This window comes from Merops nubicus, unplaced genomic scaffold (genome assembly GCF_000691845.1).
Source record: "Merops nubicus isolate BGI_N331 unplaced genomic scaffold, ASM69184v1 scaffold28473, whole genome shotgun sequence".
NCBI lineage: Eukaryota > Metazoa > Chordata > Aves > Coraciiformes > Meropidae > Merops > Merops nubicus.
This window is the reverse complement of record NW_008601428.1, coordinates 1-57923: the sequence shown is the minus strand read 5'-3', so window position 1 is coordinate 57923 and position 57923 is coordinate 1. Positions and strand designations below refer to the sequence as shown.

At 39.7% G+C, this 57923-nt stretch overlaps 1 protein-coding gene across 1 annotated transcript; it reads left to right on the top strand.

Annotated features, from left to right (window-relative positions):
* Positions 1–17269: 17269 nt before the first annotated feature.
* On the top strand, positions 17270–56629 carry SLC28A3 (solute carrier family 28 (concentrative nucleoside transporter), member 3; the record flags this gene model as incomplete). The annotated part of the gene is given in 16 exon segments (XM_008937997.1): positions 17270–17326; positions 26495–26596; positions 30348–30430; positions 34251–34342; positions 35760–35949; positions 37826–37970; positions 39639–39752; positions 41177–41254; positions 46269–46349; positions 47413–47493; positions 48525–48650; positions 49865–49995; positions 50868–51036; positions 52678–52875; positions 55619–55700; positions 56531–56629. Coding segments are annotated over 16 exon segments (1828 nt in total), but the record flags the coding sequence as incomplete, so codon positions are not given.
* Positions 56630–57923: the final 1294 nt, after the last annotated feature.

Sequence of the window (57923 nt, the reverse complement as noted above, 5' to 3'; positions counted from 1 at the left end):
TATATATGTATATATACACACATTGTAGCTGCAAATACATCTTTGGTACAAGTTTGGTCATCTTGCTCAGCTTGAACTGCATAAAACTAGGATAAAATTAGATCAGACTCCTTGTTGGGGTATCTGTCTTAAGGATGTGCTTAGGATTTATACCCAGGATCTGGAGTAAATGTGTTCACATATGAATTTCCATTCAGATGGGAAAATCGAGGCACAGAAAGGTATATTAACCATCACATCCTGTTTGACCTGAGGTTCTGCAAAACATCAGCAGTTTTTTACTAAACAGTTTTACCAGAACTACTTTAAGCTGAACAGCCAGACTTCTAACTGTCATAAAAACATGGAAGAAAAAGTGGAGGAATTTTTAAGTTCTTTGATAAGCCATGTCCAGTTTCATGCTGCGTAGTACATTTCCTACAGACGGACTCTGACCACAGTTTGTCCGCTGTTTTCTTTCGAAATGCAGCCAAAAGAGGCCCCCTCGCTTTATATAACAACTCAATATATAATAAAGAAGTCATATAGGTGATACAGAATGAGTTTCCAGCCCTTCTCTGATGCAGTTCAAGCCATGAAAGCACTCCACCAGGTTATAGCAGACAAAAAAGCTGCAAACAAACACAAAATTGATTGAAGACCTGTACCACCCACCCAAGCCTTCCACATTGAAGAATACTTTGACAGCACTGAGGAAACATATTAAGATGGTCCCTACCAACTCCTCAACTCCTCCATAAAGGGATAAGATTTCACCACATCCCTGCTTTCAGGTGTTTCCTGTTGGCTTCTTCAGGATATAGACTTTCTAGACCATTGCTCTGAAATACACACTGTCCTGAAATACACTTTCTCCTTATAGACTATAAAAGGAAAAAAGGACCTTCAGCTCTGCTTTTATGTTCCTGTCCTACACTACACATTTGAGTTCCAGCTGTTCATGTTTCTTGGTTTGAATTCTCATTCTTATGTGGCATCAGGTCAGCTCTTCAGCATACTTCACAGAATAGGCCAGAAGAACACTAAAAAGCCTATCCTTCAGGAACAATCTGATGTGAACATTGCAGTAATTACTGCCTCATTTCATGCTGATTCAGTTTTTAGCTGCCTTACAACTTGCCTTTAATGAGGTGCTAAATCTTTCAATTAAAGACAAAAGCTGCAGAGAGACCTTTGCTCTTCACAGATATCCTCCTTAAACATTTCCCCTTCTCCACTCCCCAGCTGTTAGCAACTGCTTGCCTGGTGGGAGTTTGCCACCCTTGCAGAACAGTATGTGTGAATGATGCCCAATCCACTGCCTGCAAAACAGCTGCGTTAATTTAAACAGTTCATCTAGTGGTTTGAATTAACTTGGTTTATTTTGCCTGATCTCGATTAGGAAGTATTCCGGCATAACTTTAACCAGACACAACCATAGAAGGTGGAAATTTCAAACCAGTCAAGAAAGACACCCAAAGGGAGCAGGAAATAATGTATTCAGCTAATACGAGTGTGATCAAAAAAGAACACCTGTCCATAAAATAAAATGCCATTTCAGAGGCAGTAATACTGGAGCTTTTCACTGCTGAATTACCAGATATTATGGATTTGATCTGAATCAGGTGGGAACATGTAATAGCATTTTTATCAAATTAGTCATAGTAAGCAATCTCTGATTCAACAGAAAGTTAGAGAGGTATGACAAATTATGTTTGCTCCAAAATAAAATTGGCCTGAGAAACCTCAGACAAAATAGATTAAAACAACTTTGGGTGAGGAAACTGCATTAATATTGCTTTGGCAATTTTTATCGTAGTAACATGGCTTTTTTGATCCATATACAAGTACTCCAAACAAAATTTTTCGTATTAGGGATGACAGCAGCTTATTCTGGGATGGTTTTCAGTTTTGTTTATTACAGTTTATTGTAAAAGAATTCATTTTTCTATTTTTCTGATGGGTTCAGAGATCCCCATCTGTAGGAGCAGTGCAGCTTCATAAAACAAACTGGGGAGATGCAGTCCCTGCTTGTCAGTGAAGCTATGGAGTCAATAGAGCAAATTAGGGTTCTAGTTGGAGGAAAATCTGCAACAGTCTTGTTCATATGTTCATCTTGTTCATATGACATCTTGTTCACTGTCTCACTTTATAAGTAAACCCATGATAATTAAACACATTGAGATCCCTGGAGCCACAAACAGAGTAAGAAGCATCTCATAATAAGCAAAATGAGCACAACCTGACAAAAGAACCACTTCGCTGGTCCTGCTGGCCATGATGTTTCCAATATAACCCAGGATGCTGTTGGCCTTCTTGGCCACCTAGGCATACTGCTGGCCCATATTCATGTGTCTGTTGAGCAATATGCCCAGGTCCTTTTCCATCAGACAGTTTTCCAGCTACTGTTCACCAAGCCTGGAGCATTGCATGGGGCTGTTGTGAACTAAGTGCGGGAGCTGGCACATGGTCTGGTTAAACCTCATACCATTTGCCTTGGCACATCCAACCTGCCCAGATCCCTCTGCCCATCTTCCTACCTTCAAGCAGATCAACATTCCCCCTTAACTTGTTGTTGTCTGCAAACTTAGTGATGGTACCCTCGACCCCTTAATCCAGATCATTGATAGAGATATTTATGAGAACTGATCCCAGTACTGAGTTCTAGGAAACACCTCTTGTGATCGGCCACCAGCTGGATTTAATTCAGTTCACCACCACTCTTTAGGCCCAGCCATCCAGACAGTTATCTACTCAGTGAGGATTATGGCCATCCAAGCCATGAGCAGCCAGTTCCTCCAAGAGAATGCTGTGAGAAATAGTGTCAAAGGCGTTACTAGAGTCCAGGTAGACAATATCCACAGCCTTTACTTTATTCACTAAGCTGGTCACTATGTCATAGAAGGAGATCAGTTTAGTGAAGTAGGACCTGCCTTTCATGAATCCATCCTGACTGGAAAAGAAATCCAGATTAGAATTTTGAATTGATTGTTGTAAAGTTCAAAAAACCAAAGGTCTGGGATAATTGTCTCTTGAACACTGCAGAATTTAAAACCCTGGTCCAGTGTCAGATAAGAATTTTATCTCAACATTTGGACCAGACTCTCAAGCACACTGCAGCTCCTTTAAACTCCTAGGATTAAAGGAAATCTATATAACTCAACTGACCAGACCACTAAAGATGCCTGCCTTTGGACAAGGGAAGTGTCTGTATGGAGAAAAGCTTTGTCCTGATTGTATAAACGAGCTGAGGAATAGTGGAGGATCATTGCAAGAACACAACTCTTCTCTGGTGATCCAAAACAGTGTTAACTGATGAATGAGACAAAACTTTCCGCTTCCTGGCTGCTAGTTTGTAGTCCACTCTCTCTCTCTCTGCAAATTCTAAAGCTAAAAATCTAAAAAAAAAATCACTATTTTGAATTGCAGATACGTAGATTAATTTCTGTTTGTGAAAAGCAGAAAAACATACAGCTAGTTCAGGACTGACGATTGCACTGCAAATATTCTAGTTTCTACTCTCTCAGCTGTTTGGTTTTGTTTGGGGTTTTTGGTTTGGTTTGGATTGGGTTGGACTGGTTTGGGTTTGGGTTTTTTAATCGATTTCTATTATTATTTCTGTATTTCCTGGAGGCACTAAGGAGAATCTGGGCTTGGGTAAATCAAGGTATCCAAATACACATGAAAACACTACCACATCCCACAAGATATTTGAAAACTTGCAGCCATTTTTTATGACTGTTTTACACCTTTAGATGAAAATACTGAGAGTTATATAGCATAAAAATGTTTGCAAATCAAGTCAAGATCATCCTTGTACTCGAGGAGATAATGGGACATTCCCTTCCAGAATCCTTTTCTACTATTAAAAAGACAACAGATTTTTCTGTTCCAGTAAATCAGGAAATAACATTACATATTCTGGAGCACCATCTGCTGGTACCTGACCAATTCTTTGGCTACCAGAGTATTTGATTCTGTGTTTTTTTTCTCAGTGAGCAGCTTTGTATTTTCTGTTATTTGGAGTCTTGAGGGAGAGGATCACAGCAGTAGGGGAGTTGATGTTTTAATAGAAAGTGGAGAAGTTGACTAAATCAAGAAAAAGTGCTGCATTTCACAAAAAGATTCATAGAATTTGCAGCTACCCTCAGCTTATGCTTTATGCTTCCATTTCTCTTTTTTTCACCCTTATAATATACCTGTATCTCAGAATGCACAGGAGACTCAGAGCTGTAACAACGCAGCTTTAAAGGCAGCCTAGGACAACAGGGCCTTGGTTATGTAGACTCATTTGGGAGGACAGCAAGAAAAGATTAACCAAGATAGCAGAGAATAAAGGTGGAATGTCATATTAATAAACTGTGTAAGTTTGCCTCACAATGGCTATTGTCCTTATAGCTCCGATATGGAGCGATAAACCACCCTCCAGATGTGGTACCTAGGGATACAACACTTTTCACTATGTTGTCCTTCTAGTGTCACCAACATTTGATCTGCCTATTGACAAGAGTTGGCTAGCAGTTTCTACTTGAAATGGCTTTCCATAACGTATTTTAATATGTAACCTGTGAAAACCGGTATATTGCATGATCATAGTCCAATGATCATGCAATGATCAATTCATGCCACTGGAAATGCTGGAAATTCTATTTACCTTTTTCAGCCACAGAGACAATTTTTAGAAATTTCCATAGGGGAGAATTTCAGATGCAAACTGTTCTGATGCTGAGCAAGGTTGTTCGGTGCATTGCTGTCTTCCTAAACTCTGCCACTGCTAGTCATTCCTTTGGGAAAGGGGCCAAAGCTCTCCTCTTTCTCTCCCCAAACATACACACACATCTTAATATCTCCTGGAGCCATAGTGACTTCAGCAAATGTTTTCAATGGGTCCTGCAACTTCTGAATTTTGATTAGTTCAACTCCCAACTCCCAGCAGTATCACTTCACTTAGCATAAATTATTAATTTATTACAGAGCATTTCAAGGGGACAAAGGGAAAATTCAGCTGGATAAAGATATCAACTGCAACAAGGAAAGTGAACCACCCATGTAGTCAGAGGGGAAAATTTCTGTTTGCAGCTTTCCAAATGGAAATAGAAGGAAAGGTGACTCAGCTGGACATGAAAATTAACCCAATGTCATCCCTACATTAATTACTTGGTGGATCAGACCCACAGCTGGTAAAAATAAGCAAAATTATTTGCTTCCTGACATTGTTTTTTAAAACAAAATTCTAAAGTTGTGAGCATCATGAGGAAAGTCATAACATGATTTTATTGCACACCCAAACAAGCAGAAAAAAGAGAAGCAAAAAATTTTTTTCTTGTTCTAATCCACTACAAAAAGCTGATTGCATTAAGGAAACAAAATAATTACCCAGAATAAATGCTTGGCATTTCAGAGTTTTATATAGTTGCACTTCTAACACTTGCATCTGCTGTTCACATTAGGGGGAGAAAAAAAAAAAGGAAATAAAAAAAGAAGAAAAAAAACACCAAAAAAAAAAAAAAAATTCCACAAATCTTATTTGATAATAGGGTAGGACTGAAAATATGCCACAGCCTACAAGTTTCAGAATGTAGAAGGGGTTGAATTTAGATGTTGGTATATATATGCCAAAGTGCTTTATGCGTTCTTCTTGGCCATAGTCCTCATATTGAGCTAGGGTGCACTTGCCAGTCTCCTAAAAATGGCTTCTTGCTACATTTATGCCGCTGTCATTTGTGTGCAGCATTAGTAGGGGATTGCTTCAGTCATCTGTACAGGCTAGGCAGCCTTGGATAACCATTTCAAAAGGTATCATCAGTGGCAGTTCTGCAGTAAATTGTTCAGGAAGCTGCCCCTCATTGCACTTAGGGACTGCTCTCACCTGCTCACCTGTTTAGAGATATTTTGCAGCATCAGCAAACTGCCGAGTGCTTCAGCCACTGCTGAAGCATTGTAGCCCCTTGAAGACAATAATAATTGGAGGTTAATGTTTTCGTAAGAGTCCTACCTTCACTCTTTATCTATATAATCCAGATCAATGTTATCAGCTGCACTGTGATATATTTCAAATAACTGTTCACTTAACTTCTGTCCTGAGACTGAGCAAAGAGGGTCAGTGAGAGCTTCTGAGCCAGAAAGTCAACAATAACTGGGAAAATGAAATATTTAAAGCAAAACTGTGCCTAACGGCTGTGGCAATAAGATGGAAAAAAGCAAACTATATTTACTATCCTTCCAGTCCTCTTCCTCTGTGATTCTTTCCTTCCCTTCATTCCCTGCCCCGCCTCTCCAGGCAGCCAAAAATGCCCATGGCTCTTGAGGAGGCTGTACTGGAAACCACAGAGCGAATGGAGTTCCTGGTGCAAGAATGCAATGCAGATACTGCCATCAAGTGCCCAACAGACCTGTTCGCAGTGCAGGATCTTCCATCTACAACTACATGCAGAGAGGCAGATGTTGATATACAGCATAAATCAGTCGTGGGTACTCAGATATGAGTCTTTCTGGTACAGTGTCAAATGCATGACTTTGAATCTATGGGGAAAAGCAACAATCCTCCTGAGGTCAGCAGAGCTGCATTAGAGTTTTAAAAGGCTACCCAGGACGGGAAATCATTCTCCTCATGGCCTGGCTTGTGTGACCGTAAGGTCTATTCCATTTCCTGGCATGCCCCAAAATTAAATTTAGGCCCTCTTTCTTGATTCAGCGCTTAGGTGTGTTGGTGGGACTTCGGGAGAAAACACGCTTGAATGTGTGGAATCGGTGACAGCACCACAAAGGCTGGCATTAACGTGGAGATCTCAGCCAGCGCCCTGACCGCAGCACAACAGAGAGTGCCTAGGAGGAACCCCCAGCCTGCTGGTGACCCCCAGGGCACAGTCCCTCTGAAGGCAGGGGCCAGCTCCTGGGCTGCCTTCTTCCTGCTGTGCTTGTCGGGGGAGCCTGCCTCTGGCTCATTGGCACCAAACTCTTTGGCCTCCTTAGCTTTTGAGTTCACAGGTCAATCTCAACTAAATATAATGGAATGTGTGTGCTTTTTGAAAACGTGATTTATCAGTGAAAAAAATAAAACCTAGCTACATTTTTTTCCTATTATTTTTATGAGCCAACTGATCCATAATAAGAGTTGAGATGAGATGTCTTCTCGTTACCAGTAATTATGCTTGCATTTTTCACTCTGTGTCACTTTAAGCAGTTAAAGTACAAAGAATGCTTTGCAGTCATCATAAAAGTGTGTGTCTTCCGGCCATATTAATTATAACACTGTAAATTACAGTATCAGCAATGTAAATGAAAGTTTTGAGGAAAGCCTGTGCAAACAATTGTCAGTAAGAAAAACATGAGCAGGGAAGATTTCTGGCTAAGTAGGCTTTAAAGCGACTTGAAGGGAATTGCTTGTGGACAGAAACTGTGCAACTTTTTGAAGCTTAAGAAGCACCAGGTCAGGAGACAGGAAGTTGGGAAATAAAGAAAGAGATTAAAGAAAGGGTGAAATGAAAAGAATATGAAAAACAAAGGAATTTAGGAGGACGTTATAATCAATAAAGCTGGAGATTAAAGCAGAAATGTGCCTGTATGGGATACTAAAGGTTAACAACTAGGAGACAGGAGATAGAATAACTAGCTTCAATATTGTATAAGGCTTAGAAGTGAAGACTAAAAGCCTGAGTATGATACAGGATGATAATCAGATAATCATTGTGCTGTTTCTAAATGTGATTCAAGACACTGAACAAGAAGATAACTTTATAGGCGAGAGTGGGTTAGATTATTCTGTGTGAAATATTGGTATTACAGTAATTAATGTCACTGGCCACAGCTGATTTTAGGGATCCTTTCAGCAACAAAGAGAGAAAATCCTTACTTGGGAAGACTAGGCATACAAACAAGCTAAGAAGTGATTAAGTATAAGTGATGCAAAGAGGAAGAATACAGTGTACTTAAGTAGGAGATACCAGAGCAAAACAGAAGGGGGGATTTTATTGCCAGTAGAGAGAGAGGTGGATAGGGAGGTGGATAAGGATTTGGCTGCTGCTGTGCCTCAGCAGAGGATTGGGTCCCAGGGATAGCCTCTCCATTTGAACACCCTCACAGGCAGCAGAGGAAGCCAGCACCATCTTGCAAGTCAAACCTATACTCTGAGCAGGAAAACTGATTCAAATGTACGCTAAGCAATGCACCCGTCTTTATGCATGGAACAGATATTTTTGTTCTGTCATTTGGTCAGGGAACGAGTGCATATATTTGATTAATTACGTACAAGTAATAGGAAGAATAATGCTTATATTCACTTTTCAGACCTCAAAGACAGCTCAAAAGACCAGCACTTATTAACAGTGTCACTTCAGGGTAAACAGAGGCTTTCTGCTCTCTGGTGCATGGTCTATCTGCAGAATACTACACATATACTGCATTTCTGCTACTCCTTTTTTAGAGTACTTTTACTCCTTTTCTTAGAATAAGGTTAGTTATTTGAGCTTGTTCCGCCTCCCAAGAAAGAAAGGGCACATCAGTCACTGCTAGAACTTTAATACAGTTCCCATACACTGTGGTTTTGTACTACCTAACAATTAATCACATGAACAGCTGGCGCAGGGCAGCGCTTCAAAGTAATTTGCTTCCAGTACAATTTTTGAATATGCTTTCAAGTAGTTAAGTGTAAAGCTTTGTAAAATGGATAATCCATCATAAATAATTAGAACTGCTTCTAGAGAAGCTGGACACTCAGTCAGAAACAGACCTGTCATGCATTTAACTTACTGGTTATGTCTATCCTAAAGAGTCAGCTTTGCTGATAGAGGCTGGTAGAGACTCAGATGGTAGTTAGCAACTCCAGAGGGTATCAATAGGCAATTTATTAATGTGAGAAAAGGCCATAAAGGATAGCAGAAGTGGAAAACAAATTAACGAGTAGTTTTACAGTGGATATAGGGAGATACGTATTTCTATTTACTTAAGGGGTTGGGTTTTTTGGTTTGTTTTGGGTTTTTGGTCTTGGTTTTTGGTTTTGTTTTTTTCCATGTGGCCTTCGCTGTTCAGCTGGCATTTGATAGTTTTCTGGTACACAATATCTTTTATCGGATTATTCTCTGCACCTGGTTCCATAATTAACTAGAACATCCTGCTCAGCCGCAGGGTGATAATTTCTTCCTGCTTTTAAATTACTTCTTTACTTTTCAGTCCGATGGTAAATAATTCAATTTTTCCCCCACTATTTCTAAACAATGGGTTACTCCTCATACATACTAAATATGCCCCACTGTGATGTGTTTGGATACATGGTTCAGGTTAGAAACTGGAGCTTCTTCAACAGGTCACCAGTAACCCTTGTGCAGAAAATGCCATTGTCAGAGGTTACTGTTCACAAAGGAGACAGAGGAGTCCTGTAAAAAAATATACTTTATTTGAATAAAGGGAGAGTCCATGGGCATATCCCAGTGGGGTGTCTCAGTTTTGCTGGGGGACGAAGCCCCCTTCTTATCCTAATTTCCTGGCCTCAGATTTCCCTCCTCCTTTCCCCATTGGCTGAGTGTACAGACTTCCCCGTCCACCTGCTACATATCCCCGTTAACATGTACCTCCCTTCACATCAGGCTTTGTATGTCTCATTAACTTCACTTTATGGCTGCTCCGGGAGGAGAAGTCACTATGTGTAAGTCTATTAAGCATGCCTATGGGTTCCTAAAGGTCAAAAGTTTAGGCTTATCCAAACTTCTTGAGGTAGGTATCTGGTTTTGCTTAGTTCTCATTCAGGTTCTCAGGTTCTTCCTCCCTTCTTGTTTGGTACTTTTATATGAAAAGTGACTAACATGTCACCTTGGGACACCGGTGATTTCACCTCTCCACTTTACAAACTGTCCCCTTATCATCCCTTATTATGAAGACAGATCCCTCACATTCCATTCTATTCTATCACCCTCCAGGATCCCATAAACCATATCCAATTTATTCACCAGTAACCCTCAAGGATCCCATAAACCTATTCAGGTCAAAACATATGGGATTTAAAGACATGAAAAGAAATTGCAATCTGTAATGACATATGCCAAAATTGAAAAGACCTACATGAGTATCGGGGATCAGAAGGCTGAAGTGAACACCTCTACATGTAGAAGATTTGTGCAATATCTATTGGGAAATTACAAAAGTGTTTCTAGTGTAAATTAGATCAACAGGGGGTAGCTAATTCTTCTGAGGTAATGTTGTGTGTCATCTTTCCTTGGCTTTAGGTGGCATAAATCAGCTAGAGGGAGCTGTTGTTGAGAAAGTTGGGAGAAAAATTACATTTGTGATAGGGTGAAACGGGATTACTGATGGTTTTTTTTTCTGTTTGAAACATAAGGGGGAAATGTATTCAGGTTATATTGAGTCAGCTTTATGATGAGGTTGTTTTGTTCAGCCATATATTTAAGAAATCCAAAAAGGTCACTAGGTCAGCAAATATGTAGCTGCAAGGGTACTAATGAACCATCCGTATATACACCTTGCAGTACAGAAACACTAAAACAAACATGCAGGGCAGGAACTTCGGATTTATTTGAAGCATAATAAAACAAGATCTGAAACAAAAAGATACTGAATACAAAGTTCCCACTAAGAGATTAGTTGTGTGAACATAGGATCTGTTGGTCAAAGGAGGAATCCTTAGGGTGATTGTGGTACTGGTTGTCCAAATCCACTTACATCCTGTTAAATCCTTTGCCTTGACAGATAATCTCTAGTTCTGTGTCCCTTGAACTTGGAAGATGTGTATCCTGAATTCCTCAGTGGGGAGGAGGTGTTGCAACTATTTATAGTAAATTGTGCAAGGAACACAGTTTTTTTGTATTCTTAGTGTAATTCCAGGCTTGGTGTCTGGCAAGATAGGTTTAACTGTTTCCCAGATGAACAAAACTTAGGGCAGGGGACAGGTGAAACAGTCCTGCTGGGATGACAGAGGGCATAAATATATCCAAGCTCCAACATAGGGTTCATTTCAGCTGGGAAAACTGATCTCGGCAACACTAGAGACAACCTAGACCTGCCTCAGACTGTGATCTGTGCCAAGACCGACTTGAAATGATCTGGATAACAGCTTTAGCTGTGTTAACAGCAGTGCGTTAGCAGTGGTGTTTAGCCACTGTTGACCCATTCATCTTCTTAGCTGCAGCAAAGGTCTGAACTTCTAAATACCCATTAAAAATTCTAAAGAGCATTTTAAATGGTGTCTCTCCCCTCTACGGCGGCAGCATTTTGAAAAAAAATGCCCTGAAGTTCAAACTGAGTGCATGTGTTGCCCTTGGCTGGTGTAGTATTTCACAATCCAAGGAGTTCTTTTCTGAAGCATATTTTTACTGCAGCTTCTGCATCTGGTCAAGAAATGTAAAATACCAAATGATGTTTAATCAGCTTAAGTATTTCAACAAATTTACTTCCTGTATTCAAAGGGAGGGGTTTTTCTTTCTTTTAAAATATTTTTATATTCTTATTTTTTTTAAGTTGCATTCAGCGCTGAAGAAATGACCTCTAAAAGAATCATACTGGATGATCCCATTGTGTGAAGCAGAGGGACACTTTATCGTCCCTAGTACACTTAGGGAACCAGCATGGGGGAGAAATTTAGCCCAGTCACTTCAGCCTACTAGGTTATATTCAACCTTATTTGTCTTCAAGACCTTATCTTCCATACTGGGCTCGTTTTTGAAGTTTTGTTCTTGCTGTAGACTTATAGCATTCAAAACCACAGTGTGTGCTTGCCCTGCTCCAAAGTCATTCATTCCACTGAACTGTAATTAAAGCAGAATTGTTTAATAAAGGTGTATGAGTAGTGTATTTTCCAACCCCTCAGAGGAAATGTCAATCTCTAAAAAAAATCAGCCAAGAAAAAAAAAATCAAAAACCAAAAACAAAGTTAATTGGTTAAGAAAGCTGTCCCAGAAGGGCTTCTGCTAGTATAGTCCTTTAGCCTGGTAAAGGCCAGATTCTTTCTCTACTTCCACTTGAAAGTACACAAACAATTCACATCCTTGGATGGGCCTTGTTGTCTGTGCTAAGTGAAAAGTGGTTCTACTACTAGTATACTAGATGAAAGATACTTAGGGTAGCATTCATCCCAGTTCTCTTCCTCTTACCATATTCCTTGTTTTAGTAAGGAGGATCTGAGACTGAAGAAGTGGAAGCTGGGAGTCCTGGTCAGAGCAGTAAATTAGGGCACAATCCTTAGTTCTGTTGTTTCCAGAATATAAGTCTGCTGAACTGACAGTAAGCAAAAATAGGTCGACCAGCAGATGGATAAAAAAGGAAACACAGGAACTTTTGTTACCAGTTAAGACAATCTTACAGAAACATCAGGGTTAGATCTCTCCCCAATGCTGTTGGCTTCCAAATCCAGGTAACTCAGGTATATGTAGAGTTCTGTGTAAAAACGTTTAACCTCACTGTGATGCTGCCAGGCTGGGGGATACAGTCAGCAGAGCTCTCTATGTAGCATAAGCTGTGCTGGTTGTGATTTTTACAGCAGAGAAGCTTTGTTGCCTCTGTAATGAGTGCCTCTACAGGGAACCATACTGAGCAATGTACATTCACACCGTTTCTAAAGTACCTTAGATCCCAATAACAGCAATGAGTGATTTGCCATTAAATGTAAGGAGTGTAAAGCAGAGAGCTTTTTGTGACGTCCTCTTGGTTCCCCAGTAAGTGAGGATTCACACTGGTTGGTTTGAGCTCCTGTGTATCGACATCCTCCTGCAGTTCCAAGCTCCAGAGGCACTGTTGAGTGTGTCAAGGAAGCAATAATAACAGAATAATAAGTGCTGTGTTATTTACATAGCTTTTTCTTGTAGACAGGCATTTAAAAACTTTCAGGACTTTTGGTCAGGTTCTTCAGATTTCTGATCTGTGACTGTCCTTTTTTCAGCCCTTTTGAAATACTTAATCATAAAAAAAACCCCAAAAGTTTATTTGTGCTACTAGAGCCTAAAAATAGGTACCATACTTTATCTTATATTGTACTGGCAGTTCAGAGTAGGACACCTCTATTTACTTACGTAAAAAGCACTTCTGGAAGCCGGTAAATAGCATTGTTTGGGTTGTAAGAGGAAAAAACGATCATATAATAAACACGGAAATATTCAAACCTGTCAGATTCCAACCTCACTTTTAAACAGGTAGAAATAATGGACAAGGGCTAATAGCAGAAGATATTGTTTCATACCAAGGACTCCCTGAGCTGTGCAGACATTCACAGATGGAGTGCTAGTCACACAAATGATTTGTTGTGAACTTTTGAAGAGATAGGACAATGTGTATGTAGGGAACGGAATGTCTCAAATACTCCTGTCAGTCACTATGCAGATGGTGCAGGACTCCCCACTGCAAGTGTTGTAATGGCATCTTTCATGGATCAGATAAGACTCCCTGAAGTGAATTCCTAGAGCCCTAGTCATCCTACTGGGACAGTAAAGTGTGCGGCTCAGTCCTATTAGCAGGACAACTACTCCAACAAGTGCATGATCCATTGCTACGGGCTATTTTAAGTACTTACAAAACCTATTCTAACTATCTTAGCTGTGCACAAAAGACCACCCTACCTTCTCATTCCTACGTATGCAGCAACAGTTTCTACTCACTCTTCAAACTCCTTTATCTATGTACATTTTGGTCAGCCTTTCTCTGCAGTAGGAACTGCTCGGGGGAGCCCCCGCGATTAGTCGATTTTCTCCACCCAGGGTGTTAATTAACACATCTCAACGTGCTCATAGTGCCTATTCACCGGTCTCAGCCCCGCAGGGGCTGCCAGGGTAAACCCTGGCGCCGCTGGGAATCCAGCAAATGGAGAGATACCGTACCAATTAGTCAGTTGCTTTGAGACAAAGCAAGCTAGGAATTCAGTCAAGTAATTTTCCGCAAATGAGTCCGCTCTCTTATCTGGACAGAGACAAGCTGGGGAGTTCCCACGACTGAGCACCCTGGGTATGCACACTGGCACAGCCCTTGTATACACAGCCCTTGCACATTCCAGCCACATCACATCTGTAACGACAGGAGGAACTTGAATTTCCTTCTTAAATAGCAAATACAAATTAATTTCCATGGTTTTTGCCATACCTGCCTCACAGCAAGTGCAATATGTATGCATTATTTGCCTTTTATTCACTTTCTGCCTCAGAGGTCTGATTTTCACAAGACTGGCTGTCTTGTTGCATTGTAGCAACAAGTGTCTGTAGCATTTCACTCCACTGAATAGAAAGGCAAAATTATTACAAAGTAAAAATCAACTTATGAGTATGCACACATGCCCAAAGTTAAACGGCATCCTGCATGAAGCGTATAGACACAATTGCCCCACCAAAATCAGCTGTCTCTACACCCTCAATAAGCTCTATTCATGTCTTCAAGGAGTGACCAGAAATGGTGTTGGCAAGATTGCCAGCATATAAAAGGTATCATTTAGCAGGCAGAATTAAAAACAAATCAAGCACAAAAAAAAAAAAAAAAAAAAAAAAAAAAAAAAAAAAAAAAAAAAAAAAACCAAGACAAAACAAACAAAAAAAACCCAACACGCTCAACCGAACAAAACAACCATACCCGTATTATTATTTATATGCATAAAAGTTTAGAAGAAAGTGACAGGTAGACATCGATTTTTTTTCCATCAATTAGATTAAGAGAATTATATCTAAATACCATCTATTGATGAAGATATTTTAGATCAATAGGACAATTTTATATTAATAAATATTAAAAGACAGCCTTGGAAGGCTAATTACACTTCTCTGTCTTTGAGCACATGTTCACAGAGAAGTTCCTACCTAAAGATGTCAAAGACCTTTCTGAAACAGTTATTGAACCTCAATAAGAGTTCTAACCTAATTAAGTAATTTTCTTATTAATATTCCTTGAAATAATAATTTCTTTTACCTTTATTCTAGACATACAGACACCACCTGACCTCACCTCCATTAGTTTACTTAATTTACAAAAAAGTTTAATAGTTTATCTTCTTTCTCAGGAGAACATTTAGAAGAAGGAACAGAACGGTTTAACCAATATCAAAGCTTTACGAAGTATACAAAATATATTGTTTGTACAAAAAAATCGCTGCAAAACCACATAGCATTTTTAATAGCTATTTTTCATAGCATTTACTGCCACTTTGTACAGGAGAATCTTAAAAATGGAGATTCAGGGGTCAGTGTCCACATTTCATCAAACTTGACACCATTCTGTTTTTTTTTCAAAAATGTTTTTATCTTGCTAAGAACTTTTTATTTTCTGCTTTTCTCATAAGAATGCAGGACCTGCAGAAAATGTTCCTCTTTGATAAAACTAAGACCCAAAGCCAGATTTTCTGAGAAAAAGGTGTGCTGAGGTATGATTTTACACACCTAAATTGTGTTTCTCCTCCAGGCAGTAATTTCTCCCCTCCATCCTTTATTCTCATGGTACCCTGGGGTTTTAGAGTTTATCTGTTTAACTACATGGTCCTTTGTTCACAGTGAAATGTCATATTGAAAGATTTTCCTAGAGTGGGTTCAGGATTTGTCTTGCATGTGTGTGGGTTTTCTTGCTTTTGCTATCGCGTGAGTTTACTAACATAAAATATAATTCAGAGGAGGAAACTTTGTATTCAAATGATCGAGTGAGAGTTATTCTGACATTTTTCAATGAGAAAACTGGTTTTAAAAATTATCCAGTCAGTTCTCAGAAAAGGGAGGACAGCAGAAAATACTGTCTTCTGTCTTGGCATAGTTACCAGGGCAGAACTTTCTTCCAGCCATGCAAGTGCAAACCGCGAATTTTAGGATTTCAGGGGCTGGATTTGAAAACGGTTCACTGACTTGTTTCCTCTGCCCTCTTCTCTCTGATAGTAAAAGCATGTCCAAAACTGTCAGGGGGAGAGAAGGAAGAAAAGAAGTCAAAAGGAAGAAAGGAAGGGAGGAACATCTGAGGTATGTAGTAACTAGCAGGCAATCATATCAAGCTTGTTAAAGATATTTGCAGATACTTTTGCTGTCTAGTAGCATGAAGAGAGAAGTAATTAGTCATAGAAGGCAAATACAAGTAGTAACAAACATGCTGATTTCAAAACCTGGGCAATCAAAAAAGTTGCTGAACGATGAAAAACAGAAGATATTATTGAAAGTCATGTGCCTCTTATTTGACAAAAAAAGAAAAAAACACCTCATCCTCCTTTTTAAGCAACAGTGGTAAGATTCAAAGAGCATACGTCTTATAGTTTATAATATAATTAAAACTGAGTTTGAAGATTGCTCAGAAAGATATATCACCTTATATTCCATGTAACTGGTCTTTATTTCCAAGAATATATTCAGTCACATTAGTTAATTCTGTCTTTATTCCTAAAACAGGACACAATTTTCCGCTTTTTCACAAGATGAGGCAAAACTCATGACATTTTCAATCCCCATGTAGAAAGTTATGAATTTATACTATAAATATATGTTGATATATTTCAAAGAAACAGAATATTATCTCTTTTTTTTTGTCCCTAAAGACAAAAATTATATTCATTCAAGTCCTGTCTGACATTAGTGCCTGTGATAGTGCTACTATTTTCCCTGAACTCACACAGAAGCAGCATTAAATGCAAAGTCCGTAGGCAACCAAAACCGTGGGTAGGAGATTGAGCTGACAGTTCCAAGAATATAACTTTGCCATACTGCAAATAGCAACCTGGAAAAGTATTAGAAAATGCTTCAGGTAAGCGTGGGTAATCTGAGGACAGATAACCAGATGACCTCATGGCATAAGATTTGGGATACCAACTGAAAATGCATAACCTGTATTTGTTGGAAGTTTGGGAGTTGCTGAGTTTTCCTTGTTTTCTCTTACTAGGTGAAGTCCCTAATTACTATGAAAACAGAGCCACGATAATCTTAGAGAAACAGTGGCCTGAAAACAGCTGTAAAAAAGGCAAAATCTGTGTTGACTTCTCAAAGATCTGGGTGGGGACGATTTTCCCCCAAGCAAGTGAGGAAGGCCAGTCGTCATAGAAGCACACACAGTTGCCTTTGGGATCACTCAGAGGTATGTCCGCCTCTTGGGGCCTGCAGGAATCCTCCCTTCTTGTCTCAAGAAACATTTAATGCGTTTTCCCACGCTGGCCAAAAGGGGTTGTGCCAGGGGAGTGAGAAGGTGGAGCTATCAGTGAATAAGAGCAACCTGAGAGTGCCTCCAGCTAACTAGACTTCAAGTGATACTCACCCACTCTGTGAATGGATTAACCAGGTCCTGGCTCCTGTTGCCCTGTGCTGCAAATAGCTTTCAGCGTTTACTCAAAACCCTTGCCCAAGCTAGGCACATGGAGTTGAAGGAGGCTACCCGGGATCACTCAGGAGTGCACAATTTGGCCTTCCAGGTAAGTGTGGTTTCCTTTGCTTTGTGGGGAAGAGGAAGGACTTAACAACAATGAACAATGCTTATTTCAGTCTCTGGACAAAAAAAAAGCGATTTCTGTCCTCTGTAGATATTTTACAACACTCCACATGCTTTGCAGTGGTATCCTGCCAAAGTACAAGGCTCTTTTATAAAGAGCTGGAGCACAATCAACACATTCAGAGGTAGGCTCCACTTATTGCCTTCATCTGCTGCCTGTTATACTGGTATCTTTGAAATGTCTACTGACTCAGTAATATTGTATCGGTTGATGGATATCACAACTAGCTCATCTACCTCACCTGCCTGCTGTATCATTTGCTGCTTTTTCTTGAGGGTAGGTAATTCACAGCTCTGCTGAACAGGAGATGATCATTATGCAACAGGCATATCTCATCAAAGCTATGTGTATTCATAATATCAGAAAAATAATCCTGTAATCACAGTGGGGTATATCTTCTGTCTTCCATGCATAAAGTAAGTACTCCCAAGAAGAGTGGAGAGAGGAAGTAAGGAGCCAGCCCAGAACCTCCTGTGTATTATGTACATATAGCATTAACAACCTTTTAAAAAAAAATGCAGAATTCAAAAGCAGAAGCACCAAAAAATCTGTTACTCAGATTGTTGGTTTGGGGTTTGTTTGGTTATTTTTCTTTTCTTTTTTCCCCTCAGTGCCTAGCATCCCTGCATTTTCGTAAGAAACAGAACAGGGAGGAACAGAAATTTGCAGACGTACAGCCAGGCCTTTTCACTGTACTTGTTACTGAAGGTAGAACAGGTCACGGAGACACCGTAGCTCTAAAGACTGCTGTGTTAGCAAAGCACCACTTGTTCCCTTGTGCAGCCTCTGATCCTTACGCTGCTCCTGAGCCCAGCGAGCAGGAAGGGTAGCACGTAGTGGGTGTGAACAACAGCCGACACTATTCAAATAACACAGAAAGGTCTTTGTAAATGCAAAGCTTGTGTACTATTATGTAATATCAGTGACATCCAACCACTCTGTATATTTATTCATTGGGCTGTAGAGACAGACAAGCAATAAATTGATTTGATCATCTGCCAGTCAGGGAATATTTGTGGAAAGAAAGGGAGTTAGGGTCAAGTCCCTACTCCAGTCAATAGTTAATAATTCATGCTAAGTGGGACAGCTTCAAGAGGAGACAGAAGGATAACTCTTTCAAAACATGATAGCCCAGTAGTTAGGGCATTCTCCTGGGTAATCAGAGTGCCCTCAACACATCTGCACTTCTGAGCAGATAGACAAGAAATTTGAACTTGGGTCTCCCTCAGTCCAAGTGAATGAAATGAGACGGGACTCCACGCTGCTTGCATTTTCGCACAAAATGTGTGCCTAAGATAATGCTTCCAAAGAGCCTACGAACCTGTAAGGGAGTGCAGTACATCCCTAGCTGCAGAAGCTTGGTGCCAACGCTGAAAATCACCTCTTTCCTCACCAGTCTCTGTGGAGCACAGCACAGTGACTTAGGTTAATCCTCTTCTGCCTCACCCAGTCAGCTTAGCTAGGCAGTGTGCGGGGAACGCAGGTGCTTCCTCTCCTGACCATTGCAGAGGCTTTGCAGAGACTCTGCAAATCCTCGCTGATTTAAATAATTCAAATGCCAAATCAGAGACCGTTGAACAGAGACTGCCCAACAATGAAACCTGAGGTTTCTTCTGGTGGTTTTTTTTGGGGGTTTTTTTTTGGTTTTTTTTGTTTTTTTTTTTTTTCCCCCGCTGGAGCAGCAGAAGCTGTTCACATTTACATTTACACTCTTCATCTCTGACTCAACATATAAGTCACTTCCTAGAGCAAATAAGACGCAGAAGGAAATAGGTAAACTTCTGCATATTGAAATATAAATCACTTTACAGTGGAAGCCACTGAGAAGAGAATTATGTCCATATGTTTTCCTATTTTCTTGTACTAGAACTTTTGCATGAGTAGTGAATGCTTTTTTTCTTCAAAGATAGTGTCTTCGAGCATTAAGCAACGAGTATCTTCCCCAAAATAATAAATATAGAAGTGTTCTGGAGAGGGATCTATTTAAACCATTTTAAGTGTCAGTGAGGGATTGCTGACCACAGGCACCTTCAAATGTACCTGAGTCATTTAATGGTTAACAGACAAAGACATGGGGGGGGGGGGGGGAAAAAAAAAAAAAAAAAGGCAGGAACAAAGTAAACCCAGGTTACATAGTTTGTTTTATAAAGTAAATAAGTTAAGAGAACAGCTTTCCCCATAATACAAAGCAGCACAAGGCTAACACGTAATGCATGTGTTGTCCCAAAACAGGGTCCAGTACCTGGAGTGCAAAGAGCCGGTCTCACACACAGAGACACACTGCTGCTTACTGCAAAGCAGTGCAAGTTTGGGTACGTGGTGCTTTCCCACAAAGCCAGCACACACAGGCGCTTCTCAGAGCATCTTTTATACACAGTTTACAATGTTTCTCCTCCAAGGACGATTAACTCTTGGTATGGAGTTCCTTAACTAATCACTGCTGACAACCTCAAGGATGGTCATCTTGACCTAGACACTGTGTACCTGATCATCTCTTCCTTTACACACACTAACAGACACCAAATGACTCAATTAACTTGGGCAATATTCACACTTCCTTAACTCCCTTCTTTCTCTTGTTTGCTGATGATAGACAAGAGACAAGGGATTGTATCAGACCTTTATTAAGCCATGAATGAGAGGCATTGTGCCTTCTGTTGTGGAGGGATTCTAATGGGACAAAGAGGTTGTAATATAGAGTAACCTGCTTTTCGACTAGTCATACAAATGGTCAAGGGGAGGTAACCGTTTGAGTTCTTCTTAATGTCTCATTGACTACTGATATTTAAACACCTGCATCCTTCTGTACTATTATTGAATTTTCACTGCATCACAGAAGCATAAACCCTTTTCAACTGTACTGTAATAGATCCTCAGAAATCAGTTAACTCATGTTAATTTTCAGGGAGGGCATGCATACACGTAGTGTAAAATTCTATAAACACTATCAATTAAATTTTTAAAAATCATGATCCTGCAAAATATGAGCTACTTCTTTTATATACTACATAGATTCTTCTTGAACTGTTTACAGGCATAGAGTCAAAACCTACAGGTGTCCTGCTTTATTGCCTTGTGATAATGCCAATACCTGGGAGACCTAGAAGCAACTTTTTACCTCATTGACAGCTCAAAATGTTTTCCAAAGAAAACAAACAAATCTAAATGTACTGCTCCACCATATATCTTCTTCTCTCTCTTTCAATTTGATATTAGGGGCATTCTCAGTTATTAACAGCCATTTGGGTGTATTATAATGAGTAAGCTTCTTGCATTGGTTTTAAGAAGTCTTCCCAATCATGCTCCTATCCTTCAGTGCAATGTGACCTTAGTAAAACCCCAGTGCAATTGTTAATACTTGCATGTTAAAGTTACCTGCTTTGCACATTACCTTGTACCTAGAATCAACAGATTGATGCACTGTTTACACTGAGACATTCAGTTTTTAATATTTTCTTTTTCCATTAAAAATGTCGTGCAATCTAGGGAATCTAAATCATCATGCTCATAATCACTTCACTATTCAGAAGATGGTCCATGTTACAAGTCCTGCCAATGAAATAGATTTTATCTCTATATCTACAATAATGTCACATGTATTACAGATAACAGGTAGCTTTTAATCTGTTATCAGAAATAGATATAGTGTATAGAAACTCTAGCGTGTCTCTTGCAGTCAATGTGGTTCAGTTAACAAACCTCTGATGGCACCTGCTGGAGGATCACTATGGTTGACCACAGAATTTCCTGCTCAGAAACTCTACAGCACTAACTCTAAAACTGAGGCTGGATTTATATAGCTTGTGTTTAGCCCTTATTTAAGAGGCACAGGTTTTACCTAATCAGTTCTGATGATTCAGATCTATGGTGATGATGACATTAAACAACAAGTCACACATTCCTCAAAGCATAATAAGAGCTGGCTCATAAAAAGGAATGGTAGGTGGGATGAAAAAACTCCCTGACTTTTAAAAGGGACTGAGAGGTAAACACAAAATAAATACAATGCAAAGGGAAGACAGCAGCTAATAAATATTAATTGTTCACTGGCCTCCTATTGTCAGTGTTATGATGCATTAAGCAGTAGGTACCTGTTTCTGTTACCCTTTTAAAATTCTGCCTTTCATTCATGCTACAGAAGGATATTGGTACTGCTACAACATATGCAGCATTCATACTCCATTTTTTTCAACTAAGTTTATAATATAACCTTAAAAATTCCATTTGTTTCTATGTTTATCACCATTTTCCACAGCTTCCTAGATACTCTTTTCAGGTTGGTTAATGAAGACTATAGGCACTTTAAGAATTTACAGTTCATAGACATAGTTGTTGCATTTTCCCTTGGGAATTATGAAGGCATAACTCATCTGCATAACTCCATCACATCTAGGTAGGTAATTATGCGGTCCTTTTCTATATTTTCAGAAGCTGCTTTTCAAAGCCATGCTTGTTTTAAAAAAAAAAGAAAAAAAATAATCATAACTGTGACATACTACACTGTCTTTAACAGAAAATAGTGACAGTTAGTCATACCCTTAGGATCTTTGCTTCTCAGGCTAAGTAAATATTCCTTACGAAAACCGTATTTTAGGATTCTTGTTCTTATAATCCTCATTGCGTTCCTGCTTGCCATCAGCAAATGTTTTGAATACCATAATTGTGAGGGTCATGTGAGACTTCTCTTCTCAGAAATCTACAGATCTCTTTTTCCTGTTTCTCTTTTTCTGGATTTTACTTTTTGCCTCTCATACATTTTGCTTGATCAGACAGTACATGTGTTGGGTGGGGTATTTGATTTTTTTGTTGTTGTTTATTTTTTTTTGTTTGTTTTGGTTGGTTGTTTTTTTTTGTATGGCCAGCTTGTGCCATTCTATCATTTTAAATTGTTTATGCCACATTCCAGGATACTATTCAGTTATCCTACTCAAGACAGACAACTTACATTTTTAAAGAAAACACTAACGTACTCAGAGGTGGATGAGCCTAAATTACAATCAGTTTCAAAACTCTTCATGAGGATTTATCTGCCTGAATTTAAATCTGGCAGTACATGTTTCTCATCTGCTGTCTCTACAGCTCATTTACTATAGTTTGACATATGGACAATCAACATTCATCTCTCCTGCCCTGTGCGCTGAATTTTAATATTTGACAGGAATTAATGCCATGATTATTGATTGCAAAAACATTTCTCAGTATTTAAAATGCATTTTAAATCCTTTGGAATCATGACACTTTGGCTAGCAAAAGCATTACACGTGGGAAAGACTTAGATGAGTGGTCTTCGGTTATACTGAATATTAAAAGAATGGCATAGTTTTGAGTTGTAAATCAGATGGCTTCATTTCAGCGGACTGAATACAGCCTGAAATCTAACGAAATCCAACATGGTCACTTAAAACATTTGCTTTTGAAGCATCTGTTTTCCACTGAATTCCTTAAGCACTCTGATTCTAATCTCCAGAGCTAATGTAATAATCCGCCCTTAAATGATAAACAGTTCAAGCAGCTGCCTGAATGCTCAGATAGCCAATCTGTTTTCATCACTAGCTGGCAGAGGTGGGGAACCATCTACTCTAGAGTACATGCTGTAGTTAAAAGCACAACCTATAGCAAGTTACGTGCTCTTCGCAAAATTAAACCTTCCTTAGAAGTCAGGGAGGAGATAGGAGGGATGGTCAAAGGATAGTTATGCAAAATATCTTGGCAAATGAACTGCTCATCTAGAGGGAACTAAATAAATACTGAAAGAACACTTCATGCAGAAGTACAAGATAGCTCCATGCCTGTGCTGTTTAATCAAATGTTTTCCAAGCAGGAAATTCCAATGAAAAAAAGTACAACAGAGTGTGAAAGCAGAAACACAAATATGTAACATTTGCCACTCAGCATTCAAAGCAGATGGATCAGTTCTTTAATTTTTCAAATATGGCCTAAAGGGAAGGGAATTTTCCCATCCAAGCTTCTCTAATTTGGTCTTAGCTTCCTGCTTCCTTATCTAGGTTCAGAAGTGACTGGGCATATCACTGGATCTGACCTGTGCTCATAATAGAGCTCTTCTAGTTATAGTCCCTAAGTCCTGAACTCCCATTTTCTACTGCATTTTCATTCTGCATGTGTGGAAAATGCTGTTGCCAGAGGTCAGTGTGCCAATAGGAAACAGAGGAGTTCTGTAAAATATACTTTATTCGAATAAAGGCAGAGTCCACGGGCATATCCCAGTGGGATCTCTCAGTTTGGCTGAGGGATGCAGCTCCCTTCTTATCCTAATTTCCTGGCCACAAATTTCCCTCCTCCTTTCCCCATTGGCTGAGGTAATCAGACTTCCCTGTCTGCCTACCACATATCCCCCTTGATGTGTACCCCGCCTCCCATCAGGCGTTGTATGTGTCATTAACTTCTCTTTATGTCTCCCCTGGGAGGAGTAGTTACTGTGTATGAGTTTATTAAGCATGGGCACTAATTCCCCAAAGTTAGCAAAATTGCCAGTTCATGGTGACAATAGGCTTTTGTCTTTGTTTTCAATAGATAAAGCCTCTCACACCCTTCTGGGAAGCTGCTAGGCTATACCTGCAAGCTCTGTCTTCGTTAGATAAAGACACACCCTCTTGCAAAGCTGCTGTACTATGCTTGCATATTGTGTTAAGATATATATATATTGGAGTTAAAACATAATTACAAAAGTCCTCTCCATGTTCTAAAATATAATTTGTAAAGACAGACACACCTGTCTTTTATCCTATCACGCAGATTTTTACAGGCAGTTGGAAAAAATTATTGAGCAAATGACGTAGAAGCTTTTCTGCCCATGCTGGGTGCTGAGGTAGCAATCTGCAACAGCTGGTGATAAGCACAGACAGACTGACATTTTGCTGAGGAGTTCCTTCATCAAACTCTGAAAGATTCTAAGCGAACAGGGAAAAGAAACAGGCAGTCTTATTTGTCACTTGAATATTTCTATTCTTACAAGAAATTAGAAAGAATTATTTTCCCTCAGTAGATAGAGTTAAATAACATGCATTTTCACCAAACAAAACTTTTTTAAAATGCACAAAGGGGAGTATAAAGAGATTGTCATTGAAGAATTAGCTGTGAAATAAAAGAAAATTACTCAGCTTCATGGCACTCATTCAAAGACTGTTTTAGGCAGTGGAAGTAGTCTCTTACTGACGTAAACTTGTTATCAATAGTCATTAACCAGTTTCTACTGGATTTGGAATATGCCAGAAATGTAAGATCTGTTGAAATGAGTGCTTTTTATGTGTGCAGAAAATAGCACAAATCTATCATTCCACAGTTGGAGCTATTCAGAGTTCCAGCAATCATGTGATGCTGTTACTAGTTTTCTGTTACATCACTCACACGTTCATATATTTTAATCACGCTATAAATGAAACTGTTATGTAATTATTGCAGTTGAGCAGTGGGTTGGACAAAGTGACTTCTACAGGTTTCTTCCAACACAAATGATTCTATACTTCTGTTGCTTATAGACAGCAGCTCACATGCTTACTGTTTTCCACATGTTCACTGACAAAAGTCCTAAGAAATCTCTTTTTTCTTGCTCACCATCAAATATAGAAATCTTCAAAGAGACTATCCTGAGGGGTGTGTGTTTGTCAATTACAGAACTGTACCACTTTTACTTCACTGTGCTGTCCTGGAGAGTATTTTTAATACATTACATGTCAATGCTACAGTTAAGCACTGCTTCTTGTGATTTTTTTTTTTTGTACTGTATGGAGTGTACAGTAGAGACTTTCATTGTCAATCATTGCTTTCATCACCACAGCAGCTATTGGAAAACTCCTAAGACAGCACAGTTGGAAGGCAAGCACAGAGGTGCTTTTTGAAAAAGAAATATCTCCCTCTTAAGGGAATGCAAAGGTACTCTTCTCTTAGAAGGAAGGGAAATGATGTATTGGCATTTGGATTACCAGGGTCACAGCAGGTTAATCAGCAGCTTCTTGTGACTCTCTCCTCTTCCTGCAGACGCACAAGGTTCCAGGAACAGTTTTATGGAAATGGATTTTTTGTGAAATATAGAGGCAGAGTATCTTCAAGGAAAATATGCTAATGAAAAGTGTTCTGGTTGCTTCTAGGGTCACGTTTCTGCTAAAAGGCAAAATTTAATTTATGTCTAGTAGTAGTACTGCTTATTCCTTATTATTTGTCATAATTAAGTATGATTAAGCTTATTTTGTATTATTAATTTGGAAATTATAATTTTCTTAGAAGGCTAAATGTAGATACTAATTTACTGAATTATTACTATGTAAATAATGAGATACTTCATACAATAAAACACAGTGAAATGACTATCCTGTAACTGCTGCCATAAGAAACCACTAATACATATAAAACGTTTATATCAATTGCAGTTACAGGTTATCTGACATTTCATTTAAGCAGCTTTCTTATGAAATGAAAATAAGAGTCAGCCCTTCAAGGATAATTAAAAGGAAATAATGTACACTTCAACACATTCAGAAACAAGAAAATTCAGCTTCATAATAATAATTAAAAAAGTAGTGAAGCTGATTATGGCTTTATTCAAATCTCAGTACACTCTGATAAAAGATATACCACAGAGAACTGATGTGGTAGAGCTGACTGCTCTCTTTAAAGATACTGTTTTATTCCAAGAGGAACAGAAGTAGTATGTTTGTTTTTTTTTTTTTTAAATATGCGTTTACTACATATGCATAAGGAGCATATACACTGCAGCAGTTACTAACAACCTGTGGAAAGCTCAAATAGGCTGTTTAGCCCTTGTCAGGAAGAAAGGCTGAATCTTCTTAAACTTGTTGAACCAGTCCTGAGGCAAAAGGCAGCACTGGGAATGTTGCGGGTTTGTGAGTCTGGGTTAAGAAAACAGGAGATTCACATCAATACCATCCGTGACTGACACAGCATTGTGTAATAGTGCAGGGACTTGAACATTTGACCCCTGTACACTAAGCTTGGGCTCCCAATACTAGTAAAGTAAAACATGGAAGTACAGCATCAGTGTGTGAAAGAATTCTTATCCCATGTGAAAAGGCCTTCAGCTTTTTATCTGAACTGATACGATTTCTGGCCTTCCAGAACAACAGAGAAGGTGTAAATGTTATAAATCAAAAATGTCTCAGACACTGTTCATAGCGAATCAAGAATTCACAGAATAAGGAAGCTGTACATACTGATCACGTACAGTGTCGGGCTTGCTTTTTTGTTTGTTTGGTTGTTTTGTCTTGTTTTTCAGATAAACTTATGTAAATTCATAAATTTCAAATACCATGTCAGTAACTGGCTGTGATAATACATCCAAGACAGATATTTTTTAAAAAAATGAATTTGATTTAAAATCATAAGCTGAAAGGAAAGCAACTTCTGTTCTCAGAAATACATTTTTAAAAAATGCAAAAAATTAGCAGGACATGTAAGATTCAGGAAAAAAAAATGTTTTCTAATGTCATAATGGCTTCACATAATTTACAGAAGAGACATCAGAAATGACGATTGGAGGGAATGTTATGGACAAGGAGTTGATTTAGAAGCATTTTCTCCTGAGAAGTTTGGAAACATTGAATTTACTGGTACAATTATTCAGTTGGGGCATACGTATTATTAAATAGCTACTTACTCAAAATAAAGGAAGTTTCAGGCAAACACTAACTGGAGGCAACAACTCTGACATAAAACTGACCAGAGAAAGAAAAGAATACAGTACAGGTGATTTCATAATAAATGTCCATTTTGACTTCTTGTGACTACATTTGTGTAAGACCACATAGCAAGTAGCTGACTATGAAGACATGAGAGTCAGGTTAAAAAAGAAAAAAAGCACAGATTGTTTACCAGAGTTATGCGTTAATAGTTTTACATCCACACTCCAGAACTAATCTGCTACTCTAAGAGTTCCATTAAAAACTGGTAGTAATTTCCTGTGTTGTTAATGATATCTACTTGCCAAGTTTGGTGATGGTGCTTTAAGCAGCATGTAAGAAACAGAGGCTTCCCGATGCTGTGGATATCCTTTTTGATCTTCCACTGGTTCCTGAACATGATCAGATGAAGCAAAGGCATGCTGCCAAAGAAACGCCTCTGCTCTCAAAGTTGAAGAGATTCCAGATTTACAGTAATGGAAAGGATGACTTGGACTGTCATGCTTGATATGTTCTCCTGGGAAATAAACCAGAATCTGAGATCCTAGGAGAAGGTGGTAGACACTGTCTATACCTTCGTCTTCAAAAAAGCCATCAAAAAAGAAAATGTCAAACCAAAAAGGATTAAAGGACTTTCAGAACTGATTGAGACTATTGGAAAATGGAGAAAAGTGGTAGCAGTCAATGAAAGCTTGATTTTAATGGAAGAAACCTATTTCCCACTGAAGAGGTTCAGCTGAAAGTGTTCAACCACTACTTGCTGCAAGTGTAGTAGAGATACACATACCCACATCTACACTTTCTCAGGCACACTGTGACTGAGATGGAAGAGTTTATTCTGAAGCTCTGCAGAGTACAGACTTCACTGTGCCTCTCCTGGCAGAGTTCCATGTGTTCCACACAGCCTTTGGGTTAACATCAGCAAGAGCCAACGCTCCCCAAGAGCCAGATCTGATATTATGTTTGGCCATGAATAAAAGAAGAAAAGAGGTTTGCATCTATTCTCACTTTTCCTTGTGTGCACAGAGTTAATACAAAGTAATCTTTGATTTCAGATTTTCTTTAGAAATAGAAAAGCATTTGTAACAATAAAATGCCACATATTCTGAGTGTAATTAAATAATGTACACAAGGTGAGAAGATGTGGATTCATGCTTTTTATAATGAAACACTCAAAAGAAAAAACAGGTTACATCCTCAAGACAAACCATGTTTCATGAATTCAAGGAGCCAGATCCCAGGCTGTGGATGATCCAGGCAAGGTTCTGGCCTGGGGAGGGTGCTGTGGCATGGGGAAAGTAATAGAGAGGCACAGTCTGGCCTGGGCAGCATGTGAAGTGGGGGCACTGAGGATGGTAGTGAGGACAGAGGTAGGAGGTGTGGGACATGAGCTTTGAGCTGTGACCAGGAACAAAAAAATGACACCAGGGGGAGCACAGCTGCATGCAAAAGTGAAAACATGTCTCTTTCACCCAGAGATCTGGACTCTCCTGATTTATAATGCAGGTTCAAAAATCTGTGAGAAGCACTGGTATGTAGTACACCCTAAATTTAAGCCCAGGAATAAATGATTTTTTAACACCCTCGGCACTCAAGTGTCCCTCAGGTGAGAAGCCCACCTCTGACAGCTGCTGAGAAGAACGCTCCCAGCTACCGAAAATAATACTGACTTACTGGGTGGCAGCATCCATGACTCTCAGGTTTGCTTTATTTCATAGCCAAGAGCAGAGGGAAAGGAATTTAATTTAGAGAAAATGCAGCCATAAGTTACAGCGCAGATCCACAGAGCCACGTGACTCCCTCACCCCCACCCCATCCCCAAAAATTGCAGCCATGGGGCCTGGGAGACTCTGGTCTGTGCCAGCCTGAGCAGGCAGGGTGCAAGGCCTGCAGGCCAGTGCCCTGCTTCCGTTGGAGGCAACTGTCACCTACCCCAGGTCGCTGCCCTACAGGCCCCACCATGCACCCAGAGGTACAAAGCTGTGGGATTGGTACTTTGACTCTGTCCTTCCAGACTGGATTTTTGGGGATAAACCAGGGGTGGGCATGGCAGCCCCCACAGGTGTGCCTAGAAGTTTTCTGGGGGCTGTGTTGCTTGCAGCCGCCTCAAGGACACTCCTCAAACATGGTGTGGTGGTTTAAAAGCTTGAATGCATCCAGGCTTCTCTGGATTCAGGTAGCAAAAAGGTGTATTCCTGATGATGTTCTGTCTGGGTGAAAAATGGGCTGAATAGCTGGGCCCAAAGAGTGGTGCTAAATGGAGTTAAATGTGGTTGTCAGCTGGCCACAAACGGTGCTCCCCGGGGCTCACTGTTGTGGCGAGTTCTGTTTAAAATCTTTTCCAATGATCTGGACAAAAGAATCAAGTGCGTCTTTAGAAAGCTTGTAGTTACCTGAAAGGAGGTTGTAGCAAGGTGAGTGTCAGTCGTTTCTTCTGCGGAACAAGTGATACAACAAGAAGAAATGGTCTCAAGTGGTGCCAGAGGTGGTACAGATCCAGAGAGGACTGTCGAGCATTGAAACAGGCTTCCCAGGAAAGTGGTTGAGTCAACGTCACTGAAGGTGTTTAACAGATGTGCAGATGTGGTGCTTAGGGGCACGCTTTAGTGATGGACTCAGCAGCAGCGCTAGTTGGACTCATTGGTCTTAAAGGTCTTTTCTAACTTAAACGATTCTGTGATTCTATGATCTGGCCAAATTTCAAATTTCTGATCCAAAGCCTATGAATGCTAGCTCTCCTTGAAGGATTGTTACCTGTTACTTTTTCTCAGCAGCTTGTCTTAAGAGTAAATTTATTTGCGTAGTTAATTTTTTAAAGCAATAACACACACCACACAGACCCCATTTAACCATTCTCCATATGTAAAATTTCCACCATACAAAAGTTCTGCAAAGAGAAGCAAAAAAACCAGGTTATCATCAACAGGAGATTCTTAGCAAGCTGCCTAACTACCACTTCTACCTGCAGCTCTCACCTTTCAGCATATATGCAGTGTTACTCTGTACAGGGCCCTCCTCAGCTCTGAGTAACCCTGGTATTTATTTTCCACTTTATTTCTCCTTTTGAAGGTGGTGTGGTTGGTTTGGAAAAGTTCACAGCCACAGCCTAACCACTGGGTTTGCCTGATACTGATCACAGCATTGGTGGCAGACAAAGGACAGCTGGAGCCTTGCACTCGATGCAGACAGGAAAGTCTTGAGACTGCTTCAGCCATCTGGCATCTGTTTTATTTCTCACCTGACTTGACAAGCATGTACCCCTCTCACAGCCTTGGCAATGATCTGTTTTCCAGGAGGATGAATACATCAATATTGAGAGTGATCCGCAGGAAAAGAAACGTGACTCAGTAGAAGATGAGCAACCATGTGTGAAAAGGTAATGTTTTTTGGATGAGTAAGTTTTCCACTCACTTCAACCTGGCCTAAACAACAAGCTCCCAGTGTTTCTGGTTCTGGACTGACAGCGCTCAGTCTTGCTGCCACGTCCTTTTGCTGCACAGGCGTTTGTACTTCCTAGCAATTTGTATAATACAGAAGCACACTGTATTTAAAATCATTATACCTTTCAATGGACACATGATTTTGGAACTATCCTTCTATAGCCTTCCAAATTAAAGGAATTTTTTTTTTTTTTCTTCTACACTTTAGCTATTTTTCTAATGCTTTCCTAAAAGCCTTTTTTAAAAGACAAATCTTAGACGGTGATCTCTCCCAGGAAGTAAAAGATTCACTATAGCCCTTCAGTTTGCAGAGCTATTTATTCCAGTGCAAAACAAGAACAGAATAGCTGTACAAAAAGCCATTTTGATGGAGCAGAGTTTTTATATTTCTTTAGCACTGGTGCCTAGTGACCACACAGGAAAACACATATCTAACTTCTATTTGAGGATTAGGGTTTTTGGCAAAAACTACAAATCTTGTACAAGACATTAAAAAAAATAAGATACAACACTTAAAGATATCATTTAATGTCTTAGTATTTTTCTATCATATTGAAACTTCATATAAACCTTCATAGAAATAATAAAGTATTTTTTCCATGAATTCTATGTCTGCATTCTTTTACAGAGCACTCCATTTCAGCTCCATTGAACCTGTCTTTCTGTCAGTATATTCTAGCAACTCACTGGATACCTCAAATAGGAGTTTGTGTTACTCAGAGTGGACTACTTGGAAAGATCTCATGCCTGTACAAAAGATACACTTACATACAGAATTAGTCATGAAGATTTTTACTACAATTTCAAGTAGTACATACAGACCTTTAGAAAGACTTGTTAATATGATAAGGTTTGTGATTGCCTTCATATTAAAATACTGCTTAAAAAATCTAACAAATGTGTTTACAAGTCACTTAGATATTCTGTCTTTTGTCCTCTCTGCTCTCTGGAGATTTGTCGTTCCTTTAACAGTATATAACATGAAACACTTTTTTAATTAGAACATTTGGGGTCTTGTCTGGCAAAAACAAAAGCTAAGATTTGCTAGATCAAACATTCAGGTTTGATAAGCCTCTTTAATGGTAGGTATCCAATGTCTCCCCAGAAATCAGCTAACTGCACAGGCAAGTTTTGGCACATGAATGGCTGTACAAGGTTAGCAGGGTGTCTTCCCCTCAAACCTGGACCCACAGGAGTCACAACGAGAGGACCTCTGCACAGAGCTGGGTTGAGCTGGGACAGAGATGAAGCCTGTATGGTTTTTATTCCTTCTGGTTTATTTGTACAGCCATGGAGAGCCGAGGGATAAATAAGATTTAATTCACAGGGCTTACAGTTCCAGAGGTCCCCTTGTTCTTCCATCAGCAGCAGGTACCTATGCCTTGCACGGTGAAAGCTCCATGAAGGCTGGAAGCTGAAGAGCACTGTGGTCTATTCTGATTATGTCCAGGCTACAGCTTGTTCTGTGCTTTCCATTTTTGTTCTTAATTTTGTATTTTGTTTAGGATTATTTTTGTGATGAGCACCTGGCAAGGGCAGTGGTATCTCTACCAAGTTATTTTTGGTAAATTAGCTCCTAAAAGCAGGCACAAATGTGATCTAATGTCTTCCTTGTATCTGCTCAAAAGGGACACTTGGAAAGCATGCCTCTATTTTGAATGCATCATCAATTTCTTTCAACAAATATTATTGTCTGAGACACAACTCCTTTGAAAGATCAGTCTGTTGATAACAAGAATTTGCTACATGTAAAAGGTACTCACTTGCATAGTACATGCAGACCAGAAAAAGGATTTCTGTGTTACAAAATGCAAGCCAGACTAATTTTGTCATGTACAAATATTTCACAATAAAACTCTTCTTTACACATGCTTGAGTGACATTTTTTTTTTTTTAACATCTTTGATTAAGTGAAAACCATCAGCAACATGCTGTACTTTAAGCCTATAGGATCAGCTTCTAGAAAATAATGTTTCCTTAGTAAATAAACCATATTTCATAAGATGTTTTTTCTGCAACCTCTCAGAACATAGCTTTGTATCTATGACATGTATGCCTAAACATTTGGGACACTTGGTACCAAACATCACTAATTTAGGTGAATATTTAGGATAGTCATCTTAATTAATAAAATAACAAAGGAGAGAGATATGTTAGAGCAAAGAAGAGATTACAAGGAATTGTTAAAATAAAATTTGAAATTTGAAAGGACTCATAAGTAGCAGTAACAGTAGAGTATATTTTTTCCTTTTTTTGGTTGATGGATGAGCTGTAAATTTGATAAAGTAACTCTGCTTTATTCATGCATCTGTGTCTCATTTCTCCTTTTCTATCTTTTCCTCTTGTATCTGGTATCCCTTCTGAGACTGGCTATATAACCTAAAGTTCTTACGGGGGGAGGGGGGGGAAGACTTACGTTTTGTGAGGCAACAGGAATTCCCAGGACTAAAACTGAAATATCAAAAGCAATTAGGATTTCTCAGAGACCCTGTTACTCCTTGCACTGGTGAAGGAGTATGTTCCTGCTCTGCTGTTCTGAGTGGTAATATGAATTAAGTTAATATTGCTTGTATCTCTCCAATTTCTTTTAAATTAAATGGTTGGGATTTTTTTGGTATTTTTGGTTTTGTTTTTGTTTTTTGGTGTTGTTTGTTTGTGGCTTTTTTTGGGTGGTATTTTTTGGGTGGGGGATTGGTTTTGGTTTGGTTTGGTTTGGCTTGGTTTTATAGCGCAAAAAAGAAAGGTATTCGTGGTGAAATTGTGTGCATCTGATTCCAGCTGCACCTTGTTTCCAAACAAGTACAGTCTGGGTAATTAGTACCTCTAAATTTAGTGCTGCCTTTATAGTTTGTAGGGTGTGAGGCATCACTTTAGAGACAGAGTTATAGCTCTGATTTCTTTTTCAGCTCATACAATGCATGCGTCTGTTTAGCTGCAGCTGCTGCAGATTAATGTGATAATCCACATTACCAGCATACTTAACATTGGAAATCTGTCTTGAACTAACTTCCTTAACTGCTACCTCCCTAAATTTCAGTCTCCCTCATGAAATAACCATGTTAGTTTTAGTGAGATAAGAAAAGAATGGAAGTGAAGTATGTAATAATTGGAAGAACAGAAAATAGAATAGGACATTCAAATGTAACAAATCATCTTAGCTTCCATGAACTGATGATTCTTACGTTAAAAGTTCATGTAAATAACAACCAAATTTTCAAATACCCAGAAACATCTATGTACATTGTAATAAGGCATTAGATAGATATTAGGTATTTTGCACACATAAATGCAGCCTTATGCCCCCATAATTACAACACTACTGCTCCACACAGTAGCTGGATGGATTAAGTCTTTGTGGGTAATCAGTAATGGGCACTGAATCTTTAACTACCTGCACAGTTTGCATTATCGCCGCTCACAGACCTCCTCACAGCAGACTTGTGCTTCAGAGTCTAGCAGAACTGGCCTGCTAACTTCAGTCTGTTAGAAGGCTGACATCTTGGTCCATTAGATACCTGCCAGATTTTCTTATTCAGTTGTCCAACATCGAAACAAAGAAATCCTCACCAAAAGTTCTGCAGATGTCAGCACTATTTTCTTTGGCATTTTGGGATCCAAATTTAACCCTTACCAAGTGCAGCATACTCCAGTTGAGATATTTTAATCAATTTAACCTGGTTTTCCTGTGAAAAACATTCTTAATTTTTATCTACAACTTAAGTTTCTGTTATTTTTTTTTTTCTCTTTTTTCCCTAGGTATTTAGAAAACAAATATGACAAGGCCTGTGAATTTTACAAGAAACATAAAACCAGAATTCACTATGTGATCTATGGAATTTTAGTAACAGGTACAGTATGTTATACTCAGGGTTGCTGAAGCCTTATTTGTTTAGCTGTGTGAGATTATAAACTGTGCCTGTCTTCTGTCTGACACAAAAACTCCTGACTGTCTTAAAGAATGCATTTGAAAGGAGGTAAAAGTGAAATTAGTCCCAGAGAAATGTCCAGATCACAAAACCTCCACTCATTCCCAAACTTAACAAAACCACAGATCCTGCTACACTGCTCCTCCAGCATGTTTCAGCTCTGACGAGCAATCATCTTTGGGATAGAAGGGTAATTCAGTCTTCATGTCTACTCCATTACTAGTGTTCTCCAAGAGGCCTGTTAAATTACAGCTTTAGGAACTTGCCCAAAACTATGAAAACACATTAAATAGTCAGGGATCAACCAGCCTGAACTTAAGTCAGCAGGCTAGAAATGGAAGTTTCCTACTCTGACCAGTATCACTTGACATCTATAGCAAATGTTTCCTAGAGGAAATGTGTTTTACATCAGCATGCACTGCAAAGTCATTTAGATACTCTTTGTCCCATTCCTAATTAACCAGGTTGGTTTGCTTCCTTCCACTTCACCAAGTTTCTTTTTGAGATCCTCCTACCTGAAAACTGAGAACACATAGACCTGAAATATGCTGTGTGATAGTCATCAGCACATCATGAAGTGGTTATGAAAGGGCCACTTGCACGCTGAACATTCTGCCTTCCCAGCATTGTCTCAGCTTGCTTTGTCATAGTGTTGACATAACCTATCTCAAGAAATGAGTTCTAAGGATATGTCTGGCTTTTGTACATTAATTCCATAAAAAAAACCCAACCTGCCTTTACAAAAATAATTAGTTCTGCTTCTGTATTTACCACAGAGAAAATCGGAATATTCTACACAAAAAAATGAATATTTCATTGACCACCACATATAGCAGTGGACCTGCCAAATGACAAATCACTTCACAGCTACTTCTAATAAACTACTTCTAATCTTCCCAAGTGCTTGTGAGGGCCACCAAATCAGGCAATTGGAAAATGCTTTTAAGTGTTTCTTCTAGTTTTATTGGATAAACTCATCCTCCTGTGAAAGAAGGAACAAGTGTTCCCAGTGACCCAGTGTTCTCAATTCACAGTTTTTACACAGGAAAAAGCAGTTCTGTAAGTGTGTTTAATTAGTGATTAACATATTTTATATGAACTTGGTTTGGCCAAAGCATATAACCTGCTTTGACAGGATGAAAGCTACCTTTCATATCAGTGAGCATATTTTAACAACACTGTCTATGAAAGCAAAATTCTTTGGTATTTAGGCCGAGTCACAAAGTACTTAAAAGATAAATACAGGCCTAACTTTAACCACATTCTTTAAGTTCAAGATTTGATTCTGTTTTTCAGAAGAGCAACCTGACTGACATGTATATTTTTGTTCCTGTGACAGCATACTTGGCAGCAGTTATTGCAGCCTGCATCTTGAATTTTCGGAGAGCTTTGCCACTCTTTATCATGACTCTTGTAGCCATCTTCTTCATTGGCTGGGATTTTTTAATAGCTAAGTATGAAGACAGAATTGCTGCATTCTTTTCCCCCAAAGAAAGATATCTGGAGAAACAGTGGTTTTGGCTGAAATGGTAAATATTACTTCCTATATATGCAAAAGGATAAAGTGTTACTCAATTTACACCTATAGTTTTATGATCGAAGAATACATACAGAATAATTCAATATTTTGAAGTTTAAAGACAAGAGGAACACCTTTAAGATCGTAGTCTTAGCTACTCATAGGTATCAAAAATCTTGACAGAAAGTGTAAAAAAAAAATCCTCAAATTGATATAGGACATTTATCATTGCAAGTGAACGTGTTTACAGACGTTCAAATGTGTTGTAGCCTTCTGCATTCATTCTGTAAGCCAGAAAGTGGCTCACTGTCACTTATTCAGAGAGCTGTAAGAATCATAAAAACTTTAACTCTAACATATACAGACTGCTAAAAACTAAAGTGTGCTATCTAGATGCTACTTTTTCACATACCCCAATAGCAATTTTTACCTGATCTTCAGGAATGCTAGCCACATTCACCCTCATAATAAGGTCATACAACATTATTTGGGGCAGTTGACATTCATCTGTTAGACAAATGGTACTTAATTCTGGTAAATACCTACTTCAAGTATTCCTGAGAAGTTATCAGGAGTACTTAAATTATTCCTGGAAAAATGGGGATCCAAAGGAGGCTGGTAGACCAAAGAAAAGACCAAATGAAATCTCATTAAAAAGGAAAAGGAAACGGACCAGTTGCCTTCTGTCTCAGATAGGTCACCTTCTATCTGAGACAAAAAAAGCTCTAGAGATTTATTCTGTGTTCAGATTTTGAAATGCTTTTGACACAGGAGCAGTAATTTTTAAGGAAAATGCTATAAAGATTGTAGTCTTTCTGCTCAGGAGCCACATTAGAGAGCAGTCACACACATGCACCTCCCTTAGACGACCTGGCAGCCTCTTTTGGCAAAGGAGCAAACAGAACAGAGAGCTCTGATGAGCTGCAGGAACAAGCCAGGGGCAGTAAGTGCTGTACTACCTGGGCTGCAGTCCTTAAATTATACATATCACAGATTAAGTGCTTAACTGTAGGTCACGGATTCCTCCGAGAGACAGAAAGTCTCTCAGATATAGAAAGTGTTATTCATCTTTACAATAGCCAGGCCATTATGTGAAGCTGGCCTGCAATATTATTGCTTCAGGCCTGAAAAGAGAATTTAGGCATCTAGGTACCTCTGAAATCAGTGGAAGATAAACAACTGTTAGACACAAGTAATAAAGAACCAGGACTATGTTTTTTCTCTCTGTTAATGGGATGATTTATTTCCATGCCTCTTAGGCTGTTGCGATAATTACCTTCAGTATGCCAGTGGAACAGTTCTGTGATAGTGAGGATAAATAAACACTGAACACAGATGTACATATGGCACTTGTCATTGTTTCTGAGATAGACAAAATTGTTGTGATGAGAAATTATTTTTCCAAACATACTAGAGCCAGTTACAAACTAGTATATAGTTTATAACCTTCTCCTTAGTAGTGTGTGTTTGTACTAGTTAAACAAGGACAGTGCAATCCATAAAAACCATAGCCTGTTTTGCCCAGAGCTAAGATTCAATAAGGACAACAGGAAGGAAAAGGAGGATGGAGTGAGAAAGAGGGGTGTCTTCTCACACTTCATTTAATAGAAATAGCATCCAGACAAGAGTCACTTGTGCTTTATTGGGTTTTCTCCACACTCTGTGGAGACTTCATTGGAGAACATTTCTTCTACATGTCACCAAGGGATGCTGTTGTCAGAGTTGCATCAGCAAAGTCAGGTTCCTGCTTATGTAGAGTTACACATTTCAGCTTAATACATTGCTCCGAAAGTTCGTTCACAGATAGAGATGTAAATGGGGAGGGGAAGGGGTGGGAACATCTGGTCTTCTTCAAGATGTCACGCCTGACACTTTTTTTTTCTTAGGGTGTTGTGTGCAGCTCTTACAGTATCTGTCATCTTCTGGCTCATCTTTGACACAGCAAAACAGGGATTCCGCCAACTGATCTCCTTCGGTGGGCTTGTGTTGTGTGTTCTCTTGATGTTCATCTTTTCCAAGTATCCAACCAGAGTGAGTATTTAGTCCATGTTGGATCTTTTAAGTTTTTTTTGTCCGATGTCTTGAAAGCTATTCACCTCCCCTATCACCAAATTCAGTAAGAGCAACAGAAAAACCATTAATATGAAAATTTAGGCTTGCCAAAACCCAGTGATGTATTTAATTTCTGAGGAAAGTAATTTTGTTCTGACATATTTGGGAGTTTACCAGCTCTGGCTCTCACTATTTTGCGAGGCTGCTGCCCATCCTTTGTTCCAGCCTTGATGCAGATTGGAACACATTTGTTCCTACAGCATCAGTGCAAGCTGAAGTAGGCCTGCTCCATGGTTTCCACTCACAGGAGTCTCACTGCAGTCCTCAGGACATCACAGGCACTTATTTGAGAACACTATCATCATATCAGCACAAATTATGTGGAACTAGAGACATGCTTCCCTTGTGCAGCTCTTAATCCCTCAGAAGTTTGATTCCCACTGCAAATGCAGCAGATGAGGCCAAGCTGAAGTCCTCACTTTTAACTAACCCACTCCAACAGGCTTGTCAATGACATTTGTTTTAGTTTTCCAGCTGAGATGTTCACTCTGTAGTGGTGTGTTATCACAAAGGAGTTATTTTTACCACCACAACTCCCACCTCAGCTTTTACTCCTGTGTGCATGCCTAACATAAAACAAATGGTTTCCTCAGTCATATATTAATTCATTGTCCGAATCACCAGGTTTCACTAACACCTTTTCAACACTCTTGTGACAGTGCTGAAACTTTCTGGACAGAAAAGGTCTCCTCAGCAGAAACTAATGGACCTGCTACTCCCCAGGCTTTGTAACTGCTGCTGTCTCCAAATGAGGCGAAAACTGATGTATTCCAAATGCTTTGTGCTGTCCCATGGGTCCTCATTACACCTAATCGGCTTGTGCTATTCACAAATAATCTGAATAAATTACAGAGTGCCACCTTAGCTCTTTGCCTTGTAAATAATCAGATTCAACTGTCAAAAACCAAAGATGTTTCCTGAAGCTGTAGAGCAGAATTCTGCAATGTAGTGAAGAGCGACTGGTTACAGACAGCCACAGGTTTTCCTACAACTGCCTCTATGTCATATGAATAACAATATCTAACAGTGAGTAATTCTCAAGTATCAAGGCTCTTTAAAGCTGGGGAGCTGAAACAAAGTCAAAATTATCCAAGCACAGGAAAAAACTTGTATTAAAATCTCCTTGTTCCCAGTCCAGTTATGTGAAGAATCTCTATGTTTGTTTGGTTGGTTTTTTTTCATTTTATGTTTCCATTCCAGTTTAAAAAAAAGAACAGAAAACAACTCAACCCTTGTGTCTTCTGCCCTTGTGTATGACTATCTCATCTATAAACTGTAGCACAGGAAGAACTATGTCTCCTTTTGCTACTACTTATTTGCTTGCAGTTTGTGATGTGAAATGGACATGTCCATATTTGCCTAACCAGGCTTTCAGCAGCTAGCTCAGCTGGAGACATCGACATCACAGAGCTCCCAAATTAGGAGAGATGATTGACATTCCAAGGCCACTACAACCTGTTTCGGGTAGTGGCTCCTATCCTGCAGTACAGGCAGAGAGTCTCATCCTACATTATTTTAACAAACATCTGAAGTAAACTATTATTTATTTAAATAGCAAGTAGTTTCTTTATTTATCTGTCCATCTAGGTTGCTTGGAGACCAGTATTTTCGGGAATAGGAATGCAGTTTATTCTTGGGCTTCTTATTCTGAGGACCAAAGTGGGGTTTGACGTATTTAACTGGCTAGGCATTCAGATCCAGGTAAGCTACTGGGCAAAAATTTTAGTTTGTGTATAATTTTCTGTCTTGAGACTTTTACATAGTAGCCAGGCAGTTCATGGGTCCATTTGCCCCTGGATGTTTTCCCCTCTTGAGAAAAATTGCAGCCTTAGAAAGGTAGTTGACTACCTGAATTCAATCTTCTAATTTCTTTTTTGTCCACTTAATACAAGGACAGAGTGACTGAGTTTCTTACTGGCTTTACCATCCTTGGGCTGAAATTACAATTTGTTCCCTCTAAACAAAAAAACAATTATTGTGCCAGGTCACTCACAGAATCTCTTAAAACTGGTCCATCTCCAAAGCACTCTCACAATAAAACTGATGTGCTGAAAAGCCTTGGGATTTAACCACTGTTATCTTCACAGTAGCCACAGTCCTGGCCCCAGGGGCATTCCATATTTCTCATGACATACAAGAAATGAATTCAGTGGGCAAAATGTACAGCTGTAAGCAGCAAAGGATCTCTAGAGGCATGATGTGATCCATCCACAGGTGCTCCTGCAGGCAGTCTGCAGACAAAAAGTTTTTTTTTTAAAGTCCATTCCTGTAAAATAACACACAAAAGAAATCTAAAATGTAGATAAGAGAGTACTCACTGAAGGACATTCAGACTTTTCACCCCGGAGATACTATTCACACATCTGTTCTTCACAGTACAGATAATTAAGCACATTTAGAACAAGACTGCCCAGAACGTACTGTCTCTGCGCGGGTGCGAAAGCGCAGGTCTCTTGTTTGTCTGGCTGCTGATCTGCAAGCAGTGGGAATCATCTGGGTTTTGTCACCAGTTTCTCAGTCTTCCGTTTCACCTCCGACTGAAGCAGGTCTGGTGCCCCCTTTCGTCAGCTCCATACGGCTCACAGCTTCTCCTGCCACAAGTGACTGTTCGGGCACCATTTCAAACTATATCCTTAATCGCACACATCGGCATCGGGGGCATAAAAACGCACCACTGTTATCGGAATTTAAAAGTAGAATTTTTTTGTAAATTAGCATTCATCTACTCCTTTTAAAACTCATTACTTCAGCCATTAAATCTCCATTTTAAACAGTATCATTTACTGCACGAGCAGGAGTAGAGAAATGCACCACAATATCGGGATTAAAAACTCCATTCTTCTTTCAGTATAGCTGATGGCCTTTATTGTGTTTGGTACTGCAGGAAAAAGTGCCCTGTGCCCTTGCTATTTATCTACATACTCTGAAGCAGCTTGCACTCTTAGCAGAGCCGAGCAGAGACCCTCATTTCAGCCAGACACAGTGACTGAAGCCTTGACCTATAAAGAGCAGAGCACAAGCTGCTTGGACCTCACCAAATCTCTGCAAGGCAACTGGCAATGTTTGCTTAGTTTTTGGCAAGAACACAGAGCTAATGGTTAACTTTCTTTGCTTTCTGTCCCTAGACTTTTCTGGAGTACTCAGACACAGGTGCTAAGTTTGTGTTTGGTGAGAAATATATGGATCATTTCTTTGCTTTTAAGGTAAGACAGGTGTTATATATACTGTATGTGGCAGGTAGACAACAGAAAGGGAACTGGATGGGACCGGCTCTGAAATAAATTCTTTACATGTCTTGTGATAGAAGTGCAGTGACCAGAGAAATCAGTGACCAGAGAAATCAGCTAACTATTCCTTACTGTGTAACACTTGAAACAGAAAATTTGGGAACCCCACATAAAGCCCTTCATACACTGCCATACACTAAGTTAGACTTATTTAGTCTAATTATAACATCATATACTACAAGTAGACTTAACTTTGAGTTATGTTTCTCAAAGTAAAAGGTGAAAAGGCTTCTACCTGATCACTGAAAGAAATACTACCTTCAACATGTCTTCCCCATCTCTCCCCAAGTAAAGGTGCTATACCACGCTACACTGCTCTGTCCTAAAGTGCTCTGCAGACTCCTGCCTCACAGACATTGTCCCTTTAGAAATGGAAAGCTTAGGTATATGCTTATGCCAGGTAGAAAAGGTAGAATCTGCCCTAAGCTTCTACCTGAATTCTTCCTGAATGAGAAGAAAGAGTTATATGACACTATTTCTACATTAATAAGATCCCAGGGAGATTTCCCATCTCTTCCTTAGGAGACTTTGTTGAGAAGCTGATAAAACACAGTTTATGTGCTCTCTCCTGTGTTGGCACATATTCATCCATCTTATTCTACAGGTTAAGGCAGGAAAAGATGTGGAATTTCTAGAAGAGGGACAAATACGTTATTTTCACACTGAAAAACAGGAAAGCAAAACCCTTAAGTCAAATTTCAGCGCTGCATATGTCTTGTTATAGGAGTATATGTGGTAAACAGAGTGACAGACAAGTGCACAACACCATAGTATGCTCCATCTGCTTCTGTAGAAAGAGATTTCTCTCTTCTAACATCAGTGACAGCCAGCTTATTCTCTCTTGAAACACTCATCATTTATTTGGAGATTAAGATGGTCAAAAGTGCACTTTTTTTGTGTCTGTCAGATATTTTATGAGGTTTACAAGTAGTGCTGAGCTGTCCAAATCTTCCCCAAAATATTTCAAAGCACCCTTCAAAAGGTAAAAGTCTCAATGTCAGCTTAACTCTTGAAGGAGTAGACAAATGATACACTTAATTGTATCGCTAGTGCACCCTTAACGGTATGTGAGGACACCTCTGTTTTCTGCTAACTTAGGTAGACACAGTTATTAGAGCAGACACTTACTGCGTGTTCTGACCAGTACAGCCTTTGAGCACATAGTCTTGGAAGCACTGCTTAGTCATAAATGTATGCATTTGCATGCATAAACTGTGTTATTTAAAATGTGTGTTTGTATATGCAAATGCAGAGTTTCAGTGTTCTGGAAAAAAAAAATATTGAAGAATTGATAATAAATATGAAACAACCCAGTTTATAAAAGAATACCAATTAAAAAACTTATTTTCATAGAGGTTGTCTTAGGGGTGGCATTAACTGCAGCATTTATAAGCCATGTAAGGGTAGGTCTAAAGGTGGGATTTTTCAGAGTGCTCATTAAATTTATGCATCAATTAAAACTTGACAATTCAAAGGTATGAAGTATGTATCAGGAACTATACATATTGGAGACTAAAATTCCACACAAGTTTGTGCACAAAAAGAAAATAATTCTAATAGTTTAACCATGCAGATATAATTACACTGCAGGACCCATCCACTCCTCCCATATGGAAACACATTAGCCCTTTTTGAGGAGTAGGCTTCTGCTTCAACTGAAGTTCATCTGACTTCCATGTCATGTTTCGTTTTGCAGTTCTCTCCCCACTTTTCTTGGAGTTGACAGCTGTTTCCACCTGCAGGCTGTAATGGTGTGTGTATATCTAAGTTAAACTGTTGAAATTTGTAATGGCAGAAGCAAACTGGAGATGATCTCTTTAGCACTCCCTGTTCAGAGTACTCACATCTTTGAGGAACTGTTGTGCTCAGAGAATAAGGGCACTACAGAAGAAAGAAGGAACTGGGAGTCCATGAAACAGAAGGAAGCATTTTAAGAGCTTTCCTTTCCATAAAACCAATTTTATGCAATCAGTGCATGTTACTTGAAAACACAAAGGGGACTCTTGACCTTCTGTTTCCAAGTACATGTCATATTTTACCAACAAAGGAAACACTACTAATTAAGGCTGATGATCTTCCCCTGCTGTGCCTGTATGTTCCTACATACACAGAGTGTGTGACAGCCCCATAATTACAGAGGGAAGCCATTTTCAGACTCCTTGGATCATGCCTGTGCCTCCTTTTTCCTTGCAGTCGTACCTCCATGTACATACGCCTGTCCCCCTGACCCCTTAGCCCTCAACACCCCTCCTTCAAATACAAAGGTTTGCACGGTCTATTCCTCTCCTTACCTCCCCAGATCCTGCACCCACAGCTCCAGCAAAGCTGAGGTCCTTCCACCCTCCTCAGACCTGCTCCTAGCCTTGGCTCCCTTCACCCTCTGGGTGCTTTGCCACGCGCCTGACCCTGGAGCACCTCCAGAGCTTTCCCTTCCCTCTCCTGTGCTCTTGCGCAGCTCTTTGCCATCAAGGTATTGCCCAGACACTCACACCCTGTTACCCAAGCCCTAAGACCCTCAGAGGGAGCCTTCTGATGTTATTGACCCCATGCCACCTACTTCCCTGGTTTTTGCACCACAAAGAGGGCCAAGAAGAGGATAGGGAGCAAGAGAAGATGCTCCTGCATCAGTTTACATGCTCTTGTTCCCCCTGTAGTGTGCAACCCCATATGGGCCCAGTGCAAAGGTGAAGCACCTATTGAGGCTGGTGGAGAGGAGGTGGCTGCTCCATATAGACATGGGACAGAAAGAGTTTTTCTGAGTCTGTTCTACCCTCTTTCACAAGTTTAATAACTACTGACTGAACACTTCACTGTATTAATGCTGTGGGGAGCCTTTCTGTAAGAGTTCTGTTTTTCAGGTGAACTAGTTTTTTCATGATAAATGCTTTTCATTGCACTTACCTCTGCAGACAATGCAACTGAAACCTCATTACAATGCAGTGTGTTGCAAGTCGCTGATTTAAGTTCTGCTTATTTTAGAGTAATAATTTGCCAGTGTCTTCCACATGATTTTGTAATGCCTCAGATAAAAGCTAACCTGGACGTGACAAATCATTACAATTACTTACTTATTAAATGGTTCCTATGGTTTTCTGTTGAAGACATAACATAACAGGTAGCACAAAAAGTTACTGGGATTTAGACAGGAAGGTTTAGTTATAAAATAGTCCTAAACTTCCTTAAGCACTCAAAGCACAAGTGATCACAACTGGAGGACAAATTCCCTGGTTTGTAAAGTCGAATGCTTCGTCCAGATCTGCTTGCAACTGCAAAAATGGAAAAGTATGTTTTAAAGTTATCTAAGGTACTCACAGAAGAGTGTGCCCAAGAAATAAGCCAAAGGGTACCACCCGTCACCTAGCGTAGGTAGAATATTGACTTCTGCCTGCTTCAGCTAAAACCAAACCACATTTCTCAGATGTAAGAGCTCTTCTCACCTATTTGGAGTCAAAGACACTCAGAGCTTTTACCACCTAGTACAAAGAGTTGACCTTTGCCTATCTGCCCATTGCCTCTCCAGACCCATTTTCCTACAGACATTGTGGCGCGGTCCCTGCTTGTGGCAGGGTATGGACTCGCAGGGTATGGACTCAGCTGGGAGCCAGAGGCCTCTCCAGATAGCACATCCTTAGGAAAAGGTAGGGGAAATGACAGGAGATAAAAGGCAGGGGAGAAAGGTGTTGCTTTTACTGAAAAAAATTTCCTGCTCTCACTTGTATAGCAAAGCATCCCTAGATGATCTAAAAGGATCCGAAAATAAAGCTAAAGAAAGCAGCCTCATATTCACTTGTTGAAGAGCACAACAATATCTGTGAATTGCAGTCTTCTTTCAGTGAGAGCATCTGATCATATAAACCAAGCTTCCAAACCTTTAGCAAAATTGCGGATAGTACTAACCCTCCTCTAGAAAGGCACAACTTCTGTTTACTGAAAAAGTCTGAACTAACAAAGTGTTCTGTTCTTTTTTATTCTATTCCTTGCTTTTATATATAATGCATTATACGTTTAGTTGAATGCACATGAAAACTTCCCAAAGTAGTGCTACTGTTTCAACTGTAACTAATCTGTCTGCTTAATTTTGGAACATTTAGGGAAATGCTGAGAGCCTATGTATTAAACACACTTGAAAATTTATTCAGGATGGAAAAACAACACATTTAATAACACATAATAACCCATCAGACAGTGTGTTATGCATGTATGCAATTCTTTTAAATGATAATTGTAAGGAAAACATTTTTCCTTCAGTCTCCACTGAATTTGTTTTTAAGCAGATTCTGTCTCTGCATACAGTTACAAAGCTCTTGAATACTCCACATTGACATTATAATCGATGCTATAAATAGAACAAAAGAGAATTTTTCTATAGTGCATTGTGAAAAGGTGGTTACACAATATGGGCTTCACAGGGAAGCTGCCCGTGGTTCTGTGAAATCAAGCCAGCTACAATTCCAGTCAAAATCTTTTCAATCTCTGCTTATATAGAAGTCTAAAGTGTGTTTTTTAAACACAGACACAAAGAAGTTGAGCTCTGAATTCTACACCACCGTCCCATAACTTATATTTCTGTTTATGGTTTTTGAAGTCTACAGAAGTACTTTATAGATGCCTTTTCCCAGTAACTTTTTGAGCTGACTTAAACATGACTATAAACTAACACACATCACGTTAAACCAGACAGTTTCAGAACTATTAAGTCCTGTTATAAAACTGATAACAGGAAAAGTAGTCAATTCCATCACAAACATAAGCAACGAGCCTCCCTGGTTAAAAATTTTACAGCATAAGTGTAAATGTAATGACGAGTTTTCAATACCTTTAAGTGTATCTTCAAAAACGTGACCGTCCTTTTCAAAAACTGAATGGGCTATAAAATCAAGGGAAGGAAAACCATGCCAGAAGTGTTAATGATTTTGTGTTTCCAAATCAGGTCCTGCCTATTGTGGTTTTCTTCAGCACAGTGATGTCTATGCTTTACCATGTTGGATTCATGCAGTGGCTCATTGGAAAGGTATGAATTTTTGCCAGTAGGTGCTCATTTGCCTAGTACAGGACAGCTCCCGAACACACGCAGCCAAATGGTAGCGCTGGCCCTGACTGAGCTGCTCAGGGTTAGACATGTGAGAAGTAGTTGTTTATTTTTAATGTGGAAATAGCTCCAAATATTACCACTGAAAATTCCTAATTGACATCGTATAGTATACATTCCTCCCCCCAACCTGGTTTTATACCAGTGTCATAGTAGTTGTTAGATTTGCCTGGCTAGTCTTAGCATTCCTCAGATGCCATACTTGCTTAAATCTCCCTTTCTGTCTGCACCTCTCCCAGCCTCCCAAAGTGCTGAATGGAGATTACATCAGACAGTGGAATTCTGATTTCTACTAAGCATTGCAGTAGCAATTCCTTATACCTTCCTATAACAGATCACCAGAATAAAATCAGAGGCTGGTGTTCATTTCTGTCATGTCCTATATCCAGTGCCAGCATCCAATAGGATAAGAGCAAGTCTACAGAAAGTCCACTTCCTGCCCTGTCCACTCAATGAACTTATCATATGAGGGAAAAGACCCTCCTGCATGGGGGTACTTAAACCTTATTAGAAGATACTCTTACAAAATGCTTTGTCCCTCTCATACACATAATAGTTACATAAACACAAACCTCACCTAGCTGAAATAGTGTGCTAAAGTTTCTGTGAGGCATTTTTAGCCTTAATCTAAATTTCACCTTTTTTTTTCCTTTATACGATCCAAGTCCCTTAGGATAGGTACATAAGTAATAAGAACATGTCTAAGTGTCTGCTTTTGATTAATTTAACAATTTTGTGCTCAGGAGGACTTAATTATGTTAAAATATTCCTCCTCTGGCTTATTTCGACATGCTAGTGTTAAAAAAAATGTGCCATATCTTGAAGCTAAATCATTACTTCGGGAAAGACTGCAAGGTGTCTCATAACTCTTACATTGATATGACTAACTCAAGAAGTGCAAGGAATAGCCAGATCAGTGTTGAGGAGTTGTGTGATTTGTTTCTTTGGGGTTTTTTTCTCTTTTTTTCTTTTTTAATCATTTTAGGTTGGTTGGATAATGCAGGTTTTCATGGGGACAACTCCTGTTGAGTCTATGGTAGCTGCTGGTAACATATTTGTGGGACAGGTGAGTGGGAGCATGGAAAAACATGCTAGCACAGGTTTACTGAATATTGTGAAATATCACTGCACAGCAAACACCTGTGTATAAAAAAAAATGGCCATTTCACATGAAGCTTGGACCTCAGTACAGCAGGGCTGGTGGTGGTTTTCCAGAATTCCAGTACATTCATACGTCAGCAGTGATGTACAATGGGAGTGGGTCTTGGGAACCGTATGTTTTCTCGACAGAAAGTCAAGCATAAACGGGAGGTGAGAGATCTCCCTTAAAATTACTACCAGATTACTCCATGGTTATGAAGAAAGAAAAATTCTGTGGGTTTGTTTTTTTTTTTCAACTGAAATGGCAAATGTGATGAAAATGGAGCACATGAGGCAGGCAAGGGCAGGAGAGACAGTCAGTACAGAAAACTAAGATCCAGGGCTGGCTGTGCAAGGCTGTAGCCACAAAAGCACAGGACAGAGTCCAACAGTCCACTTTAATGGGAAAACCATTAAATCCACACTACAGAAGTGTCTGTCCCAGGTTTCAAAGGATTGTGGAAAGATCATCAAGTAGCATCTAAGACCTAAAGTGACATTAGCATATCAGATATTTAGCAGTGATGCATCACTCTATCACAGTGCTTCAAGATTTCAGCTCGTACTTCTGCATGACACTGCCCAGAAGGTGTGGGGCTGGGAGCTTTAAGCTGCCCATACTGGCTGGTATATACATTCCACAGCCTTACCCATGGCTCAGATCTGCAGCTGCTCCCAACTTACTCAGAACTGGATTAGATTTTCTTGGTAGTTTCACTGGGCCTTTGGGGGAGACGGCAAGAATTGTCTTCAGATAAGATGGATGCTGGTACAATTTTTCTTCTTGGGGTAAAAAAACCCACAACCTATTAACACTCAGTAACACTAAGATTAACTAGTCAAAAACACCTAAGAAAATGTGATTCAGCCACTTATTTTTTTTTGCCCTGGTAATAAAATAAACCCCTGAGGTCTTATTAGGGAGTTCTTGATTCAGTAGTTGTTTTTCACTCCCAGACAGAGTCTCCTCTCCTGGTTCAGCCCTACTTATCACACATCACCAAATCTGAACTCCATGCAGTCATGACAGCAGGATTCTCAACTATTGCTGGAAGTGTCTTAGGAGCATATATTTCTTTTGGGGTAAGATGTGGAAAGGCAAATGGAAAATATACTGTTTATCTGAAATCATGTAAGTATAACAGTCCAGCTAAAACACTTTGGAAGTATACTTAAGTCATTCAGTTTTTAGTTTAGTTTTGTGTTGTTTTGTTTTGTGTTGGTTTGGTTTGGTTTGGGTTTTTGTTTTGTTTTGTTTTTTTTTCCTGGAGGAATTAACCACAAAAAATCCCCTATCTTCTGGCACTAAAAAAGATACCAAGATCTGACCTTGAAGATACTGTTAAGTATCACAAACATCCACCTAAGTAATTTAGAGAGACTTCCTGCCATAGCTGCAAGGAAATTGTTGATGTGCATACCTTTCTATAGTTCAAATGAACTGACATATGGAATATACTAACTGATCAACCTTCCCACTTCTGTGGCAATGGTACAGATAAAGTTCTTCTGGAATTGTTGCTAGCCGTATAAACCTAAAATGTTGACTTGTAACTAAGGTTCTAGTGATGCTGAACAAATGTGGGTAGTAGATGTCTCATCTGCTAAGCCTGTGACAGCACAAAGCCAGAAAAATGAGGTGGAAGATGTGGTTTATGATGAAAGTATGGTTGATAAATATATTAGTTCCATATTTTAATATAATACATTGGAGAGGTAGAGGCAAGAAGGGGGTATTGGCTAAAAAGATTGAGAGACTAAGAGAAGAAAAGGAGGGATGCCAATACTGCAGAAGTTAGCAAAGAAGGTGCTTTTTTTGTGTAAATCTGTGGAAGGGGTGAAAGGGAAATAAAATTATTTTTGTTAGGCCATGTAGATCTTGTTTTTAGACATGACTTCAAGGGGTGGAACAAATTTTCTGCCACTGGAAGGCACACAGAGAGTGTTAAGGAAGGCTAATTCTCACTTAACTGCTCTGGTATGGCAACATCCAGCTCACTCAATGGACCTGGCTTTTTTTTTGTTTCGTTTGCCTTCTGGCTTGCCATTAGAGAGGTATGAAGCAGTTTGCCTTTTCAGAAGATTACTCCATACTTCTCATCACTTAGACTTCTCCCATCTCCACTTGGCTTTCTCCTTTATTATTCATTCTCTTCCTTATGAGTAATGTGAATTTTTTAATGACCCCCTGTAGAAAAATCATCCAAGCATCTAACAATTTTAATAGCTTTCCTCCATGTTCGTGCGTGATGTGGTTGGCTATCACACAGCATATTTTCTGTCACCTGGAATTCTAGGTTTCCGCCTCCCACCTACTGACTGCTTCTGTCATGTCAGCACCAGCAGCATTGGCCACCTCCAAACTATTCTGGCCTGAAACTGAAAATCCTACAGTTACACTGAGGGGTGGCCTACAAATGGCAAAAGGGTAAGTTGATCAAGGCTGTAGTTAATAGTAATCCTCATACAAAAATGAGATTTATAAAAACAAATCCTCACACGTAAGCTTTAGGGGTAGTAACCTGTAGGTGTGCAAGCAAGAATTATACATCACTATAACCCAAGCAAGAATTATACATCAATATAACCCAAATGAATAGTTTATGAACTACTCATCAACTACTTTTTTAGTAGTTTATAGGTGCAGGTTGCCTCATTAGAATATATGGAGATATCACTATGAACTGGGACAGGCACAGAGGTAACAAGGACCTGGGCCAGACAGTAAACTGTCCTTAGAAAGAGGGAAATGCTTATCTAAGGTGAGCCACCAAGAGGTTTTCCTGTTTGCTTTGTTACTGTCTTTGCTTTTTAACAAATCTGTAAATGCAAACATACGAAAGCAAAGGTGGAGCAAACATTTCAACAATGACAGCAATGAACTTGATGCCCATCTGTAGGGGTAGGCAACAGGGGTAGGGATCACTTGCCCTGAGAACAGCAAGCAAAGTAAAAGGCTTGTAAAGAGGTGTTCCTGAACAGGCCTGGCATCTCTGCAAGGGCTGCCTGAAAGAAGAGCAGTGCCCACTCCCTCGTCCCTGCAGTGTCAGGCTGCCACAGCACGGGTGACCCAAATCTTGCCCCACCCCAAATGTGCCAGGGTTCATCCTCAAGGCACCAAAAACATGCCCTTCCAGTAGATCCCATGAGGATAAAGAGTGGAAACCTACTTCATCTCATCATTTTTTCCCAGGCAGCTTTAGCAGTAGACTTCTAATCAAGCCCATGTAACTTTTAGTTCTATGATTTGTTCTTAAATTTAAAAATGTTCACACTCTGTTTTTCTTTTCTTTGATAAAGTGACTCAAAGAACCTGCTGGAAGCGGCCAGTCAAGGTGCCTCTACCTCCATCGCGTTGGTAGCAAACATTGCCGTGAATCTGATCTCCTTCCTTGCCCTGCTGGCTTTCCTGGACTCAGCCCTTTCTTGGGTGGGCAGTCTGTTTGACTACCCGCAGCTAAACTTTGAGGTATGATCTCCAGGCCCTTCATGCAACTTATATATATGCATAGCTGGTCTTTCCCAAGCTAAGCATCTGTATGATTGTGTTGTGGTTTGGGTGTTTTGGTTTTTTTTGTTTGTTTGTTTGTTTTTAATATCTTCTAACCATGTATATTTTTATGAGCATATTCTTGACAAATGTCTTTATAGCCAAAGGAAAACTGTTGCCATGTAAATATTTCTATATCCATTAGTGCATATCTAGCTTCCTTCTGTGATGCTACTGCTAACCAGCAGAGTATATTTATAGAGCATTGTATTCTACAGCCTGCTTCCTGTGACTTGGCAGTGCAGCAGATGTGCCAGTTGCACACTTGCCAAGACATTAACATCTCCTTCAGCTAAACATTAAAGTGACTTTAGCTTCAGAGAGCCCCATCAAGTCTTTAATGTTCACTAGCTTCATTTAGATAAGGACACTGGGGTAGGGCTGGACTCCTCTGAACCCAGGCTTATTCAATAGCACTTAGTTCTCAACACAATTAAATTGTAAAACTACACCCAAGTCACTCAGCTGAGCAAATCAGGTTTTAAACAGGACTTCTTTTTTAACCTAGCTCAGTACATAATTTTTGACCTAATGCAATGGCCTTTGTTCAGTAGTTTGGGGCCTTTTGTTTTGCAAGCTCCTAATAAAATCCCATGTGAAACATGGATATAACACTGTGACAAAAGTGCTGCAGAGCAAATAGACACTCGTAGCAGATGTGACTTCAGTAATATTAAGATGCCACCCTGCACAGCTTCCACAGATTATGCCTCTGTACAGACATCCACAGCAGAGGAGAGGCACAAGTATGCATGCCTCAGCCACACTCATGCAAGGACTGGTATGTTGATAATGGCTGGATGGAGTGAGATCTGGACAGACAGATAACCCACAAGGAATCAAGAGTCATAGGCACATGGCGTTCAGCCACCAATCCCTTTTGAGAGACACAAAGAAACCAACCAGGAGCAGTGACTGCCCAAACACATCAGTTATGTTCACAAAGGACAACGTGACTGAACTCTTTCACAGATGGAGCTGATTTCTCTCCTGAATAAAAATAGGCTGTACTGTGATACTGGATTTCTTGAATATTTGCATAAAACTTCTAATGCTAGGAAAAAAGGTACAGCTTTATTTATGCCAAATGCATACCTTTTATGCAGAGACAAGTCTTTTGTTTACACCAATTGGAGTCCAATAACCTGGTAATTAAGCATGTTCATTAACATGCTTGATTTAATCAGCAGAAAAACTACACTTCTCGATGATTCTCTTATCAACTTTTAACTCAACCCTCCTTTGCTTCAGGCACTGTGGCCAGTCTGAAGCCATTGCTGGGAAAAAGTCACAGAAACTTTTCTTTTACTTCAGGTGTAAAATCAGGTGCATAACTAATTGCTTTGTTGTATCTTTTTAGTTAGTTTTTTAAAAATTACTCAAGAATACCTTATTATTAAGAAACTTCAGTCTCTCAGACATGTTGGCAGTAAGAATTCAAGGCCAGTTTTCCTCTGTTGAAATAAAACCATCCTTGTTTTAAGTTTAGAGAAATTGGCATATGGCCTTATTGTTGACTGACCATGTATTTTGACTTGTTTTGTCTTACCTGTTTTGCAGAACATTTGTGCTTATGTCTTCATGCCATTCTCTTTCATGATGGGTGTAGACTGGGAAGACAGTTTTATTGTTGGTGGACTACTAGGTTACAAAACATTCTTCAACGAATTTGTGGCTTATGAGCGCCTCTCAAAACTGATTCACAACCGAGAAAAGGGTGGCAACATGTACATGAATGGTGTGAAACAGTATATGAGTGTAAGTAACATTTTGTCTTCTACAAGTCCATCAGATCTAATACTTTTCTGCTGAAACACAATTCATTTATTTAATATGGGCATAAGGTGTTTCTTTCAGTGACAGAGTTCAATTATGAAAATCCACTATTGTTTTGTGAGACTTTTTAGCACACTAGCTATCTCAAACATGTCCCACAGGACACTGCACTTAAGAAAAAGGCTGGCTTCAAGGTGTGTTTCTTCTTATTTCATTCTTAGCTAGCAATTCCCTATGAGATAATCTCCTAAGAAAATCCTTGTCAAGAACTGGAGGATCCTTCTGCCTGCAGAGGTTTAGCTGAACATCAAGACTCAGGAGAGGCATCCAGCAAGCTTTAGCTGATGGCTTTCAAAACATTACTGGCACACAGGGTTATCAACTCCTGTGCAGAGGGCAATAGTATGTGTTACATGGCATACACCTCCCTTGCCACACTAAGTTCAACCAGTTTGTTTCAATTGCCCACGGAGGTTTGCATGAGGATTTCCAGCCAAAGTCTGGGCCTATATCTCATTCACATGCCCATTCAGATTCACCTAACATGTTACATAATTCCTACTACAGTGCTCTGAGAGAGAAACCTAGAGGATGGCAATACAGAGGTCATTTTAGGTGTGTGTACAGGGGCAAGGAGAATGCAGTGATCAAGGCTGATCTTTGCAGCCATGACAACCATTTGACTTCCACATGCACAATCTGTGCTGAATTTGTCCTCAAGCTAAGCCCAGTCAACAAACCCCATAGTATCTGTTTTTATGCCTGCACTGGACTTTCTTCCTCAAATCAAGACAAATTATCACTGTAGATGACCCTCAATTTAGCTTCATTTAATCTGAAGCCATGCTGTGGATTTGCCTTACATATAAAACCAAAAACATGTTCCTGGCCACTTGCATTCCTTATGCCAGAACATAATTCACAAGCAGAGGTAGAATGCCAAGTGATTTGAACAGCTACTCACTTGCTTCCTTGAGCACCCATTACCAGTGTTCCTGAAATTCCCCTCAACAGGATCCTGAGCTTGATGGACCTTTGATCTGCTCTTCTGTAGTCATGCTGTGTTGTACAAGGGGAATACAACTCTGAACTCCAGAATGAGTGAATAGGGCTTTTAAAGTCTAGAAGTTAGCCTTAAAATGCAGATTACATAATTTTTTTTTTTTTTTTTCAGCAAGTTGTGGTATAGGACTTCCATGGTCACTTCTAATACCTATAATGAGCTGTATTAGCTTTCATGGTAAAAAACTGACCTATAAAAATAATTTTGGTACATAACATTAGTAAAAAATTGCCCAGTAACCATTTTAATTGCAGCACAACAGTTTAGGTGAGAGTGCATTTAATTTTCACTTTTAATTTCTCTTTGTCTTCAGGACTATCTAATGCATCCAGGCACTGATATTCAGTCAGAGTAAGCAAACAAGTAGTCTTCTGAACTCCCTCACCTGAGTCAGTAATAACAAGGCTTCCTGTTTTCAGAGCTAGGAAACTGCAAATGAAAGCAGGGAAATCACAGTACACAGAGCCTTTTCTAGAAAATGCAGGTAGAGTGGGTACTTGAAAAACATTATCCTGCCTATGTGTGCAGAGAGGTTGAAAATACCTACAAATTGGTTTTCCTAAAACAGATATGGAAACAGAAATTTCAAATAAACAGGAAACCTACTGGAACACTCACTCAGGTGTCTTCAGCTTGAGCCTAAAACACAGTAAATAGGAATTCAGAGCTGACAGGGGTACAAATATCCATATGTTGTGTCCTTTCCTGAACGTCTGAGCTACATTTGTCTGAAGGTTTGAAAGGTTTGTAGCTTGATTTTGCCCAAAGTAATTTTGTATCATGTGATGGGTCCCTCCATGGGGTTGAAAGCCAACCCAACCTTGTCTCTACTCTGAGGTACAGGCTGGTGTTGCACAAGGAGGGCAGGCATCTGAAGTCAGAAGGGAAACAAAGCACTAGTGGGGATTCCAACATCATAATGTCCGTCTGCAGGTTACTGCTTCAAAGCACCCACTCTTTAGGAGACCTATTTCTCTTTTCTTCTTCTTTGGCGCACAGGGTGAAGCACACACAGAACAGCTTTGCACGTAGAGCCCTCTGCTTGCTCAGGAACAAAGATACATACCAAAACCTGAGGTTTCAACAGAGTGTTATAGAGGCAGTCCATCTATGAACTACAATCTGAGTTAGAGCTCTCCAACTCATACCATCAGAAAACAGTAGCTAAATTGACACTAGTAAGATAAGAATTATTTTTTGTCTCTAATTACTAGTACTCAATTCAACAAGGCACAGAAATAGACATGAAAAATAAAACCATCATATAATTTATGAGTCTTCTCACAGGCAGTGGCTATAAAAGGCTGCACTTTTCAGCATGAGAATGAGCCCGCCTTGCTGAAAGCTTCACATGGTGACAGACCCCTGGAATAGGTTGCCCAGACAGGTGGTGGAGGTCCCATCCCTGAGGACGTTCAAGATCAGGCTGGATGAGGCTCTGAGTAGCTTGATCTAGTTAGAGATGTCCCTGCTTACGGCAGGGGGGTTGGACTAGATGAACTTTGGAGAACAAATCCCTTCCAGCCCAGACATTCTATGGTTCTATGAAAACCAGAATGATTTCAGTTCTCAGAGCCCTAAGCCACAGTGCCATGATTTCAGACGTCTAAATCAGCCCAAGCTGTCTCAAACCACTCAACAGGATGTGTGTTTGTTTTCCAGGTTCGCTCTGAAGTCATTGCCACCTATGCTCTTTGTGGGTTTGCCAACTTCGGCTCCCTGGGACTGGTTATAGGAGGCCTGAGTAAGAACACCTCACTCATGGACAATTTATTTAGAGAGCTAATCCACATGAAAATATCCAAATGCAGTATCAGGGGCTGAGCCCCTGCGCCTCTGAGACCCAGCACCCAGCTGTGCAGGGAAGGCACCCAGAGAGGCACAGGCTTTGGTGTGGAGGTACTGGGAGAGGGGCTGAGGGCAAGGGGAGGGGACCAAGCCCTGCTGAGAGGCCTCCCTTCTCTCAGGAAAAGGAGAGAGCCTTCCTTGTGATCCTGAGCTACTACAACCTTTGAGTGTCAGGAGGAGCAAACTAGTAGCCTGTAGGCTGCTAGTCTAGAGTTGGCTATTTTCTGTTAACATGTCACATACATGCAGTAGGCTTACAGGGAAATTTATAACAAACAAGCCACCTTTCAGATCTCAAGAGCAAAAGAAAAACTGAAAAGCCATCTAGATTCCTCACTGGGTAAATGCCTTTACCCTGAACCCCAGGCAGGCTCTGTGTTGTCAGAAATGGGGCAGCACAGAGAAACACACGCCAGCCATGGGGCTTGAAACTGGTGTGGGGCCTGGGTTTTGCTTCTGAAAGACCCCATCAGCCAGCACAGATATGCAAAATGCCAAACCAAACAGAAGTTGCTGTTTTACACACAAGCCACTTTTTTAACAGAAAGAGCCAACACTGGCACTAGGCCTTCAAATGTCACACGAGAAATGTCTCATTTTCCCTTGTTTCTCCTGGTTCAAACTGGTGGGTGGGAATTTCCTTTTGTGGTGGGAGAGCTGACAGGTTCATCCTCTTTATAGCTGTATGTATTTAATTTTGACATGCACTTCAAATTTTCTTCCTAGCAAGCATTGCTCCCTCAAGGAAAAAGGATATAGCTGGTGGTGCTTTCAGAGCAATGATTGCTGGAACGGTCACCTGTTTCATGACAGCCTGTGTTGCAGGTACTGTACCCCGTTTTGGTCTTTCCTGCGGTCAGTGACCACAGGGTGGCAGTGAGCTGGTACGAGAGACACAGATGTGCAGCTCCAGTCCCTCAAAACCTGCAGTTTTGGGTTTGGTAGGATTAAAAATCAAAGTGCAACGAAAAGTTCCTGGAAACCAAAATATGAGAATATTTATTTCTTCCATTATGTGTTATCAATTTGTTTTGTTAGTCTGTGTGTGACACATGACTCATGAACAAAACAAATTCTTGATTAATTACAATCCTTCCTCCACACTGCTGGCTACAGAAATACAGAAGTAATTGTGGAGCAGAAATGGAGAAGTGGAATGAAAGCAGGGTGCAACAGAGAAGGAGTGAGGGGGACGCTGTACAGATTTTTGCCTTAATATTATGTTGATATTTTGGGCTGATAGTATTCCCACAGAGCACTTAAATTTATAAATTGTTCCTAAGGTAGACCTACCTCAACAGGAGATCCTTATGTTCAAAGTCTCACCTTCAAGATGATTAAAAAGTCACAATTCAACAGCCATTTTAGGGAGGAAATTGCAAATAACATAATAGTTATTATTCAAGAGATTAATTAATTGACCGGTTATGATTCAGGAGGTAAAATTTATCACTAGTATTTAACAATCCTATTCCCAGCTTTCTTTTCTGAGCATGTGATAGGTGGAATTGTATGATGAAGGTTAAAGCACTCATATTCCTCCTCTGAAGAAAGATCTTTGTGCTTTATGTAGCTGAAAGCAGCATGTTTGTTTCTACCACAGCTTCCCTATCCCTTTGTGTTCTCTGCAGCAACAGAAGTATACACATTTTACAGATAAAACCCACACTACTTCCTGAAGGCAATAGAACTAGTACCCTTGAAATTTCATTGTCTCACAGCCCTCCATAATATTTCAATAGGTGACACTACTCTGTATAACTAAAGAATCAGGAAATCGTACTAGGATGTGCCATTTCACAGTCGTGGCCTTAAGAATAAAATTGTGAACAGCCATTGTAACATCTTTCTAAAACAATAAGTCTGCTTTGGAAAGAAAATTACATTCCACCCACACTTGCCATAGCAAGTGTTTTCCTCATACACAGAAAAAGATAAAAGAACCAAATGCAGTATATCTCCACTTTTGTTAATGAAAGCACACTGGCCTGGCAGTGAGAAAGCCTTTGGTGTGACTTTTTAGTAACATTGAAAGAGGCGGAAAACCAAAATGGTCTAAGTGTAATAGGAAGCCATATTTTATTTTCTGCATATTAAAATTCGTATGTGTATATATATA